At 52.7% G+C, this 60,256-nt stretch overlaps 3 protein-coding genes across 4 annotated transcripts; 1 reads left to right on the plus strand and 2 right to left on the minus strand.

The window, feature by feature from the left end:
* The first annotated feature begins 13,456 nt into the window (after positions 1-13,456).
* FMNL1 (formin like 1) lies at positions 13,457-38,056 on the plus strand. Of its 2 annotated transcripts, none has more exons than XM_063080518.1 (26): positions 13,457-13,585; positions 22,181-22,264; positions 23,809-23,922; positions 24,757-24,830; positions 25,203-25,286; positions 25,591-25,719; positions 27,315-27,423; positions 28,013-28,089; positions 28,301-28,394; positions 29,300-29,374; positions 29,692-29,802; positions 31,350-31,499; positions 32,020-32,121; positions 32,266-32,524; positions 32,752-33,042; positions 33,227-33,351; positions 34,013-34,215; positions 34,660-34,894; positions 35,045-35,113; positions 35,665-35,745; positions 35,827-35,956; positions 36,114-36,277; positions 36,543-36,644; positions 36,779-36,874; positions 37,125-37,245; positions 37,752-38,056. In XM_063080518.1, exons 1-26 carry the CDS (start codon positions 13,457-13,459, stop codon positions 37,853-37,855), a joined length of 3,312 nt encoding a protein of 1,103 aa, XP_062936588.1. In that variant the 3' UTR covers positions 37,856-38,056. The 2 variants fall into 2 exon arrangements, with proteins under 2 accessions (XP_062936588.1, XP_062936589.1); XM_063080519.1 differs by lacking the exon at positions 37,752-38,056 and adding an exon at positions 37,412-37,503.
* A 146-nt stretch (positions 38,057-38,202) lies between these two features.
* Positions 38,203-45,386, minus strand: LOC134365068 (spermatogenesis-associated protein 21-like). Its single transcript, XM_063081260.1, is given in 10 exon segments — positions 38,203-38,359; positions 38,838-38,997; positions 39,101-39,244; positions 39,487-39,612; positions 39,699-39,771; positions 40,079-40,221; positions 40,980-41,026; positions 41,145-41,372; positions 41,588-41,666; positions 45,284-45,386. Coding segments are annotated over 10 exon segments (1,260 nt in total).
* Positions 45,387-46,075: 689 nt separating this feature from the next.
* On the minus strand, positions 46,076-49,142 carry SPATA32 (spermatogenesis associated 32). The gene is made up of 4 exons (XM_063081261.1): positions 49,051-49,142; positions 48,045-48,249; positions 46,957-47,900; positions 46,076-46,389 (listed from the first exon to the last, which is right to left on the minus strand). Exons 1-4 carry the CDS (start codon positions 49,140-49,142, stop codon positions 46,305-46,307), a joined length of 1,326 nt encoding a protein of 441 aa, XP_062937331.1. The 3' UTR covers positions 46,076-46,304.
* Positions 49,143-60,256: the final 11,114 nt, after the last annotated feature.

A 60,256-nucleotide genomic window follows, 5' to 3' on the forward strand; every position in this document is an offset into this window, starting at 1 on the left:
ACACCACCAAGTCAAGGGTTAAGATCCCCTTAATGGTCATCTTTTGAAAAATAAAATAAAAGTAAAAATAAAATAAAATTTCTATGAATCATACAACCAAAATCTTTTAATAATTTGCTCTTTACTTTAAACGATTTGTTTTAAAATTTATTTATGCGATACATGTAGCTCAGTTTGTTTGTATTTTTATACTAGTGTAAATTTTTTATTGAAGTATAACATTAATATTTTTGTAAGTGGACAGCTTAATGAATTTTCATAGTCAACACACCTATGTAACCACACCCAACAAAGCAACAACACTACCAGTATCCAGAACCCTCCCAACCCCACTTTTAATCACTTCTTCCTAAGGGTAACCTCTATCCTGACCTCTAACATAGATTAGTTGGCTGTTTTGGAACTTTCTATGAAAATAAACATGCTATATTACCTCTTTTGCCTTGGTTTCCCTTTCTCAACATTATGTCTGTGAGATTTATCCATGTTGTTAGAGTAGCAGTAGTTCCTTCTTTGTCATTGCTGTGTAGTATTTCATTGTACAAATATACAAAAGTACATTCATTCATTCTGCTGCTGCTGGACATTTGGGTTGGTTCCACTTTTGGGTTATAATGGTTAGTGCTGCTATAAAAATTATTTTGCATGTCTTTTGGTGCACATATGCATACATTCTTCTTAGGTTTATTATCTAGGAGTGGAATTGGTGGCTCATTCTGTATGTATATATTCAACTTTAACAGAAACTGCTAACTGGTTTTCTGCCCCCACCAGCTGAGTATGAAAGTTCCTTTGTTCCACATTCTTGTTCAACGCTTGGTGTTGTCTGCTCATTTTAGCCATTCTGGTGGGGATGGACGTCCCTTTTTTGAGTTCAATTTATTACGCTAAACACTTTATATGCATCTTCTTTCTTTCCCTTCATGTCGACCCCATGAGGAAGATATTGCTGTTAACTCTGTTTTACAGATGAGAAATTGAACTTGAGGTAGTTAAGGAACTTCTGCAAGGACACATAGTGAGGGCTAGTGCAGGTCCCCCAGGCTTCACTGTCCCCAGGCACTATGGCCTGGAGCCCAGTGTGGTAGGGGTGGGGGTCCCACAAAGACAAATCCATGGAAGCTGGTGAGACAAATGCAGTAACTGGGATATTAGGCAAGGTACACTGGTAGCCCCAAAGCTGACTGCGAGGAACCCCACTGGGTTGGGAGGAGTCACAGACAAGCACTGGATTAAATTGTACCTTTGGACAAATCAACTTAAGAGTAATGGCACCTGCTATCTGAATAGCCCGAGTGAGTATTTAACGAGTTTGCATTAGGTAAGGCTCCTGGTACCTCGCACAGAGCAAGTGCTCAGAAAGGGCTTGTTGAAGGAATTAGCGAACATATATAGGATCAGGAGACCTTCACACAGTTATGGTCCTTTCTGAAGACAAGGAAGGGACAAAATCACCTCTCTAGTCCCCTTTCATCCTGAGTCTGGGTGGGCCAGGGGAGAACTGGCAAAGAGGGCCAGCTCCACAATCCCAGGTAGGGAGGACCCCCCAACCCCCAACGCATGCTACTGCAGAGGGGCTGTGAGAACAACTCCTTTCTAGACAGGGAAGAAATAATAGAACAGGGCATCCTCAGTCCCACCCACACCCTGCCACCCCAGCACCCTGTCACCCTTTCCCCATCTCTACCCTGAAGGAAATGGAGTCTAAGATCCACAACTCCCAGAGAAAGGCCCAGGCAGGCCTGGGGATGGCTGAAGTGGTGTGTGTTTACTTTGCAAACCTGGATGGGGCTGCTGCTGAGGAGGAGGAGGAAGAGGAGGAGGGGGGGGGAGGAGGAAGAAGGGAGGAAGGGGCGGGGGGAGGAGGGGGAAGGGGAGGAGGAGGTGGAGGAGGAGGGAGAGTCGGGGAGGAGGAGGAAGACAGAGAGAGATGGGGCGGAGGAAAGCGGGAGATTAATCTGCTACTTAGATTCTAGCGCCAAGGACTGAGGCCTCTCCCTACCTACCTCTCCTCCATCTGGCACCGTCCGAGGGGGTGGTCTTGGAGCATCCATGGTGGGGGCGGGGATGCGGGGAAGCTGAAAGGTCTGGGAGTGGGAGGCCAGATGGGTGCAGGGATGAGCGACGCTATTCACAGACCCGGGTGGGCTGGGCTCTGGAAGAAAACCCCAGGGGCTGACCCGTCCAGGTCCCAGGGACGCGCAGCCCGTTCTGCCAGAACTGGCTCAACAGCGGCACCTGCCGGCCGGGGCCCTCCCTGCGGGGCGGGGCTCCCCCAGCCCCCTGGGAGCCCCGCGGGTGAGTCACTCCTGGCCTGGGTCTGCGGCCTGCCCAGCTGTCACGTCAGAAAATGTCGCCGGCCGAGGAATGCCCGAAGCTGCGGGCCTCTGCCCTTCTGGTCGCCACCTGTGCCCCTAATTCTACCCTGTTCACCCAGAACACTGACTGAGGGCCTGTCCTGGGCCAGCCCATAGCAGAGGAAAAACAGATAAAGGCGCCTAACTCTGCAAGGCTCCTGGTGGGCAGTGTTTGGTTTTTTTGTTTTTATTTTTTTGAACTTTTTATTTGGAAATAATTTCAGGCTTACCGAAGAGTTGAGAGAATGATACAAAGATCCTCCATATACCTTACCCAGATTCACCAGTTAAAATTTTGCCCCATTTGCACTCTGTATTTTATATATATGTAAATAAAATAAATATTTTTTTCTGACCTGAGAGTAGGTGGCAGCCCTCATGCCTTTCTACCCATAAGTACTTCAATGGGTATTTCCTAAGAACAAGGACATTCTCTTACGTAACCAGAGTAGACTCTTCAACTTCTGGGAAATTTAAAATTGATACAATAATTTAATCTGTTTATATTTCAATTTATCAATTAACTCAATAAGGGTCCCTTAGAATATTTTTTCCCTCTAGTATAGGACCCAGATCAGGATCACACGTTGCATTTAATTATCATGCCTCTTTAGGCTTCTTTAATCTGGAGCAATTCCTTACCTTTTTTCATCTTTCGTGATATTGTTTCAGAATAGATCCTTCCCTTTTTTCTTTTAATTGAATGTTCCTCATTTGGGGTTTGTCTGATGTTTCCTTATGTGCAGATTCAGGCTATGCATCCCTGGTGGTAACATAAACCATCCATTCCTGGGGAGGGATTCTCTACCTTCAGGGGTTCATGGAACTCCTGAGCCTCTGAGGATTAACCTCCAGGTGTCTGTCAGAAAATCAGGTTTTCAAAAGAGGTTAAGTGTGGCGCCATTAGCTATATGCTCTGCCCCTTTCTTTCTCCCCTTCTTCCTCTCCCATCACCAGACTTGCCCTTGAAATTCAGCAGCTGCTGTTGAAACATTCTTTCTGAAGGCCACGAGGGACACCTTAATGCCCAAATCAATTGGCTTCATAGTCCTCACCCTCTTGACCTTGGCCCCACGCAATGGACTTGGCTGACCTGTCCTTCTCCCAGAAGCCTCCCAAAGCCACGCTTGGCTTCCCCAAGCTCCACCCTTCTCCCTCCTCCACAAATGAAGAAATGCCAGCTGGCTGCTGTGGAGATGCAGAGGTGAACCCGCCGTGGAGCAGGTCCTGCAGGAGGTGGTTTGTCGAGAAATTGTGCAGGTCCTGGCCTTTCTCATGCACTGTGTGCACCGCAGTGCGGCCTCCCGATTCCTTCACCCCCTGGGAGAGCTCAGCCTTCTAGTGGTTTCAACATCCCCTCTCTCCAACAAGCCAGCAGGGCAGCACTGAATCTCCACCCTGACCCGGCGGGTGCCCCCGTGGCAGCATCATGTCAGGAGTGGGTCTGGGGTTAGCGTTTCTTCCTCAGTGGCCCCTGTGGCACACTCCTCTCACAGTCCTCTCTCTGGGCTGTGAGCTTTTCCTGGGCAGTCTTGGGTCTAATTCTTGTATGTCCCCCTGGTGCCCAGCACAGTTGGCCCACCATAAACAGTTGCTTTTTTTGTTTTGATCTGTTTTTTTTTTTTGGTGGCTGGCTGGTTAGGGGATCTGAACCCCTGACCTTGGTGCTATCAGCACTCCTGCTCTAACCGAGTGAGCTCCCAGCCCTATAGTTGTTGAGTAATGAGGGTCAGCTGCTTGCCCAAGGCCTTGCCTTGCTTTTGGCTTTCCTCGTGGTGGCCTCTGGGTTGGCCGGCTGTCTGGGAGGGAGGCCTTTGAAAACTGGCTGCCTCTGGTACTGGGGGAACAGTAAGGAGAGCTGGCTCCAGTTCCTGGGATCTTGTCCCTGCTGTTTTCTTGACCTCATTCAAGCACTTAACCGCTCTGGACTCATCTCCTCACCTGTAAATAATGGAGCTGATAACTCCAACCTGGGCACATTACCATGAGGATCAAACTAAAGGAGACCCTCTCACAGGTACAATGCCTTGTGTTCAGCAGGTCCTCCATAAACGTTCCTTCAGCCAGAATTTATTAAACACTTACTGGGCCACCCCGTGGCACACTCGGGAGCGCAGCGGTGCTCCCGCCGCGGGTTCGGATCCTCTACAGGGGTGGCCGGTGAGCTCACTCGCTGAGCGCGGTGCAGATGACACTAAGTCAAGGGTTGCGATCCCCTTACCGGTCACAAAAAAGACAAAAAACAAAACAAACAAACAAAAAAACACTTGCTGTACCAGGTTCAAGGATCCGCTCTCAGCTACAGGCAATCCCTACCCCTGAGAACAGGCCTGGGTGCTCCCAGCCCACCTCCTGCTCTCAGCCCACCCCTGCTCTCAGCCCACCCCTGCTCTCAGCCCACGTCCCACTCTCAGCCCACTCCCGGCTCCCAGCCCACCTCCTGCTCTCAGCTCACCTCCTGTTCTCAGCTCCCCCCTGTTTTCAGCTCACCCCGTGCTCTCAGTCTACCCTCTGCTCTCAGTCCAGCAGCTCTGGACCCAATTCGATTTGGCCGCTGTTTGGATGGGGCCTCTCTGCCCTAGTTTATGTGGGATTCAGGGCCCTGAAAGGAATAGACTAAATTTTCCTCTTCTAGCTGGGTTAGCAGATCTGGTTAAGACAGAAGGACAGAAAGGGCCGACCCCGTGGCGCACTCGGGTGAGTGCGGCGCTGGGAGCGCAGCAGTGCTCCCGCCGCGGTTCGGATCCTATATAGGGATGGCCGGTGCGCTCACTGGCTGAGCGTGGTAAGGCCGGTCACAAAAAGACAAAAAGACAAAAAAAAAAAAAAAAAAAAAAGACAGAAGGACAGACAGACTAGTGAAGGTGACAGCTGTGGTTCATAGCCTCTCAGCTCAGCCAAACACACTGCAGTGTGAGAGGTGACCAAATGCCTCCTGGGCAGACTGTTTTGGGGATTAAGACACTTCATCTAAGATTCAGATCTGGTGTTAACCAAACTTCTCCCGGCCTCCCTCAGCGGTCCCCTCAGCAGCAGCGTGAAAAGCAAGTGGGCCAACCCTGGTTGGAATCCTGGCTCTGCCACTTTCTGAGTGATTTGAGTTACTTCACCTTTAGTAGGCTCAGTGGCCTTATTAGTAAAATGGAACTAGAATAATCTTCAACTCACAGGGCTGTTGTTTGTTTCTCATCCTTTGGGTCCCCCCTTCCCAGACTCAGTGGTTACCTCCAGACTCAGTCGTTTAGTCCTTGCCCCTCAGAACTTTGGCCTCAGAACTGACTACTGCCAAGTCTGTCCTACAGACACCCCCACCCCCCAAGCTATTGCTGCATTTTCATTATCATCACTCTTACTTCCATTTTTAGGGCATTGTGTGCTAAGGACTTTATAAATAGTATTTTTTATATTCTTTCCTATATATTTTCCAATTTCTGTTAGGAGTACTTCAACCCATGAATTATTTAGAAGTGCATCTCGATATTTTAAAACACGTGGAGTTGTCTTTTTAAAAAATTATTGATTTATTTAAATCTAATACTGTCAGAGAATGTAGTCTTTATGATTTTTTGAATTGATTGAGACTTGCTTTATAGTCTAATATGTGGTCATTTTTGTAAATGTTCCATGTGTGCCTGAAAGCAAAAGAGTGTTCACTGATTGAACTGGAGTATTCAAAATATTCTATTAGATTAAGCTTGCCAACTATATTGTTCAAATCTTCTATGTCCTTATTGAATTTTTTGTCTGCTTGTTCTACCAATTTCAAAGGGAAGTGATTTCAATCTTCCATTACATTGGTGGATTTGTCTATTTTCCCCACTACTTCTGCTTTATGATTTTCGAGGCTATGTTATTAGGTGCATACAACTATAGAATGGTTATATCTTCTTGGTAGATTGATCGAGGCAAGTATCCCTACCATCTCTCTCTGCAGAGTAGATTTTTTTTTTCAAGTCTACACAAGGATGCCGCCTTTTGGGCACCCTTGACTTTTTTGAGGGGCAGGTGGAGTCTGATCCAACCTCCTTCCTTATGAGACCCCAGGTTTCCTCTTGTTCCTTTCTGGCTTTGTGCCTTTGGTGGGTTTTCTTTTCTTTTTTTTTGCCAGCTCAGCCTTGCATTGAAAATAACACACACACACATTTTGTCTTTTACCTCGCATTTCTAGCTGTTTTGTAGCAGAAGAGTTTTTCTGGACATATAGTCCACCTTATTGCTGGAAATAAAAGCCTATGCTAAGCCCCCCTCCTTTTTTTTTTTTTTTTTTTTGCCTATGCCAAGCCCTTTATATGAAATTTTATTTAACATTCAAAACAAGTCTATGAAATCCTATCACCATTTTTTTCAGAGGAGAAAACAGAGGCTCGGGGAGTTTATGACTGGATTTGGATCCTGGCTGTGACATTTACCAGCTGTGTGACCTTGTCATTGAAGGAGGCACTGAGCTCTGACAGCACAATAAGGAGGCCTGCCTTGCAGGGCTGCATCTGGTTTAGATGACACGTCGAAAGCACCTGCCTCAGCACCTGGGACAGTGTTGGTGCTTGGAAGACATCAGTGACCATCGCTGTCTAAAGGACAGGGATGTGCACCTAGTCTGAGAGGTTTATTCCCTCATTACTGGGAAGTGTTGACAAGGACAGCTCAGTGTCTGCCTGAGATTTGCCTGGAGGACCATAAGAAGAAAGTACAGATCCCTGACTCCATTCCCCCAAGATTCTGGTTGTGATGCATGCCAGGTTTGGGCACCTGTGTCACCTGGAGTGTGGCTCATGAAGTGTTCTCTGTCCCACTCCCTGGGGCTGTCCTCTGGTGCGTCACATAGAAAGGAAAGTGTAGTGACTACCACAAGTTGCCAAGAAGAAGGATAGAGCAGCCCTCCTTGGTTAGAGAGTAAGCAATTTGCTTTTATTTTAATTAAACTTTTTGAATAGGTAATAAATGCATATAGTTCAACAATCAAAATGATACAGAAAGAAACTCATTGGGAAGTTCTGCTCCCACCCCTGTCCTTATCCCCCCAGCTTCCCCAGCACCCTATAGGTCACCACTATTAATCCTTTCCCTACACAAATTCAAACAAATACAAGGGTACTTCAAAAAGTTCATGGAAAGATTTGTATTACCTTTTAATTCTTTTTTTTTTTTTTTTTAAAGATGACTGGTAAGGGGATCTTAACCCTTGACTTGGTGTTGTCAGCACCACGCTCACCCAGTGAGCCAACCAGCCATCCCTATACGAGATCCGAACCCGTGGCATTGGTGTTCTCAGCACCACACTCTCCCGAGTGAGCCACGGGCTGGCCCCTTAATTCTATTTTTCCATGAGCTTTTTGAAGTACCTTTGTATAAACATTGATTCTTATTTCCACTTCCTTTCTTAGACAAAAGATGACATACTATATATACTATTCTATACCAGATTTTTATTTCAAAATATGTCCTGTAGATCTTTCCATTTTTCTTGACATATTTATTTATTTTTATAGTTTACAGTTTTCATTTTTTAATTTTCTATAGCTTCATAGTTTTCCACTGTGGGGCTATACCATAATTTATTGAACCCTTACTGTCCAATATTGAAGCCACACATGGCTACTTAAGTTGAAATTAATAAAAACTAAGTACAATTAAAAATTCATTCCCCCAGTCGCACTAGTCACATTTGGAGTGCTCAGTAGGTATGTGTGGCCAGTGGCTGTGACACTGGGCAGTACAGATCGAAGAATATTTTCATCATCGTATAAAATCCTATCAGACAGTGCTGGTTTAACCAGTCCCCTATAGCTGGACACCTGGTCTGTTGCCAGTCTTACGGCAGTTCGGGGATGATGAAGCCCATCCCTGGAATGCAGAACAGCTGGGTGAAAGCTGCCCTGGGAATTCTAAGCCTTTAACCTCAGCTCTTGCAGCCTGGGAGGCTCCATCAAGAGGGGGGCTTTTGGGTTTAGGACAGAGGCTTTACCAGGGCCTGGAAGAGAGGGTGGCACTTAAGGGCAGACCTCCTGCTCAACCCTAACCTTCTACTCCTTCCCTCCAGGCCTGCCAAAATGCAGTCCTGTTTCTTTCACTTAATATTTAGCAAATACTTTTTGAGTAAATACCGAGGATGGTACAAAGTCTTGTGCTGGGGATACAGGGATGGAAAAGACACAGTCTCTGCTTTGAAGAAAGAAACCCACAGTCCAAAGAAAGACAGATCATCACCTGCTCTGTGCCCAGGGTTTTCAGAGGCCTCACCTAAGGTCAAAAGGCCCGATTAGTACCCTATGTTTATGAAGATGTGGGGAAATAGGCAATCGCATCCATTGTTGGGGATTGTAAATTGATGCAAACTTTTTGGAAGGCAATTCTATGAATATCTATCAAAAATTTAAAAGCACATTGTATTAGTCTGTTTCTGTTGCTTATAACAGAATACCTGAAGCTGCGTAATTTATAAAGAAATGAAATTTATTTCTTACAGTTTTGGAAGCTGGAAAGTCCATGATTTAGGGGGCGCTTCTGGTGAGCATCCCATCTAGGGGCACATCTTGTTCTTGGTCGTGACTCTACAGCAATGCATGATGTCACGTAGCAAGAACGGGCTGAGGGGGCCGGCCTGTGGCTCAGTCGGGAGAGTGCGGTGCTGAGAACACCAAGGCTGCGGGTTCGGATCCTATATAGGGATGGCCGGTTCACTCACTGGCTGAGCGTGGTGCTGACAACACCAAGCCAAGGGTTAAGATCCCCTTACCGGTCATCTTAAAAAAAAAAAAAAAGAAAGAATGGGCTGAGCAAGAGAGCTGCCCTTCTCACTGGCTCTCCTTTTAAAGCCACCAGAACCACACCCATTACTCCACGAATGGACCAATCCATTCACGAGGCCACAGTCCTCATACAATCCAACCACCTCATAGTGCCCCACCTTTCAAGTACTATAATTGGATTTCCCACCCTCTTAACACTGTTACAGTGGGGATTAAGATTCTAGTACATGAACTTTTGGGGGACACATTTGACCCATAGCACAAATAAACTTCGATCCAGCAATGTCATAAATTTATCTTACTGATACACACATAAGTGCAAACAAATATATGTACAGGTACAGTCATGCACTGCATAACAACGTTTTGGACAATGATGAACCATATATTTGACAGGGGACCCATAAGATTGTAATGGCTGTACCATAGAGCAGAAGTGCGTAGTAGGCTGTACCATCTAGGTTTGTGTAAGTACTCTATGTGATGTTTGCACATCATGAAATTGCCTAATGATGTCTTTCTCAGAATATTAAGCGATGCACAGCTGTATTTCCTCCGGGCAGCATTGTTTGTAGTAACAAAAGGTTGATACAACCTCAATATCCACAGGAGAGGACTAGTGAAATAAATTGTGACACACCCATATGATGGAAGACTATGTTGACTATACGCAGGCACGTATATTATTATTATTATTGTTGTTGTTTTGGTGGCTGGCCGGTATGGGGATCTGAGCCCTTGACCTTGGCATTACAACACTGCACTCTAACCAAGTGAGCTAACTGGCCAGCCCCAGAAAGGTATATTATTAAGTGAAAATAGCAAGGTGCTGAACAGTACGGAGTGTGTGCTATCATTTGTGATACACTGCTTGTATGTGCCCAGAATATCTGTGGAAAGATACATTAAAACTATTATGAGTGGGCCGGCCTGTGGCTCAGTCGGGAGAGTGCGGTGCTGATAACACCAAGGCCCCGGGTTCGGATCCCATATAGGAATGGCCGGTTAGTTCACTGGCTGAGCGTGGTGCTGACAACACCAAGTCAAGGGTTAAGATCCCCTTACCGGTCATCTTTTTTTAAAAAAAAAAAAAAAAAAAAAACCTATTATGAGTGATTGTCTCTGGGGACGGAATGAGGGACAGGGAGGCAGATTGGTAGAAGACCTGATTTTCTTTGCACATGCTGTTGTGCCTTGTTTTCCTTTTCATTTTAAAAATTTAATTAATAATATTCACTTATTTATTTTTTTTTGCAGCTGGGTGGTACAGGGATCCAAACGCTCGACCTTGGTACTATAGCACTGTGCTCTAACCAACTCAAGCTACCCAGCCAGCCCCTGGGTTTTCTTTTTAACTGTGTATTTGTATTCCCTTTTTCTTATTTATTTATTTATTCAGTTGCTGGCCAGTACAGGAATCCCTTTGACCTTGGGGTTGTCAGCGCCATGCTGTAACCAAGTGAGCTAACTTGACAGACCCCTTTTTCTTTTTTAAAAGAGGTACCTACTGAATAATAATGAGGGGGAGGGAGATTCCTGGGGAAACCTGCTCCGTCACCTGAGCTCTGAGTGTCCCCAGTAACTGCACAATCCCTCCATTGGAGGTGACAAGGTGACAACAGTCCAGAAATGTCACCCCTGTGATGACTCCTTCTATCGCCACTGGAGGCGTCGCCCTATTTTGGATGTCATACCACCTGTGCCCAGAAGGGGGAAGCACAGACCCACCAAAGCATTGGTCCCAAATCACCACTAAGCGGCCTTTCTAGGATTTCCTCTTCTGTGGACCATGATTGGAAAGATACTTCTTGCCCAGTCCACCACATTTATTAGGTAATAATGGATTATATGATCACATTTTCTCTTTTACTTTTTTTTTTTTTGTAACACAGTTCTGATCAGCACGAGAGAGAGATACCGTTGTCTTGCTGAAATGATAATTTTCCACACAAGAAGTTCCACTTAGCCCAGCCTTACTTCCAGCAGGCCTTGGGTGGGGGGATTGCAATGGCCTGAGGACCCTCAGGGATTGAGGACATAGACCGGCCAATACTGCATTCGAGGCTCCCCACCTGGCTTGGATTTTCAGCTGCAGGGTATACTCCCACCCTCAAATAGCAGTTCTGGGCAAGAGGAAACATGAACACCTGGTCCCACGGGCTGACCTGAAGCTGCCACTGTCCCAGATATGTTTTGTCTGTCCACTGCTAGGCTGCGAGCGGTCCAGGAGCAGAGGCTTCTCATCTGCCCCAGAATCCCCAGGACCGAGCACAAGGCACACTGGGCACACAGCGGTGCTAAGTGAAGGTTTATTGTTCCATCTAGAGAGACAGCCATCAAAAGATCAGAGACTAAATTTTTTTTTTAAAGGTCCTAGCTAATATCAAGGGCAAGGATGCAAGGGCAAAGCTCTGGTCTGTGCCAGGCTGGAGGAGATGGCAGAGGGCAAAGAATGGATCACTTTCCCCCCATGCCCAAGAAGAATCCTGCTTTGACTCACCTTGGAGGTCCCTGGCCAGGACCTGAAAAAAGTGACCCCATGTCTCACCCACCTTGGCAGAAGAAAGGGCAAAAAAAATCAGGTCAGCCTGGGGGAAGAGGCTGGCTCAACCAAGGGCCTTCCTCAAATTAGACAGTTAACTTCCCAGCTCTTGCTTCAACTCTTGTCAGTCGTTCTGCACTTGAGCGCAGAGGAGGAGGACGTTAGAAGGGGAGGCAGCACTTAATGGCTCTTTGCCTTGCCTGGAGAAAATTCTGGACTCATTCAGTTGGCCCCTCCTCAGTGCCCTGGTAGTGTAGGGAGGGGCCAGCTGGGGATCCCTACAAATTAAACGGAGGATGAAAGGAGCAACGGAAAGAGTCTCATTCAGTCTGGAGATTGTGCCCCAGCCCTCCCTGCCCATCCACCGCATACTCTCCCATCCTGGAGGAGAGGCGCAGTGGCGGACCAGGACAGCAACTCCAAGACAGTGTAGATTTTGGAGGTGGACAGAGAGGAGGCCTCTTTCTGCCCTTTTCTAGCTGTGTGTCCTTGGACAAATCACTTAACCACTCCGAGCCTCAGTTTCCCCATCTCTAAAATGAGGACATCAGAACCTACCTTCCCTGGTCATTGTCAGGACAAATGACGGAAGAGCTCTGAAAGTGTTTCTGCAGTTAGCAGACACCAGAGATTGTTATTCTCCATGGCGAAAGGCCACCCTAGGTCCCTGGTGGTGACAGTGTCAAGGAGATTTTTCCCCCTCCTCTGCGGTGCCTGCTCCTTTCCCAGCCTTGCTCCTGGCTTTAATCCTCGGTTCCTCAATCCCCTGCTTCTCCTTGGGACCTCCTTGGTGGTCTTCAGCTTCTCCCAGCCTGTCCTCTCCCCTGGGTGCCCCCATTCTAAAACCACTGGGGATGTAGGCACCGGTGCTCAGCGGGTCGAGATGCGACACGTGGCGAGGGTCTCTGCTGGCCTGGTCCACGCCGCTCACCCTGTTTTGGGGTTCCTCTTTGCAGATGGTTCCCTCTGCTTCTCAGCTCATCTCTGGGCTAAACAGAGAAGAGAAACAAGAGGTGGGGGACCTGGAAGGGGGCTCCCACCTTTTCAATTAGGGACCCGAGAGGGGGACGCAGCCCTTGCGCCCCAGGGCCACACCACCGTGGGTCTCCAAGCCGCGCTCACCGTGGCTGTCCATCCCTCACCCAGCGGTGTGCCCCCTCCGCCCAGGCCGTGACCCCCTTCCCTAGACCCAGCTAATCCCCCGCTCCCGGCGAGCGGCAGGATGCGGTTCTAGGACCCTGAGGCGCTGCCGCGCGTGCCGCCGCCCCGGCCTCGCCTCGGTCGCCTCCCGCCTGGGCAGGTGAAGCGGCAGCGGCCGCCTCCTCCGCGGCCGCCTCCTCCGCGGCAGGTGAAGCGGGCCGGCAGCCCCCGCCCCGCCGCGCCATGGCTGCGGCCGACCCCGGCCCGCGCCCGCCCCCCTCCAGCCCCCCCCCCCGGCTGGGCGCGCGGCGGCGGCGGCGGCGGCGGCGGCGGCGGCGGACTGCGGTTTGCGCGCACCGGGAGCGGCAGCAGAAGTTCGAAAATCGCCGAGGGGGGAGCCCGCGCCGCAGCTTCCTGCCCCCGGCCCAGCCCTCCGGTCCCCGCGGCCTGAAGCCTGACTTCCTTCCCCCACCCTGCAGCTCGCCGCCCGGCTCCTTCGGACGGGGCCGCCCCGATGGGACGCTGAGCCGAGCGCCCGCCGCCTCCGAGCCCCGCCGCCGCCGCCAGCCGCTGCCCGCTCGCCCCCCGGGCCGGGAGCCTCGTCTCCGTCCCCCGGAAAGCTGGATTTCCGAGGCTGGAGGCGCCTGGCCGGCTGGGTGGGGACCACCATGGGCAACGCGGCTGGCAGCGCCGAGCAGCCCGCGGGCCCCGCCGCGCTGCCCCCCAAGCAGCCCGCGGCCCCCAAGCAGCCGATGCCCGCGGCCGGAGAGCTGGAGGAGAGGTTTAACCGGGTCCTGGTGAGTGCGACCGACCGCGCAGGGCAGGGCGCGGGCGGGGGGCGCAGGGGCTCGGCGCGCGTCCCCGCCCCCAGGGCTCAGGTGCCGCTTGGAGATCCCCCGCCCAGCGGCTGCCCCTCCAGGGCTGGGAGCGACAGCGGCTTCTTTCAGAGTGACTGAGCACTCTCCCCCCCAAACTTTCTTCTGCCATCGCCCAGTCTCCCTCCCTAAGACATCCCACCTCCACCCCACCCCCCACCCCCCAGCTCCCGGGTCTAAAGGTCTGAAACGAAAATGTCCCGTGAAGTCGGGAGTGGAGCACGCAGTGGGGTCCCGGGCATCCCCCTTCTGCACTGCATCGAGGCCCAGCCGCCGGGTGCGGGTCTGGAGCATCTGTTGCCCTTCTGTGTCTCGGGGTCAAAGATGGAAGGGGTTACAATTTGACGTCCCCAGAGCCGGGGACCTAGTGGAGGTGTTTGGTCCTGACTTGTTCGGTGCCTGGGCTGCTGGCAGCTGGGCTGTCAGATCGTGTGCACAGATGTCTGTGTTTCTCACTCCGCATTTGCTGGGAGAGGCTGCTGTTGGGTCCTCATCTTGGGCACCCCGTCGTAGCCCCTGCAAGGACTAAGGTTAGAAAGGGCAGGGTCCAGATGGGTTGGTCACTGTGGCTTGGGGTGGAGCAAAAGACCGGAAGCCCCAACCCCCCCACACTGTCACCTGCCTGGGAATTGGGGGGTCTGGGGACTACACCACTGGGAAAGGAACCATCAGCTCAGGCTGAGACTGGGAGCAGTCAAAATGTGTTTGGCGGGGTGAGGGCTCCAGTGCAGAGCCAGGTGTGGTCTTCCAAGACCAGTGGGAGGCAGAAGCAGGCAGGTGGAGGGGCCTCTGATTCTCACTTCCCCCTCCCTACCTCAGCCCTTCTCTGGCTCCCTTCTGTAACTAATTGCCTGGTGGCCTATCTGCTGTAAGCCTTCCCTAGCTGGACACTGGGTGACAGGTGAATAAAGCTGTGCTTTTCCCCAGAGGCACTTCCCAGTCTGAGCAGGTTGGTATTGCAGGTCTGAGGGTGGGGGGCCAATGGAGGTTCAGGCAGCAGAGTGGTGCTGGCTCCATTCTTTGTCCCCTCCACCTCCTTGACATCACTTCCTCTCCCCTGGCCAGTCATTAGGCCATACTTGCTAGATCCTCTACGTGTCTCCAAAAGGTGTCCTCCCAATAGTTTCTGAACATCTTGGCTGCTTCTCCCTCCCAAAAGAAGGCAAGGAGGGGTCTAGAGGAGCTATGGGGTGGGGTGGGGTCTATCCTGTGAAGGCACCTTTTTGATTGGGTGGGGGGACTCTGAGGGTGCCACACACCAGGCTAGCCCCTGGCTTCCGCATCCCTCCACCTGCCCCTACTCCCCGCTCCCCAAACCCAGGGCTTGGCAGAGCTGAGCTGAGCTGAGCTGATGGGGGAGGGGGAAGAATGAGGAGACACACCCTCTGGGGGCCATCTGGGGAGCCCGAGTTTGTGGTAGATTCCTGGACCCCTGCCAGCCTGACTGGGGGGACAGGGGTCTGTCTTCCTCCCAAATGTGAGTCTACGGATAGGATGGGGTGGGCTCTTGGGGTGAGGCCCAGGCCCCAGTCTGTTGTCTGTTATACGCACTAATAGGGAGGAGCCACGTGAATAATTCAGACCAGTGGAAATTCCAAAAGGCAAGTGGAGAGGTTCTTTTTCTTTTTTTTTTAAAGATGACCAGTAAGGGGATCTCAACCCTTGGCTTGGTGTTGTCAGCACCACACTCAGCCAGTGAGCTAACCGACCCTCCCTATATAGGATCCAAACCCGTGGCCTTGGTGTTATCAACACCACACTCTCCCGAGTGAGCCACGGGCGCCCATGGAGAGATTCTGATGCATGTGTAGGACTTGATTGCCCTGCTTCGATTTGTGGCTATAACTGATTGGCTGAGTCTGACACTAAATGACACTGTGAGTCCCTGAGTACCAGGGCATGGAGGGCGAGGCCCAGAGATGGGTCTTAGAAGGTATCCTGGTGGAGAAAGGGGTGGTGGCTGAGTAGAAATCTAGGGTAGCAGCACCCACCGGGCCTCACGCCCTACCCTGTCCCCAGGAACCCCAGTATGTTTACACCTTCTTCCTGGGGAGGGTTCAGCCATCCCTTGTCCTGTTGTGGTAGGATGAACCCAACCTAAGGTCACTTGGCTAAGAACCTGGCTCCTGTCACTCCCCACCAGCAGGGACATGAACCCTGCCTTGGGGTCAAGGTGAGAGCCTTGACCTCTGCCTGAGGCTGCCCAGGGCTAAAAATTTGGCTAAACCCACAGGCCTGGCAATGGGTGTTGCGGGGTGGGTCTCCATCTGTCCACTCCTCACCCACCCCCCGGCCACCACCCCTGCGGCCAGAGGTGAGTCCTGTCCTTAGTCAATGTCTAAGAGGAGAAGAACCTTCAATTGCTGAGGGAGATGGGCCCTCCATCCTCACGGATCCCCCAGTCTTGATGGGAGAAGCACAGTCCTACCCTTGGCAGTCTGGTCCCATGGCCCCAGAGAACCTCTTCCTTTCCCTTTTGTCCCAACATCCAAAACTGCTCCTCCTCTCCTGGCTGGGGAACTCCCCTCATGGGTGAGCCGTGTCCCCACCAAGGCCCACAGGCACACAGGAGGTGTGGGGAGCCTCTCTCCTACACAAGCGTGGGTGCTAAGGGGCTACTTTTCCAAGAAGACTATGGAAGAGAGGGGTGCCCCTTGCTTAAAATGGGGGTGGGGAGAAAAAGCAGGTTGAGCCAGGGTTTCCGGCTGCCGCCTTAGCAGCAGCGGAGGAGTGAGGGCTGCCCAGCTACATGGGCCTGCTGCGACGGTGGGAACTCCAGCCAGCCAGGCTCTGAGCCTCGCCTCTCCTACGCCCATGCCCAAGGCTGGCTGTTTTCCAGCCTCTTGCCGCCTTCCCCTGCGAGGGATGCAGGGTCAGGGATCGAGATGGCAAGGTACCTTTTCCAGGCCTGCCAGTAGACACCCATAGGACACCTGATGTGCCCAGGCAGGAGAATCCTACAGCCTTGGGGCAGAGAGATCCATGGAAGGTTCCAGGAATGATGTGTGTGTGGCCGGGAGTGATCTGAGCCATTTGGAGAATTTGCCTAATAGGGGTCTAGCACCCTAGGGTGCTCTTTGCTTGTGTCCAGGGACTTGAGCACCTGGCCAGGCTGTGTGGGGAGGTCAGGACAGCCCCTGGCAGGGTGTGGGCCCTAGGAGTCCTACTTCTAGCAGGGCCCCTTCCTCTCTGGGGCTGGTGGTGAGGAGCGGGGGTGAATGTCTCCATTCTGCTGGCCTGTGACTGAGGCACTGTCTTCCTGGCCAGCTCCCTCCTCTGGCGTGGGACAGATGAAGTTTGGGTGCATGTGGCTGTGGGGTCGCTCAGTCCCTGTGCCTCCCACCTCTGGGGTGTCTCACACGGAACATCTTAACAGGGTTGTGGCCATGCGGTCAGATGTTGTGCTGGGCAGAGGCTGTGGGGTGACATTCCCAACAGGCAGGGCTGGCACATGCCGACCCTGGAAACCCAGGAATGTGGTGGGCATGATTCACAGTGACATCTGGGGCCAGTTGGCAAAGAGCTGGGCAAGATGGGCAGGAGCAGGTGGGGCTGCTCTCAGGGCCACCTCTGCCTTTTTCCTGGGAACTTGGAGCCCTGGAAGGTGGCTTGCACCACGGCCTTTGAGGGGGCAGGGGTTACGTAGGGGAAAGGCAGGGAAATTTCTGGGCTTTGGGGTCATGAAGTTTGAGGGTCAAGTTTTGTCTTTGCCCCAAGGTTATAAGGATTTTCCTGCCCAGGCAGAGCACTTTTCCTGTGCTCAGCTGTCAGCACAGCACTTCTGGCACTTATTGCCTGTGTGACCTTGGGCAAGTTCCTTAACCTCTCTGGGCTTCAGTTTCCCTCACATGCACATGAGAATAATAATGGTATATGCTGGCCTCCCAGGATAGTTGAGGGGCCGAACCACAAGAGGGCTTAGTACTAAGCACTAACCACGAGAGTGCTTCGTGCTACACCGGGCACAGAGTAAGTGCTCAATAAATCTTTCCACTGTGAGGAAGGAGATGATGTTGGAACTGGCCTGGTCCTCTCTCCATCTTGGGGCTCTTTTAGGTGAAGGAACCCAGACCCTGCCTCTCCCCTCCCCACACTTCCACTACCCAGAGCAGCAAGGTTACTGTGCACTCTCAAGGAGCTCCCCGGTCTTCAGCCGTCACAGGCCAGGCTGTCTCCCTGCCTTTAGGTAGGTCAGCGACAGTGGGGCCTAGACTGAAAACTGCCTGGTGGCCGGAAACCACCAGAGGGAGGGCCACCTCTCCTGCAGGGTGGGGCAGCGGCGGTGCTAACGGTAGCAGTGTGCATGCGGGGGTGGGGAGGCCTCCACTTCTCCCTGAGAGAGGGTGTGCCGGGGGGGTTCCCCAGTGAGTAAGAGCTCGGTGTGGGCAACAACAGGAAGTGAAGGGTGTCGGGTGGCAGGAAGTGGGGCCGGCTGTGCCTGGTTCCTCAGATGGGGCACTGAGGCCAAGCGGTCTGTAGAAGACCCTGGGGGGCCACAACCCTCATTTCTCATTGCCCCGGGGCCCCTTCTTCTGAGGAAGCTAAGTCTTCCTACCAGCTGGCCATTTAGGTCACCACGGACAGGCAACTTCACCTCTCTGAACCTCAGTTTCCCATTTGTGAACTGGGGATTATAATAGCATCTACTTTGTAGGCTTGTCATGGGGGATTAAACGTGCTGGGAGTACTTAACACTTACTATCGTTGCTGTCGTCCTTGCTATTCTCCTGCCAGCCTGGGTCATACGTGTGGCACCTGGCATCGAGGGGCCTATCCTGCTTGCTCTTGTCCCCACTATGGGGAGCCTTCAAACTTGACGGGAGAAGCTGTCGACCTTTGGGGGTTCTCAGCACCCGATCCTAGGGCAGGGTCACCCAACAGCCGTCCTGTAAGCCTGGGATTGCTTGTAAGAGCCCCAGAAAACCTATATACCAAAATTTTAAGAAGTGGATAAAATTGATTGTGTTTGGAGCTGCGCTGAGAGCTCGAAAATCAAGGTTGAGACTGTTGGGGTGGGGGGAATGGATGGGGAAGTGAGAGCTGGTGGACAGGCCCGGCTTTGGGGCCCATCCGACTGAAGAACTCCTGTGGAGCTGGCTGAAACTGGGGTTGGTATCCAAGTTCAGGGACATCGTGAGTCTTGAAGGACCGGGCCATGGGGAGAGGTGGGCAGGTGGATTGCGACGGAGACTGAGCTCAAACTGAAAGTGAAACCGTAGGTGTGTCTGTATCCAGTGTGGATGGAATCCCTCTAGTCTCTTGGGACACAGCCTCAGAAGGCAGCACCGGTTGGGGCAGGGCCGGGGAGAGGGGCTGGTCTTGGGTGAGCAGAGGCTGGAGGCCCCCTTGGCACTGAGGAGGGAGAATGGTCCCCACACGTTCTTACAGAAAGATTCAGGGAATCAGCTGCTTTTCTTGGCTACCCCTGAAAGATGAATCCCCTCCCACTCCCCTTCTGACCCAAAGCACTAAGGGCAGCAGGGAAAGTGGGCTGGAGGGTCAGTTCATGTTTGGCCAAGCCTTGGAGCCAGGTCTGCTTTACCTGGATGTTTCCACAAACTTCTGCTCACCCTACCGTCCCCTACCTTGGGGTATCCCACGGACTCCCCACTGCCTCTGCCCCTGCATCCGTGTTACGCCATGCATAGTGTTGGGTCACTGAAGAGTATTATTACAACAAAACACAGCTTCTCACTGAGTGTTCTCAGGAGCTCTGTGCGTGTGAGGCAGGAGGGAGTGTGCCCATTTCATGGAGGAGGAAGCCGAGGCACAAGGAGGCACAGAAGTTGCGGGGTGGGTGGGCTTAGAGCTGGGTCTTTTGAATCCAGCTCCTTATCCTCCACATCACAGGTGTCCTTCCCCTACCCCCCTCTCAGGAGGCAGGTGTCCCCCTTCCATGCACACACACACCTGGACTGCTTGTCTTTTCCCATCCCATTGGAGCACTGTCAGCCAACCTTCTACCTGTCCCCCAGTTCCCCATGGTGCTGCCTCCAAGCCGAGGGCCCTGGGTCTGGGAATTTGTTCCTGTTTTCAGGGTGGCTTCTCCCCACCCTGAGTGAGTGGCATTCACGGGCCCCTCTCCCAACCCCTGGAGTGCCTGTCTCCTCGGTGGGCACAGCCACAGCTGAGGAGCAGCTGCTAATTAGTGCTCAGCGCTGTCAGAGCTATTTCTGATTTCTGAGCCTAAATTTAGCCTGTCTGGCAGGCTGGCATGTGGGCCCCGGGGGCTTGAGGAGGCCCAGGTGGGGAAGGGGCAAAGGGGCACCCTGCCCTCCACCACTGTTGGGACAGGTGCGCCAGGCCATAGCAGAGGCCTCCCCTCATCAGTAAGTGGGGCTGTCCCAAGAGATGGACCAGGGCGGTGGCTCAGAGTCAGCTCCAGGCTCAATGCCAGCCTGGCTCCCCTCTTATGGCTTCATAACCTTGGGCAGGTCACCTGTGAGATGGGAATGATAAGGGTGCCCATAACAGCTGTGAGGGTGGAAGGTGGTCGTCCACGTGCAGGGATGGCGCACAGCCAGGTGAAGCTGGCTACTGTGACTGTTGGGGTCATTATTATGACTAGTTACTGCTTCTAGAAGTGCCACTGGGGTCATTCCAGAACCAAAAAGGTCCCCAGCCTGGGTGAAGGCCTGGAAAGGCCCATGTCGGGAAGTGGCTGTCCCCTCTAGGGCATGGATGCTGGGGCTCAGCCATCCCCCTTGCTCCCCAGCACCACGTCCCTCCTCTGTGCCTGCCATGGCTCCAGTGTCCCTGGCATCCCCTGCCCTGTCTCCCTGCTTGCTCCTTTCCTCTCTCCTTGGCTCTTTCACCTTGGCCCTGCCCCACCTTTTGTCTCTGTGGGGTGGGGATGGATCAGAAAGAGTCAGAGACAGAGAATGGCTGCAGGGAGGCCTCCCTAGCGAGGTAGGACCCTTTGCAGGAGCTTTTGCTGGCCCCTGGCGGGCTGGGGGAGGGCGCCCGATGAGACAGCGGTGGTTTCCTCAATCCAGGCTCACTTTCGCAATGGGAGAGAGGGATGACGTCCCGCCTCCAGCCGGCAGGGTTGGGGTGCTTGTGGTGGAGGTGGGGGTGGAGGTGGGGGTGGACGGGCAGTTTCACCTTTCAAGTGGGGCCCCAGCCGGAAAGCTTAGGCAATGGGGGCTGAGAGCACCCAGCTTCCGTTGTCTGGGGCTGACCCACAGCAGTGATTTTTGGGGTGAGATCTGGCCAGAGCCCCAGAACTAGGCCCAGCACTCCAGAGAGGAAGCTGGCTGAGTTGACTTGGGTGGGTGGGGCTCCCTGTCTGCTCCAGCTGTGGCCTCTCCTCAGAGCCACGTGACCGAGGGTATGTAGTCTGAACCACCAGAGCTGGTGACAAGAGCCCTCCACCTCTGGGCTGGGGCTCCCTGAGGGCTTCCACATCCCCAACAGAGACCCTAGCTATACTCAAAATTCCTTGAGAGCAAGAGCTGTGTTTTGGGGCCTGACACCTAGTAGGCCCTCAATAAACCTGGGCTTTATTGAATTGGGGTGAACTGGCCTTGTTTTATGCATCTATTAGAGAGACACACCAAGTCCTGGGGTCCAGGGAGCCCCTAGAGCTGGCAGCATCTTGTTGACTCCACAACCCTGGGCTGGGCCCTGCACCTGTCCTGTGGTGACGGGATACCTTACTCTCTCATTCTGTGGCCAGGAGGAGGACCCAGGCAGAGCTCTGCTGACATTTCTTAGCTCCTGAGGGGAGTCCCAGCCTGGGCCACCAGCACCACAGACCCAGCATGCTACAGACCCAGTTCCTGTGGCTGAGTGACTTTCCCTCCCGAAATTCTCTGCTGCTGCAGCCATGATGCACCTTCTAGGGACTCTTCCTGGCTGACATGGCTGACCTCAGCTCCCTTGGCCATTTCCTTCCTTCTTGATGGGACCAGATGGGAGGGGGCTGGAGAGGGATGGGGAAGGAGGCAGCTGTCTGCCCCCCTTGCTAGAGGGTTTTTGGTGTTTGTAAGGCACTGGTGCTCTGGGCCCAGCCTGTGCACACATGGTATCTGGTGGCAGGTGGGAACGGGGCACTGTCCGCTGGTCACACGTGGTCATACCTGGAGTTGGCGCCCCATTGGCTTCCCACCCGAATTGTGGGGGGGATGATGTCCCCTAATCTCAGATGGGGAAGCTGGAGCCCAGAGGTGTCTGAGGTCCCCAGGGAGTTAGGCTGAGACCCCACTTGCCTGCCTCCACGCCGGATGTGCCAGGGAGGCATTGTGGGGGGTGACAGAGCCCAGGCAGACTCAGATTCAAATCCTGCTGTCACTTTCTAGCTGTTAGGCCCTGGTGAAGGTGCTCCACTTTCCTCGGCCTCAGTTTTCTCCTTGGATAATGCTACTTATCTTTTCGGGTGAGAGGATGAGGGTATTTATGTGTGTGACACACCTACTAGGGAGCCCAGCGGATCCCCCCGAAACATCCATTCCCCCCTCTTCCCTCATGTTGGGGCCCGAGGCTCAGGGGTCTTTACTTTGTCTTCCTCTTCCCCAGAATTGTATGAACTTGCCCCCTGACAAGGTCCAGCTGCTGAGCCAGTATGACAATGAGAAGAAGTGGGAGCTCATCTGTGACCAGGTGGGTGCCAGGATGGCTCAGCTGCCCCTTCCCTCCTGCCATTGGGGTGACCTGCCCTGACTAGGCTGGGGCTGGTAGGAGAGGGGCCCCGCCATGCTGTCCAGGGGCCAGGACACTGCCCAGAGGCCAGTGCAGCATCTGGGGAGGATTCTGGGGGTGACTCTGGAAGCCCCCTCTCTTGGACATGGGCCTCCCCAGAGACCTTGTGAGCCATGAGCCTTGTCTGCCCTCTGAAGAGCTGGCAGGGCTCTTCCAGGGGCACTGGCCAGCTGCTGAGCTTCCTGAGCAGCCTCTCTTGACCCTCCAGCTCTGGGGTAGGGAAGGGATGATCCTGGGGATGGACATCTTCATCTGACCCCATGGGGAGGAAGGGGCAGGAGTCCCTGTCCTCCTTTTACCTTGGGACCAGCGGAGCTGCATCAACCAGCAGCTCCCCAAGGCCACCCAGATCAGACCCCTGTCTGTGGCACTCCGTCCAGGCACCTGTGCTCCCAGCCTTCATGGCTCACTAGGCTGCCTGCACCCCTCAGGCTGCTAGGGCTGCCATTTGCGGCTGCGGGAGGACCCTGTCCTGGCACTGGGTCTCCCCAGCGCTGAGGTGGCGTGGGGCCTGGCTGCCGCAGTGATTCAGAGAAGGATGGAGGTGGCAGCTGTCTGTAAGCCTGAGGCTTTGGAGGCTGGGGGTGGGGAGCTGGGGAGCCAGGAGCCTCCCCTGGGAGCCAGGCCTGGGCTTTTGCCTCCTGCTAATGGAAGGGGGTGGGATGAGCTGGCTGGGCAGAAGTCTGGGGGTAAGGGCTGTGCCATGGGAAGAGGGTGGGGAGCTGTTTCCAGAGGCTGTGGGGCTGTGGTAGGGGTCCCGGCTGCAGGGGCTCAGCCTAGCTCTCAGAGGTTGGGGGCTCAAAAGCCTGGGAGAAATGGAAGGTTGGGTGGGATTGCTGGGTGTATCTGAGGCATCTGGGTTGGGAAGGATGAGAGCCCCTCTGGGTAGGGGCCTCTGCTGTGGTCCCTGCCTCTTCGTGTGAGTGGCTGCCCGAGCCAGGGGTGGGGCAGGGGAGTTGGGAGTTGCTTGTTGTACACAGGAGAGGAGCACACCCTCACACAGAGGTGCCCGCAAACACGGTGAACAGGCCAGCCTGCCAAGAAGCTGGGCCCACTTCACACGGGCCCCTCCAGAGTGTTTCTCCTGCACTCCCAGCTCTGGCCCAGAGAGAACAGGGGGCCGGGAGGGTGCCACCTACTGGCTGGACTGAGTTCCCCCCAGGGCTGGGCCCATGGCAGGACTGACCCCTCCAAACTCCACCCCAAGCCTGGGCTAGGGCTGTGGCCTTTGAGGCCACGGTGGGAAGGGCAGGCTAGGCCTGGGACTGGGGTCTTTTAAAGCGGCTTGGCGAACTGTTTGGGTTTATGCTTTAGAATCTCTGAGGTGTCTTAAGATAGCCTGGGACCCCAGGTTAGAGCTGAGAACGGGATGTTGGGACGAGAGCTGGTCATTTGCTCTGGGCTAGCTCTGGCTGGTTCCCTGTACCCCCATTCCATCTTCCTAGGAGCGGTTTCAAGTCAAGAACCCGCCTGCAGCCTACATCCAGAAGCTGAAGAGCTACCTGGATACTGGTGGGGTTAGCAGAAAGGTAGCAGCTGATTGGATGTCCAACCTGGGGGTATATGTCTCCCTTTTTTATTCTGTCCCTTTCCCCATGCACCTTCCAAGCTCTGGGCAGCTGGAGTAACGGTGTCTATAAAGTGGTCTGTGGGCTTGTGTGGGTGCATGTGTGAGTGTGTGTGTGTGTGTGTGTGCGTGTGTGCATGTGTTTGTAGGGTACTGAGAGTGCCCTTGGGATGCACTTTTACAGGTTCCTCTGTATTTCCCATGTGTGCTTACGGGCACATTTGTGGTGCGTACTTGTATTATGTGTGTACATGTGTGCACCCTGTGTGGCTATTCATAGATGTGTGTACTTTTGTGTCCATTGTGGATATGTGTGTATGTTTGTGTGTGCCCTTGAGTCCATGTATAAGAGAGAGAGTGTGTATATGTGTGTGTACACCATGTGTATGTTTATGGATGTGTGGGTGTCCTATGTCTGTGTACCCAAGGTGCTTGTGTATGGATGTGCACATGTGTGTGTGTATACTCAAGATGTTCATGTTTGAATGTGTGTACCCCGAATGCCTGCGTATGGATGTGTGTGGGTGTACCTTGTGTGCCTGTGTATGGTGTGTGTGTGCATCCTGCATCTTTGTGTGTGTGTGTGTGCCTTGTTTGCCTGTGTATGGGGGAGTGCACCCCCCACAGGTCTGTATGGGGAGCACACATAGCCTGTGTGTGCTTGCTCTGCCGGGCAGGTGTGTGGAGGTGGTGAGGGTAGTGGCACGTGAAAGGCCATGCGTGCCAGTGGGGCGTGGAGGGGCGCTGCTGGCTGCTGTCTCAGGACGTGGCGGGCCTGTGGAAGTCCAGGCTCCACCCACCAGACTCCCCTGTTCTCGGCCCCCAGTTTAAGAGGCGAGTTCAGGAGTCCACACAGGTGCTGCGGGAGCTGGAGACGTCCCTGAGGACAAACCACATTGGGTGAGTGGGGGCTCAGGTCTTCCTCTCTGGGACTAGGAAAGCTCTGCCTCCAGGCAGCTCTGGGGCTTCCCCTTCTGACTCCCCGTACCCCGACATAGGGCTGTCCTTTGGCCCTCCTGGTGGGTGTGCAGGACAGCTTCCCCTCTTCCTCTCCTGCCCATCCTCTGGCCTGCACCTCGAGGCGTGGCTGGGCTGTGAGTCCTGCCTGGGTTCCCCAGCACCCCCTGGCACCACTGGCTCTTCTGAGGCCGGGGTGTGTTGGTGTCTTCTCTGGGAGAAGAACACCCCAGAGGCCTTTGATTTGCTGTTCTGTGCCCACTTGGGGCAGGTCCTCCTTCCTGGCTGGAGCTCAGGGAGTCCTGTGTCCTGCAGGTGGGTACAGGAGTTCCTCAACGAGGAGAACCGTGGCCTGGACGTGCTGCTTGAGTACCTGGCCTTTGCCCAGTGCTCTGTCGCGTAAGCCCCTCCCTGCCCCTCCTGCCACTCCTCAGAGCCTTGGTCCGTGCTTCCACATGCCTTGCCCACTCCTCTGGCCAGTTCTGAGCAGCGCAGCCTGAGCCCACCCTGAAACCCTGCACTTGGCCCCAAGTGATGCCCCTTCCCCAAAGCCTGCCCTGGACAGGGAGGGGCGCTCCGTTCTCTCCCACTGTGTTCACCACAGTGCCAAGGATACAGCCTTCTCCACCGGCCCCCTGGTCTCCCCTGCAGATCTGTCTCTCACTACATCTTCCCCCACCCTCCCACCCCATTGCTTCCCCAGGTATGACATGGAGAGTACAGACAACGGGGCCTCCCACTCGGAGAAGAGCAGGCCCCTGGAGCAGTCAGTGGAAGATCTCAGCAAAGGTCCACCCTCATCCGTCCCCAAAAGTCGCCACCTGACCGTCAAGTACGGGGTCCTCAGGGTGGGGTGGTGGGAGAATGGAGGATTCACCCCAACACTGCTGCATCTAGCCAGCCCACCCAGGGCTCTTGCAGTTGGTGGGAGGGGTAGCCAAGCATTGGGGACCAGAGTAAGGGTCTCAAACAGGGACTGGGACACCAATATATTAGGAAGCCTTCAGGGTGGTCACCGAGAGGCTGGAACCCTAGTAGGTTTGGGATGAGGAGGGGGTATCTGGGTTGGTGGGACCCCTCTTGTACCCATCTAATCCCGTGTTTTCTCCTATGCGGCCTCCAGGTGTCCCCCTTCTCCCCGGTACGTAGCCACCTGGGGGCAGATGCATGCCTGGCTGACTCCCTGGGGTGGTGCTGGGGTTGGAAGAGGCATTTGACTGATGCCCCAGGTTCAGCTGCTGCAGATGGGTCCCCTATCCTAACATAGGGCAGCCTGCTGGGAGTCAGGGAGGGGGAAGGAGATGGCCTCGGAGCATTGTGTAGATCCCCAGACTCCCACTTTGGGTCTAGGGAACCAACTACATATTAAACCCCAAACTCTTACAATGTGTTTCTTTGTTCATTCATTTATTTGTACACTCAACAAACATTTTTTAGCACTTACTATGTATTAGGTGTGTGGCAAGTGACCAGGAGACAGATCACCCTGTCCTCAGGGGCCTGCAGTCTAGTGGGGGACAATTCACTGTGACAGGCTGTCAGGGAGGTGTGACTCGGAAGTCTGAGAAGGAAGGTGGCCATTGCCTGGAGCATCAGGAAGGCTTCCCAGAAAATAGCTATGTCTTACAGATGGACTCAGTCTTGGCAGGCAGCGATGGGGGCAGGGAAGGGCATTCCAGGCAGAAGGAACAGCATGAACAAAGACTCAGGCATATCTGAGCAATGATGGGAAATGGTGATGTGGCAGCCATCCCAGTGCTGCTGGAAATGTGATAGACTTGTCAAGAGAACCGACACGTGGAAGTCACGGTTGGCAGTTCTGCAACAATGAGAACATCACACATTTTTGGCAAAGAATAATTGAGCACACTCATGTGGCACTTACTATGTGCCAGGCTTTGTTCTAAGCTCATTTCATTGTCCCAACAACCCTATCAGGAAGGTACTATTACCACCATTCCTATTTACAAACGAGGCACAGGGATATTAAATAACTGGCCTAGGAAGTGGTGAGCTGGGATGCTCTTGTACCGTGGCATGAATTCAGGATCTGCCTCTCAGGATGGAGGGTGAGCCTGAGCGGCTGTGAGTGCCACCTTGTGGAGAGCCTTTCCGTGGTGGTTTCTGAGCTTTGGCTGCCTTTTCCTTCCATGGGCTTTCCACCAGTCAGCGCTTTCAATGCCAAATCACTACAAGGGTCTTTGCTTCCCTTTCCTCTCTCCCTTCCCCTAGCATGCCAGACCCCAGGCATAAGGACTGAGGAATCCCCCTTGCCCTCAGCTGGCCCCTTTGGTTGGGTAGATGGGAAGCAGTTGCCAAGCTTCCAGATATGCCCCCTGGACTCCAGAGGCCATCTGAGTGGTAGGGTGAACAGGAAGCTGGGGCTTGGTGCTCTGACCCCTGCTACCTCCTCCTCGCCCCGCCCAGGCTGACCCCGGCCCACAGCAGGAAGACGCTGCGGAATTCCCGCATCGTCAGCCAGAAGGACGACGTGCATGTCTGCATCATGTGCTTGCGTGCCATCATGAACTACCAGGTCAGCCGGTGGGCCTGGAATGGGGGGCCAGGGAGCTGGGACTGTCCTCGCTGGGGGCTGCTCAGGCTGCTGGGGTTCTGGGACCAACTGTCCCTCTGGAAACCCTGTGGATCTGTGCTGTTGGCTTGGGGTCCTTGAGGCTGATGAGTCTTTGGGGGAAGCCCATATTTTTGCTTCCTCCTTGTCAGGTTCCCTGAGTACCCCTGGCCATGGCTGGGGACATGGATGGACCTCACATGGGGACTTGGGAACACTTCCCAAAAAGGGCTAGGCATTGAGGCTGATGGGGAGAACAGCCTCTGGGTTATTTTGTTTGGAGGACTGACTGGGGAAGCTGGGCCCTCCCTCACTGAACCAGCCTTTAAGGGCTCACCGTGTCCAAGGTGCCTGATACTGGCTTTCAAAGACAAAGGTACTTAAGAAGAGGGCTAGGGCCAGGCTTTGGCTGCCACAGAAGAGGTTATGGTTGGATACAAAGAACTGCCTAAGCCTGGCACGGCACTGGCTATGTTGGCAGCGCTGGGCAGGAGGGTGCTGGCAGTCCTGGGGGCCTGCCTGGAGGTGCTGAGCTCCTCTCCCGTCTCCGTAGTCTGGCTTCAGCCTTGTCATGAACCACCCAGCCTGTGTTAATGAGATTGCTCTGAGCCTCAACAACAGGAGCCCCAGGTGAGGTCCATGCCCTTAAACTTCTTCCACATCTAGACCTGTCTCCTGCTTAAACCCTTACCTACTCTGTCCCCAAATTCTCAGGACTCCTGCCCAGGCTCATTCCGCCCCCACCATCAGCTTATCTGTCTTCCCCCTAGCTGGGTCTACGTCCACCCTTGCTGCAGGGGCTGCCTGTTCCCAAGCGACAACCTGCTCCTTCTCTCCCCAGAACCAAGGCTCTGGTGCTGGAGCTGCTGGCAGCTGTGTGCCTGGTGCGGGGAGGACACGATATCATCCTTGCGGCCTTCGACAACTTCAAGGAGGTATTGGAGCCCCCACCCGAACATGTACTTGCCCCTATGGTGTTGCTTGGAGTCCTGTTTCTGGCAGTTGTGGCCTCTGCTGGGGGGCAGTTAGGGACATTGGGTGTGTATTTGGGGAACCCAGAGGAAAATCTGGGATGGGAAGTTCTGAAAGGAAGGTGCAGGGTCAGTTAGGGGCACCGCCTGGGGCAACAGGAACAACTATAGAGATTAGCTCCACCTCTGACTCTCAGCCTTGCCAGATCCACACTGGACTTGATCCATTCATTCTGGAGTTGCTGACTCTGTTTAACAGGCTTGCAAGAAGTCTATGCAGGGGAATATGATGCCTACGGCAGGATACACTCATTCACTCCTTTAATGAATATTTATTGAATGCCTACTATGTGTCAGGAAGTGGGCACTTGGATATATCAGTGAACAAAAGAAACAAAGAAGGTAGGGGAAGTCAGATAACAAACAATATAATAAACAAGAAAATTACATAGTATATTAGAAAATGATCAATGCTATGGAAAAAAATTCAGGGACGCTGCAGGGGGTGGGGGATCTGGTTGCAGGGTGCTCAGGGAAGGCTTCATTGAGAAGGTGAGATTTGAGCAAAGCTGTGGGGGAAGTGAGGGGCTTGGCATGGTGGCTCTCCCGAGTAAGAGCATGCCAGGCAGTCAGCAAGTGCAAAGGCCCTGCGATGGATGTGCCAGGAGACCAGCGTGCCTGGAACGGAGTAAGTGAGGGGACAGCTGTGGGAGGGGTTGGAGAGGGAGTGGAGGTTTGCAGCAGAGGAGAGGCATGGCCTGACTTAGATTTAACTGGAGAGGAACCTGTGGAGGCACAAGGTGGCAGCTGGAAGACTGCTTAGGAGGTGCGCCACTAGGGCCTCGGTGAGAGCCATTCCCTCTACCCAGGTATGTGGGGAGCGACACCGCTTTGAAAAGCTGATGGAATATTTCCGGAATGAGGACAGCAATATTGACTTCATGGTGAGTTTGGGGAGCTCAGCGGGCTGAAGCCTGGGCTGGGCCTTCTTGGGTGCAGGGAGCAGCTAGGGGCCTGGGTGTTCTGCCTCAGCAAAATGTTAGGACTGAGTGGTCAGTGGGGGAACAGTGGATGTTGGGAGCAGGGGATAAGCTGGACTGAGGGGACATGAAGGTGAAATGCAGGTCGGGACAAATCTGGGTTTGTAGAGTTGAGTGCACCGTGGAGAGGGGGGGATACTTGGGGGTAGGCGGGGGGTGGAAGGCACTAAGCACCCCCCCACCTAGAGGATCATAGACCCGCTCGTGTCCCCGGCCCCCAGGTGGCCTGCATGCAATTCATCAACATCGTGGTACACTCCGTAGAGAACATGAACTTCCGTGTCTTCCTGCAATATGAGTTCACCCACCTGGGCCTGGACCTGTACTTAGAGGTGAGCCCTGCACTCCCTTAGGCTTAACCAATGGCCCACTGTAGAGTATGGCTAAGTGGTTAGCAACATGAGTGTTAGGGTCAGACAGACCTGGGTAACACCTAACATGAGTGTGACCTTGGATAGATCTCTTCCTCTCTTTGAGTCTCAGTTTTTCCATTTGTCAAATAGGAGAAACATAGAGATAATAATGACTCTAAATATGTAGAACAGAGCCTGGAGCATAATGGGTGCCCAGTAAGAACTGTTACAGGCACCAGAACAGGCTCAAGATAGCCGTGGAGCTGGCTCTGAGAGCATCAACCTTAGGCAGGCTGTCTGAGTCCAGCGCATAACGGGGGGTCCCAGAGATGCCAGGCGGAAGTAGGAGCTGGCTCATGCTGGATGGGTCCAGGTCGTGGGGAGGGTGGGCAGAGGAGCTTGGTGCTTGCTGGCCCCACCTGAGCAGAGAAGCTGCAGCTTCTTTCTTGATTCCTTTGGGAGGTTTCCTGGAGGAGTGAGGCCTTTGGGATTGGATTTTTGAAAACCAGGATTAACAAAAGGTGAGGGCAGCTTAGGGTGGTATATCCATACAATGGAATATTATTTAGCCATAAAAAAGGAATTAAGGGGCCGAGCCCGTGGCGCACTCGGTAGAGTGCGGCGCTGGGAGCGCGGCAACGCTCCCGCCGCGGGTTCGGATCCTATATAGGAATGACCGGTGCACTCACTGGCTGAGTGCCGGTCACGAAAAAAAAAAAAAAAAAAAAAAAGGAATTAAGTACTGATATGTGCTACAATATGGATGAGCCTTGAAAACATTATGCTAAGTGAAAAGAGCCAGACAGAAAAGTTCATACATTATGTGATTCCTTTATTCATTTATTTACTGTATGAATAAATTTATTTCTTTATTTATTATATGAATAAAGGAATCATATATGATTCCTTTTTTTTTTTTTTTTTTAAAAAGATGACTGGTAGGGCGGCCTTTAAAAAAAAAAAATATGACCGGTAAGGGGATCTTAACCCTTGGCTTGGTGTTGTCAGCACCACGCTCTCCCAAGTGAGCGAACCGGCCATCACTATATGGGATCCGAACCCGTGGCCTTGGTGTTATCAGCACCGCATTCTCCCAAGTGAGCCACGGGCCAGCCCTTATGATTTCATATTCATATTCATATATGATTCCTTTATTCATATTCCTTTATTCATAGTCAGTGTCCAGAATGGGTAAATCCATAGAAACAAAAAGACTAGTGGATGGGGGGTGGGGGGGGAGAGAGGACGGGGAGTGACTGTTAATGGGTGCAAGAGTTTCTTTTTGGGGTGATGATAACGTTCTGGAATTAGTAGCAGTGGTTACACAATTTTTTGAATACACTAAAAACTACTGAACTGTACACCTAAAACATTGAATTTTATGGTATGTGAATTATACTGCAATTAAAAATAAAGAAAAAAAGCAGACTAGGGCCTAGGTCCCTTCCTCTGGGATCCAGTGGTGGTGGGGGGTTGGAAAGACTCCCTACATTGGGCCTCACCCATTCCTTCCATCTGGGGGACAGAAACTTCGACTCACTGAGAGTGACAAGCTGCAGGTGCAGATTCAGGCCTATCTGGACAATGTGTTTGATGTGGGAGCGCTACTGGAGGACACTGAGACCAAGAATGCTGTACTGGAGCACATGGAGGAGTTACAGGAGCAGGTGGCACTGGTGAGAGCTGGTCCTGAACCCCACCCAGAACTTAATAGGCCCACAAGACATGTCTGTCACAGGGCTCCATGCTGGCATCGGGTACTGGGCTGCAGACACTGTTCTAGATGTGAACTGGAGGTGGCTGTCTGCCTGGCCCTTGAGTTTGACCTGAATCCAAATCCTGGATCTGTTGGGTGTCTTTCTCACTGAGCTTTCAGGGAGCTCCTACACTGCACTGAGGGCAGGGCCTTCCTCTTAAGATGCTCCGACTCCAGGCCCTGACTTGGGTGAACTGCCTGGGCCCCCTCCCAGCTCAGTCTCCTAATCTGCACCCACCTCCCCCATCAGTGGTGCCTTGGTTTCCCCTCCTCATTTACTTGGGTTCCAGTGCCAGATTCAGCCCACCCTCGGCCGGCTGGGCTGAGCGGATGTGGGAGCCTCCCCCAGTCCTCCAGGCAGGCATGCCTGATGCCGCCCCCTCACCGGCGGTGCCAGGGCCCGGCGGCGGGTGGTAGCTCACCACGTGCCGGTGTCACAGCTGACAGAGCGGCTTCGGGAGGCGGAGAACGAATCCATGGCCAAGATCGCCGAACTGGAAAAGCAGCTAAGCCAGGCTCGCAAAGAGTTGGAGATCCTGCGGGTGAGGCTGGGGCGTGGGCCGGGCGGACTCCCAAGAACAGGCCAGCTTCTGGGCTTGACATCTCTCTCCACCCTGGGAAGAGGACGGGGGCTCTGTGCCAGGCAGCCTGCTGGTGGGCACTGACTCCTCCTCTGGGGCTCACAGGAGCGCTTCAGCGAATCGACCGCCATGGGCGCCGCCGGGCGTCCCCCCGAGCCTGAGAAAGTGCCTGCCCCCGCCTCGGCGCGGCCCTCGGCCCTAGAGCTGAAGGTGGAGGAGCTGGAGGAAAAGGGGTTAATCCGTGTCGTGCGGGGGCCCGGGGATGCTGTTTCCATCGAGATCCTCCCGGTCCCTGCGGCAACGCCGAGCGGCGGTGATGCTCCGACTCCGGCTCCGGGGGTGCCCCCCAGCTCCCCTAGCCCAGGTGCGCAGCAGCTGCGAGCGGGCGGCAGGGGGACCAGGGCCTGGAGGGTGAGCCTGCGGGCATCGCTGGCGGGGCGTTAGCGAGCGAGGTCTGGATCGCGGGCTTGGCTCAGGTAGGAGCGGTGGGTCGAAGTGGACCCAGTACGCATGCGTGGGCGGGAGGCGGCGCGAGACCACCCAAGCCAAGGAGTTGACACGCCCCTCCCGGCCCGCCGTCGCGGGGCTCAGACCTCCCACCTGCAGCAGAGCCGGTTCCCGGAGCGACACTGCCACCGCCGCCGCCGCCGGCGCCCCCACTGCCCCCACTGCTCGGCCTCGCCTCCCAGCCGGAAGCCCCGCCCCTCCCGGGCAGCGCAGAGCCCCCACCTGCGCCGCCGCTGCCGGGAGACCTGCCGCCGCCGCCGCCGCCGCCGCCGCCGCCGCCGCCCGGCACTGACGGGCCAGTGCCTCCGCCGCCCCCACCGCCTCCAGGAGGTCCCTCTGAGGCCCTTGGAGGGCCCGGCCTAGACTTGGGCCCAGGTGAGTGGAGTGGACCGCCTGGGGCCCAGGGCTGGCGGGAGATTTAGGGAGGGGCCGGGTCTCCCTGTCCTCCAGGACCCTCTGTCTGGGGGTCTCCTGCTGCCTCCTGCCTGCCCTGTCGGGCCTCGCTGGGTCCCAGTGCCCTCCAGCGCCCCCAGCGCTCACCACTCCCTCCTTACCCCAGGAGTGAAGGCCAGGAAACCCATCCAGACCAAGTTCCGAATGCCACTCTTAAACTGGGTGGCCCTGAAACCCAGCCAGATCACCGGCACCGTCTTCACAGAGCTTGACGATGAGAAGGTGCTGCAGGTGAGTGTGGCTCTGCCTTGCTCCCAGCGTGGGCGCCAGAGGAGGCGGGGACTTGCCTGATCGCGCTCAGCACTGGGAGTGGTCATCGACTCCACCCATTGTACAGATGAGGACCGGGCGGCCCAGGGAAAACCCAGCTGGATGTGTGCATCTGGCAGGCAGTATCCTGACTCCCCTGGAGGCTCTCCCCTCCATCCCTGCACAGGGGCACGTCCCTCCCTCAGGTCTCACCTCCCTTCTTGCCCTTTTCCCACCGCTTTCCCACAGACAACCAGGGCCTCAGCCCTCCCGATTCCAGTCTGTTTTCCAGAAGGGATGTGTTCTCTTGCCTCTAGGCCATTGCTCACACTGTTCTCTGCCCAGAATGCTCTTCCCTTTCCCCTTTTTTACTGCTGGCCAATTCAGCACTTCCTTCAGCTTTAATGGCCCCAAGTCTAGGTCCTCTGGGTTGTCTGGTTGTCTTTCTCCTCCTCCTCCCTGATGCTCCCTGTGCTTCCCCTGTATCCCCCATTGGGGCCCGTCAATCTTGTTACTGTTTTGTTTCTCTGCTGGTGGCCTGGTCAGGGCCAGATCAGTGGCTCTAGCACTGAGCACAGTGCTCAGCCAGGAGTATGCCAGGTCTTGGCCCCACCGAGCCCACCATCTCTCCCTGCACCCTCAGGAGCTGGACATGAGTGACTTCGAGGAGCAGTTCAAGACCAAGTCCCAAGGCCCCAGCCTGGATCTCAGTGCCCTCAAGGGTAAGGCAGCCCAGAAGGTCCCCAGCAAGGCAACACTCATCGAGGCCAACCGGGCCAAGAACTTGGCCATCACCCTGCGCAAGGGCAACCTGGGGGCTGACCGTATCTGCCAGGCCATTGAGGCGTAAGTACCCCTCCCCTGGGCTTGTGGGCAGCCCTGCCCCTCTGCTAGGCCAGGGTCATCAGGCCGATCTAGTAAAAGATCCTCTGTTGTGGGACAGAGCCCATCAAGCTTCATACAACCCTGGTCAGGGAACTCTGTCCCCATTTTTGGGCTGAGAAAACTGAGGATCTCCTGTGAGGCCATGCCCAGATTAGGATGTCCCCATACCTTCCCTGCCTCTTTGCCCAGCTGTGGGCACTCAGGCTTAGGGATTTACAGGTGAGCATCTGCCACCCATGTATGATGGGGACCTGGGCTTCCCTTGACTTTGACCTTATTCTCTGAAGCTGTTGGCAAATAGCAAATACCGAAGTTCCTTTATTCCATCAGGGGGTGGGTAGTCTGCTGTCAGGAACCAGAGGGTGTGGGGTGATAACCCACTCTCCTCTCCCCTCCCCCCCACAGCTATGACCTGCAGTCCCTCAGCCTGGACTTCCTGGAGCTTTTGACCCGCTTCCTGCCCACGGAGTACGAGCGCAGCCTCATTGCCCGCTTCGAGCGGGAGCAGCGACCGCTGGAGGAGCTGTCGGAGGAGGACCGCTTCATGCTGCGCTTCAGCCGCATCCCGCGCCTGCCCGAGCGCATGGCCACGCTCACCTTTCTGGGCAACTTCCTGGACACAGCCCAGCTGCTCATGCCGGTGTGGGCGGGGCGGGCAGGGTGGTGGGGCCTCGGTTGGGGATGGGGTAGAGGTAGCTCCCAGCCTGGGCTCCAAGGGGGCATCTGGGAGTACTGAGCCTCCTGATGGAGGAGGCTCCATCTTACCTCACCTCCCCCATTTCACCCCCAGCAACTGAATGCCGTCATTGCAGCCTCAATGTCCATCAAGTCCTCTGACAAACTCCGCCAGATCCTGGAGGTGAGAGCCTGTTCTGGGTAGTATGAGGAGACCCTGCTGGTGACCTGCTGCTGCCCACCTACGATGCAACAAAGACAATGTTCCCACTTCTCACATACATGCTCAGAAGGAGCAAGCTAAGGCAGGGACTGGGGGTTGGGAATAGGCTACAGCAGCCTTGTCTATAACAGCACACCTGAGACCCTGCCTAAGGGGTCAGCCCCTCTGGGGATTGCTGTGTGAGTTGCAGAGCACCCACACCGGCTCAGTGGAGTGTCCGGGGACCAGTAGAAATGGTGTCAGAAAGGCAGTGATCCACATCCTAGGAGGGGGTGCTGGCAACAGTTTTGGGTTGGACTAGCAGACAAAAAACTGGGTGCGTCCATGGTGATAACAGAGCACATGGGTGAGACACATACACACACGTCCATGTGTCATGGACCTGACCAGTCTGTGCAGAATACAGTGGGGGCTGAGTGTGTGGGGCTTGCTTCTTGCCACCCTTTCTCCTCCTTGTGCAATATATACTTAAGCCCCAGCACCCTCCTGAGTCTCTCTCCTGCCTCTCCCAGATCGTCCTGGCCTTCGGCAACTACATGAACAGCAGCAAGCGTGGAGCAGCCTACGGCTTCCGGCTCCAGAGTCTGGATGTGGTGAGGACGATGAAGAGGGGTCCCTGGCCTGGTGGTGGGGGCTGGCTGGTGGCTTGTGGCTTATAACAGGTCCTTGTGCAGCTGTTGGAGATGAAGTCAACTGACCGCAAGCAGACACTGCTGCACTACCTGGTGAAGGTCATTGCTGAGAAGTACCCACAGCTCACTGGCTTCTACAGTGACCTACACTTCTTGGATAAGGCGGGCTCAGGTACGGGGCACCCACGTCCTTGAGTGGGGGCAGGGGCTCAGCCCTGGAGCCACCAGGCTGATGCGGGTTGGGAGAAAGCAAGGGGACCATAGGATGAAACGGGGTGGGAGTGTTGCCTCTGATCCCTTGACTCTCTCCTGCCCTACCCTCCACCCAGTGTCCCTGGACAGTGTCCTGGGGGATGTGCGCTCCTTGCAGCGAGGCCTGGAATTGACGCAGCGAGAATTTGTGCGGCAGGATGACTGTGTCGTGCTCAAGGAGTTTCTGAGGACCAACTCGCCCACCATGGACAAGCTGCTGGCAGACAGCAAGACTGCTCAGGTGGCCTGGGGCTGCCTGGCCCTGGAGGAGGGGAGGTGGGCTGGGGCACAAAGGACTACTTGCCACTGGGGCACTAGGCAGGGGTGTGTAGCCAAAGGCCTGGAGGGGCCTGGCCACAGCTGGGACCCCTTGGGGGGATGGAGCAGGAGTGAGGGGCCATCCTGCCTGGAGGAGCAGAGATGAGGTGGCCAGTGTCCTGAGGGGTAGAGAGCAGTGTCCGGCTCTGAGGAGCCCATGTTGTGGGGCTGACTGGTGGCGCCTGCAGGAGGCCTACGAGTCTGTGGTGGAGTACTTCGGAGAGAACCCCAAGACCACATCCCCCAGCCTGTTCTTTTCCCTCTTCAGCCGCTTTGTCAAGGCCTACAAGGTATGTATGTCTGGGGGGTGGGCTGGGAACCCTGCAGGGCACTGACGCCCCTTCACATGGGCTGCTTCTGTCTAGGGGGTGGGATAGGGAAGTAGGCAGGGCTAGCCTCATGGTGACGCACCTTGGCCCCTCAGAAAGCTGAGCAGGAGGTGGAACAGTGGAAGAAAGAAGCTGCTGCCCAGGAGGCAGGCACTGACACCCCAGGCAGAGGGGAGCACCCAGCACCCAAGGTAGGCAGCTGCCCCTGAGCTTGGCACTGCAATGCAGGGATGATGGTATCCTCATTCCTCTCTGGCACCACCCCACACCCTCACTGTTACAGGCAAACCCTGCCCAAGGTGAGGTCAGTGCCCCAGGAGCCTGGGATGAGAATGGGTTCCTTCTGCTCAAGCCAGCTGTCCTTGCTGTGGGGGACCAGGCAGACAGATGTTCTAGGGTTTGGTGGGGTGGGGGGATCCTGGAGCTATACATCCCCCTCAGTCCCCACCCAAGGTCCGGCGACAACAGATGGACCTCATCTCTGAGCTGAAACGGAAGCAGCAGAAGGAGCCACTCATCTACGAGAGTGACCGCGATGGGGCCATTGAAGACATCATCACAGGTAAGGGCTTGGTCAGGCCTCTGTCCCATCCTTAGTCTGTCCTTCTATGCTGTCCTCTGTTCAACCCCTCCACTCCTGGGGGTCTGGCTGCCTCACTGCCTCTGGCTACCTTTGCCGTTTTTCTTTCCTTTTTCCTTTCTCTATCCCCGCCTCCCCACCCCCTCAGTGCTCAAGACTGTGCCCTTCACGGCCCGCACCGGCAAGCGGACATCCCGGCTCCTCTGTGAGGCCAGCCTGGGAGAGGAGATGCCCCTCTAGCCCCCAGGTACCCAGTGGCCTGGACTCTGATCCCAGTGCTGCCCACAGTGGGGACTGAGTCATGCTGCCCTCTCCTGGGCCACTGCATGGCTGGGATGTGTTTGAGGGGGGGTCTGGAAAACATAAACAGTGCCCCCTCCCACATGCACACACCCTGGGTCCTTAGAAGGGTGAGCCTATGCCCTGGAGCCATGGTCCCAGCTCTGGGCTGACTCCTGACTGGTAAATGTGTCTCCTCTGGCCGCCAGATTTGCGGAACCAGCCTTACATCCGCGCAGACACAGGCCGCCGCAGTGCTCGCCGGCGACCCCCGGGACCCCCCCTGCAGGTCACCTCTGACCTGTCACTGTAGCCACTATTTCTGCAGGTGGATTCTGCAGGGAGGTGGGCCCGTGGGCAAGCTCAATGAAGTTATTCCTCAGTTCGGCTGGGCCGGGCAGCCTCCTTTTGCCACAGAGGGCACATTGCTGGCCCCTTCCCACAAATGCTGCTTGCAGCAATTCCCGCCTGCCACAGTCCCCCACAAATAGCCATACTTAGACTCAGCAGGAGCCTGACCTGTAACTTATAAAGTGCACCTCGTCCCCCCACCCCCCGCAAGCCCCATGGACCTTATTTTTATACAAGATTAATAAAGATGTTTGCAAAGATCCGCGTCCGCTCCTGCCACCACGCGCAGCGTTTCTCTCAGCAAACGCTTTACTTGTACACGCTCTTCATAGCAGGTCTCTGCAAACAAGCTGGCGACGGGGAGAAGGGCTGCTTCTGTGCTAGAGTTGTGGGGGAGGGAGACGGCTTCGAGGGGCGCATATGCTGTAGTGGCTGGCCCACGAATCCTGCGGGAGGGCAGAGGGGCGTGCGAGGGTCGAGCGGGCAGCTCAGGACGGACACACGCCGGGGTGGCACCATCTCAGTCCGCCTTCCTGCTGCCCCGCCCCATTTCTTTTGATCCTGCTCCCACTTTTCGCCTGCCGCGCCCCTGCCCGCCGGTCGCGTCGTATCTGCGTGCCCCGCCCCTTTTCTCCCCAGCCTCTCCCACCCCGCGCACGCCCCGCCCCTCACCTGCGTGTCCCGCCTCCGCGCCGTGTGCCCCGCCCCTTTTCTCCCCAGCCTCTCCCACCCCGCGCACGCCCCGCCCCTCACCTGCGTGTCCCGCCTCCGCGCCGTGTGCCCCGCCCCTTTCCCCAGCCTCTCCCACCCCGCGCACGCCCCGCCCCTCACCTGCGTGTCCCGCCTCGGCGCCGTGTGCCCCGCCCCCTTTCTCCCCAGCCTCTCCCACCCCCGCGCACGCCCCGCCCCTCATCTGCATGTCTCGCCCCGCCCGCCGGCTCTCGCCTTGGCAGAGCGGTCGCAGGTTGGACGGGCGCTTGGGGCGGCCGGGCGGGTAGCGTTTGGGAAGTCGCACCTCGGGACTGGGGGCGGGGCTCCGCGTCCTGCGTTCCGGCTGCGTCCGCCCCGCCAGGGGGGGTCTCTGAGAGTAGGGGCTGCGCGCACCTGGCGCGAGCACCGGGAACGAAGAAGAGGAGTGGCTGGGAGAGTCCCCCCTCCCGCGGGTCCGCACCCTCCGGCCCCCACTCCCACCCAGCCAGGGGCGCACCTGCTTTGTACAGTCTGTGCAAGGAGCGCGCCAGCTCGTGGCTGGAGAGGCCGCCGACGCGCGCGGGGCGGCCGTGGCCGCGGTACCAGCCCCTCCAGTCTGGACTCAGCCGCAGAGCCCGCTGCTTCTTCAAGTAGTAGCCTGGAGACGAAAGGTGGGGCAGCCGCCTCAGATGCCACCTCCCCCAGTCCTCTCCATCTCACGGGTGGGGAAACCAAAGCAAGACAGGAAGACGTCTTTGGTCTGGGGCGAGTTGTGGCCCAGGAAACTGACTCAGAATTCAGGGTCCCGTCTCCGGATCGGCAACATCAGGGGCTCCCTGCACAGGGCAGGGTCTGAGGCCCCCATTCTGGGCCTGGCAGCTGGGTATGGTTGTGCCCACCTCATCATCTCCTGCACCGACTTGGAGGGCACAAAGCCCTGGTTCAGCACCTTGAACACCATTTCTAAGAACACGGTCTGCAGGCCCTGGGGAGGGGGGGTGTCACAGAACCGACTGCCCCTCACCTGGCCTGGGGGACAAAGGACATGGGGGGAGGGTGAGGAGGGACTTCCTGCAGGCCAGGCCCACTCCAGCCCCACCAGCCTTGCCCCTCACCCATGCACTGAGCCAAGCGGTGGTTGTCAGTGAGGACACCCAGGAAGTCTTTGAAGCTTATGATTCCATCACCTGGGAAGAGAGAGATGAGGGGGTGCTATGGTTCCTGCCCCTGCGGAAGGTCTGCCCTGCATGCACGTTAGGGGCTTGCCAGTAGTTCTAGGTGTTACAGAATCCATCTTGCCTCTAGCCAAGCATAGACCCCAGTTTGAGTAGGGGAGAAATAGCTCTTGCCTTGGGGCAGCCCCAAGTCAGCATGAGGATGAACACAGAAGCAATGTTTAAGGGCCATGGGATAGGTGTGCTCATCAGGGGAGGCATTCTTCAGGAGAATGCCTGGAGGTGGGAGAGAACAAGAGGGTAGGGACGGGGCACCCATCATCCAAGTCTGCCTGCCGCAGAGCCTCACACATCTCCTGTGGACTCAGCTGGATACCCACACTGTGCAGGGCCACTTTTATGCTGTGCATATCCCCAGTGCCTGTTGGGTTGGAGCTGAACAGTTTGAAGATATCCTGGAAGGCTGAGGGTAGAGAGGGGGGCAGGCAGCAAGGTCAAGCGCCCACTCTAGCTCACGTAGGACTGACGACTTGGACCATTGCAACTCCCTGGGTGGCTGCTGTGTGTTGGCGCTTGTGAAGTTTCCACTCAATCCTCATGTCCAAAATTCATGTTTAGACATTTTTGTATAAAAAAACCCTTAGAAACTCACGTGTAAGGTCATGCCTGGCAGTCTGGATCTGGAGCTACAGTGCTCTGGAGCCCTGCTGGTGCCAGGCATGCAGCATGCACTGAAAATTGTTGATGAATAAAATGATTTTGCTTTGAGGGGCCGCTGCCATGATCAGGACATGATCTTTGGAGAGCATTGAGACACTTCCTTCTACCTCTACCCCCAAAGCCCCAGACCCCAGGTGGGCATGAGAACTCGGGTTTTTTTCCTCCATCTTTTCTCCCCCTTTCCCTCCTCCCTTCCTCCTTTCCATTCTGTTCATCCATCTATCCATCCATCCATCCAAATCCCTTCACTCACTATTCACCAGCCCATCTAGTTTTCTTTTTCTTCCCTCCATCCTTTACACAAACACACACACACGTCTGAGGCCAAACACATCAGTGAGCCTTAGGGTTATAGAGATGAGCAAACTAGATTGGTATGGAGGGAAGGTTACAAACACTGGCTTCTTGCAGTGACCCCAGCTTCAGGGCAGGCAACTCCTTGTAGTTCTGCCTTGAGCATCCCCTAATTTTCCTCCCCACTCCCAGCCTTGGGGCCCTTACCTGCTAGCTGCCGGGGTGTCAGGGATAGTATGTTCTCATCTGTCAAGCTGCCCCAGAGGGAAGAGGTTGGAAAGGCCTTTGCACATGCTCCAGAGAGATGCCAGGGCCAGGCAGGCTTTACCCCAAACCTAGCACCCAGGCCTGGTCTCCAGTCCCTGCCCTCACCTCTGAGACTCAGTATCTGGCCTGAGCCATGCTGAACGGGTAGCTGCAGTGCCCTTAAATTCCCTTGCCCTCCGTGGGGCATGCTGAGCCTTAGTGGCCATGGCTGCTGCTGTCTCCATGGGGGTCAGCTGGGGAGTACGCAGCCTCAGCCTCCCCTTTTACATCCTGCCGGCCTGCTCTTCCTCTCCTTGATCTCACGTGAGCAGCTTTTGAGGCTTCTCTGGAGGCCTTAGAGGCACGGAGAAGATAGGGCAGAGGGGCCCAGCCCACTCAGGTGCTCAGACTCCAGGGGACCTGGGATCAGGCCTATGAGCAAGTAGTTCTACCTCCTTCCAGGATCCTCTATACCAGCCTTCTATCCAGGGGATTGTGGGGGCAGGGCTGGGGCAGTGATCCCCCCAACCCTGGATGAGGGAGAAGGACCCTTGTCCAGCCCTGGTCACCTATTTGATCTCTGCGCTGGTGGGGATCTTTTGGTCTTCTGCCCTCTGCTGCCTGAAAGGCAGAGTCGCAGGCTCTGAGCTGGTCCATTGCCCCAGACCTGCAGCCCCTAGGCTGCCTTTGTGGTGGATTTTAACATCTTTTGGCAGGAGGTGCACTCTCTCCCTCACCATAGGCCTGCTTCTCCCTGCCGGGACACCTACTGCTTCATTCTTTTGAGTTTCTGCCTCCCTTAGGGCATCTGAATTTTTGACTCCCCTCTGGATGTTAAGTCAGGATGGAAGAAGCCTGGAGGGAGAAGCAGACCCCAGGGTCCTGAATCCAGGGGACAGGAAGGCCAGGTCCAGCCCAGTGCAAACCCACCTACCACATTTAAAAAAATATTTCGGGAAACCTTAACAAATTTAAAAGAATAATATCGTGAATGTAACTAATGCCAATGAGTTGTATACCTATAAATGGCTAAATGGTAAATTGGATGTTATATATATTTCACCACAATTTATAAAATTTAATAACTTAATATACTGAAAACCACTGAACTGTACACTTTAAATGAGTGAATTGTATTATATACAGCTATCTCAATAAATTTGTTAAAAAGCCACAAAAAATCAAAAAGATCCCACAATGCTCTCAGATCACCATGGAATTAAAATAGAAATCAATAACAGAAAGAGAGCTGGAAAAATCTCAAAATACTTGGAGATTAAATAACACACTTCTAAATAATACACGGGTCAAAGAAGAATCTCAAGAGAAATTTTAAAATATTTTGAACCAAAATGAAGATGAAAATACAACTTATTCAAAATTTGTGGGATGCAGCAAAAGCAGTGCTTAGAGGGAATTTTATAGCATTGAATGCATATTTTAGAAAAAGAGAAAGATCTAAAATCAATAAGTTTCCACCTTAGGAGACGAGGAAAAGAAGAGCAAATTAATTCTAAAGTAAGCAAAATTAAAGTAGTAAAGATTAGAGCAGAATCAATGAAATTGAAAGCAGGAAATCAACAGAGAAAAAATCAACAAACCCAAAACTAGTTCTTTAAAAAGATCAGTGAAATCAATAAGACTCTAGCTAGGCTAACTAAATTTAAAAAAAGAAAAAAGAAAAAGGAGAAAAGACAAAAATTACTAATCAGATATCATGGACATTTGAAGGATAATAAAGGAATATTATGAACAACTCTATGCCTACAAATTTGATAACCTAGATAAAATGGACCGATTCCTTGAAAAACACCATCTGTCAAAACTCACACACAAAGAAAGAGACAATCTGAATAGGCCTGTATCTATAAAAGAAATTGAATCAATAATTAACAACCTTCTAAAACAGAGAACACCAGGCCCACATGGGCTGACTGGTGAATTCTACCAAACATTTAAGGAAGAAATTTTACCATTTCTCTACAATCTCTTTCAGAAGATGGAAATCAAGGGACTACATCCTAACTCATCCTATAAGACCAGCATTACCCTAATACCAAAACCAGAAAAAGATATTACCAGCAAACAAATCTACAGATCAATTTTTCTCAGGAACACAGATGTCAAAATCTTCAACAAAATAGTAGTAAATTAAATCCAACAATGTATAAAAGGAATTATACCTCACAACCAAGTGAGGTTTATCCCAGGAATGGAAGGCTGGTTCAATATTTGAGACTCAATTAATGTAATCCATTACATCGACAGGTGAGAGAAGAAAAATCACATGATTATATGAACAGATGCAGAAAAAACATTTGACAAATCTAACATCCATTCACAATAAAAACTCTCAGTAAATTAGGAACATGAGAATGTCAACTTAATAAAGAACGTCTACAAAAAACCTACAGTTAACATAACACCTAATGGTGAGAAATTTGAAGCCTTCCTGCTAAGATTATGAACAAGGCAAAGATGACCCCTCTTTAACGCCCCTCTTTAAATACCACCGTTCTTTAAAATTGTATTGGAAGTCCTAGCTAGTGCAACAAGACTACAAAAGGAAATAAAAGGTACGCAGATCTGGAAGGAAGAAATAAAACTGTCACAGATGACATGATTGTTATCCACATCCAAAAATGAATCTAGACACAGACCTTACACCATTCACAAAAATTAACTCAAATAGATCATAGGCCTAAATGTGAAACACAAAACTATAAAACTCCTAGAAGATAACATAGGAGATAACCTAATTAAACACAGATATGGCAATGGCTTTTTCGATATTACACCAAAGACATGATCAGCTGGACTTTGTTAAAATTTAAAACGTCAGGCAGGGCTCTGGCCGGTTAGCTCAGTTGGTTAGAGCATAGTGCTGATAACACCAAGGTGCAGGGTTCCATGCCTATACCCGCCAGCTGCCAAAAATAAATAAATAAATAAAAATACCTTCTGCTCAGCAAAAGATAATGTCAAGAGAATGAGAAGATAAGCTACAGCCTAAGAAAAAATATTTGCAAAAAGACACATTTGATAAAGGACTGTTATCCAAAATATACAAATAACTCTTAAAACTCAACAATACAAAAATGAGCAACTGGGCAAAAGATCTGGACAGACAGCTCACTAAAGAATATATACAAATGGAAATAAGCCTATGAAACATGTTCAACATCATATGTCATTAGAGAATTGCAAATTAAAACAATGAGATACCGCTACACACCTGTGAGCATATCAAACTCCAAAACACTGACAACACCCAATGCTGGTGAGGACGTGGGACAATAGGAGCCCTCATTCATTGCTGGTGGGAATGCAAAATGCTACAGCCACTCTGGAAGACAGTTTGGCAGTTTCTTACAAAAGTATACATACCCTTACCATATGATCCAGCAATTGTGCCCTTGGTATTTACTCAAACGATCTGAAAACTTACGTCCACACAAAAACTTTCATGCGGATGTTCATAGCAGCTTTATCCATTGTTGCCAGAACTTGGAAACAACCAAGGTGTCCTTCAGTAGGTGAGTGGATAAATGAGACAATGGGATATTATTCAGTGCTAGAAAGAAAAGAGCTATCAAGACATAAAAATACATGGAGGAAACTTGAATGCATTTTAGTAGGTGAAAGACGCCAATCTGAAAAGGCTGCGTACTGTATGATTACAAATCTATAACGTTCTGGAAGAGGTAAAGCTGCAGAGACAGTAAAAAGACCAGCGGTTGCCAGGGGTTAGGGGAGAGAGAAATGAATAGGAGAAGCACAGAGGATTTTAGGGCAGTGAAACTACTCGGTATGAGACTTTAATGGTGGACGCGTCATTATACATTTGTATAGTACCCATAGAATGCACAACACCAGGAGTGAACCCTCGTGTGAACTATGGACTCCGGGTGGTGATGACGCGTTCACTGATTGTAACAGACGTGCCGCGCTGTGTGCAGGGTGTGGATAGTGGGGGAGGAGGTTGTATGTGGGTGGGGACAGGGCATCTGGGAACGCTCTGTACTTTCCACTCAATTTTGCTGCAAACCTTAAACTCCTCTAAAAAGTAAAGTTTATTAAAAAAAACACACTCCAGAAGATGAATCCTGAAAGCCTAAGGAAACTCCTGGCTCAGCCCCTCCCCAGACACTGACCTCTGCATTTCCTCCTTGTCCCTCCCAGCCTCCTGTCCCCTTCTCTTTCTGGCCCCGGCCCATTCTTAACAGCTTACCCCTTCCTAATCCCACTCTCCAGGCCCTGGGCACCTCTCTCCTTGGGCTCCTTCCAAGATCTGCAGGGCTGGGCTTTCACTTGACAGGGCTCCTGGGGCCCGGAGTGCGTCACGAGGCTGACCAGGGCCCAGGTCATGGCATGACTTCCCCTTTTCTTTCTCCTAGACTTCCCTCTCCACACCCGTGTCCATCCCTATACTCCCAATTCCCTTCCTTCCTTTGCTGCCACCTCTCCTCTGCCAGAAGCTTCCTTACATTGCCCGACCTCTGGGCCTCCAAGGCCAAACCGCGAATGTGGGGAGGCTTGTGCACGTGTGTGCATGCTTTGTATATGTGACGGGGTCACAGGCACGTGTGCGGGGCGTGTGCGGAGCGTGCTTCCTCTGCCTGCACATGCGGACGTGTCAGGTGAGTGCTGTGCGTGTGGTGTGCTGGTCAGCTGGTGACGTGGATGTGCAGGCACGTGCACATCTGGGTTGTGTGGGGATGTGCGCCATTACCCGTGGGCTCTCCCCTACATTTTGAGGAAGCTCCAGCTCAAGGCTGTGGCCCCGAGGACCAGTCCTTTGGCCTCTTTTTCCCCTCCTTCAAGCCCCTGGACACTGTCCCTTCCCCTGCCAGGTCGTCCCTGTGGGGAGAGGCTTCAGACTTGCTTTCTCGCCTGCCCAGTGCCACCCCCAGGAGGCCATCTCCTCAGATGATCCCAACATGTCCCTGGCTTCAGGACAAGAGAAAGTCCCATTCAGCATCATAGAGGGCATGGGGGCCTCCCCAAGGCTCTCCATGAGATTTTCCTGCTGGCCTAGAGTCTGGCTAATGGGGAATGACATGGAGCTTGCCCATGGGGAGTGAACAGAGGTGAGACAAGTGGCCAGGAACAGGGGCAGCATTACCCTCAGGGGGCAGGTGGGGGTGGGGAAGCTAAAAACGGGGTGGCATTCCTAAAAAAACGAGACCAGGGTATGGCAGCCAGGTGAGCTCACTGGTCCAGGAGAGTTTGCACAAAAAGTCTGAGCCAGGGGCCAGCACTGGAGGCTTTACTGGTTTTGTCTAGTCACTTCTCTGGGGTAGTGGGGGATGACACCTTAAAATGGATTTTCAGGAATAATGGATTCCCTTTCTTGGTTCCCGGTACTGAGCTGCAACACAAAAGAGAGAGTGTCACTTGGGCCTCAGAGGGAAGGTTGGGGGGAGGCGGAGCACAGAGGCCTCTCTGAGGAGGTCATGGGGGGTGAGAGGGCCTTGCCCTGCTGCACACTGCTGGGCAGGTGCCTTTTTGTTCTGTGTCCATTCATCACCAAGAAGCAGGGATACTGGAGGACCCGCCCCTTCATTCTCCCCTTGACAGAAGTGTCCAGGCTGCGGCCATCAGGCTCTCAGCAGGGCAGAACTAGCCAGAGCATTGGATGGAGGTGAGGCTACTCCCCCTGGCTGGGAAGCTTCATAATGCTGGCATGGCCCTTCCCACTTTGAACCCAGGTCCCTGCCCTAGCTCTGGAGTGCTCACCCTCCATTGTCCCCAGGCCGCCTCTGGCCCTGGCCTTTGGACTGCATCTCAGTCCACCGGAAACTTGTTTCCAGCAGCCTTTAATGAGGTCACCGAGGTTGAGGCATCACAGCCCCTCATTCCACTGGTTCCCCCCGACCCCCGACCTACCCATCCTAGCAGAGCCCTCACAGGGGAGCTGTGGGTTGGCCCCACTTACTCTTCCTTGGCTCCCTGCAGCTGTGGGGACATGACTGGTGGCTGGAGAAGCTGCACTTCCCCTTCAATGGTGGCTCTCTTGACCCCTGGCTTACTAAAGTCAAGGTAAGAGCAAGGGAAGTGCTTGTCTGCCTGATTCCAAGCTCTCTGTGGCTCCCCAGCTTCAGGTGGTTTTTCTGGCGGTGTCTCTGTGCATGTGTCCGTAGTGGGCTCTGTAGAAGGCTCCATGGCCTTCTGAGGTGAAGCTTTGATCATGTGCCTCAAATTGGGCAAGTCCATCTTGCTGGAGGAGGACATGGCCAAGGAAGATGCAAAGTTGATGAGCTCTGTCAGGCCAATGGCCTTGGGGAGACTGGGGGAGGACAGGCAGGGGCTTGCTGGCGGCTGGGAGTTTGTGGCTGCAAGAGCTGGATGGACGTTGGGGGTCTGGAGCTGCTGCTTGGAGCACAAGGTGTCCACGGGGACAGACACCTGGTCCGGCTGGCTGGTCTCGCTTGCACTGCTTTTGTTGACCTGAATGTTTACTGACCGCTGCAGACTGTGTTCTGAGGCCTGGATGAGCTTGTTGGCTGAGAAGAGGTGTTGGGAGGTCTGCACGCAGATGGAGTGATGTTTGATGGACATCTGGTCCTCCTCCACGGAACTCAGGTAGCTGGAGTTTGACTTCAAGCTCCACTGTCTAATGTCCTGTGGCATGAGCAGCCCCTCTGGGTAGGGGTTGACGGGCTCTATCCTGTACCCCTGCTGCTCATGGTCTCCGTTGCAGGGCTCCACGTCCAGCTCAGCTTCAGGCTTGGGTGTCGGGTACATGTCGGACTGCAGCAGGGCCTTGAGGTCCAGTTCCATCCCTAGGTCTGCCTCTGGCTCTGGGTCTGGGTCTGGGTATAGGTCCAGGTCCAGGTCCACTTTGGGTGGGGACTCTTGTTCTGACAGTTCTTCCTCCAGCTGAAAGGTTTCCATTAAAAACTGAGGAGGCAAGAGCTAGAGGTCCCTGTCCCCAAGGTCCTCCCTGGCACTGCGTCTCCGCCCCAGCCCCACCTGGGTACTGCTCACTTCCTCCCGCACACTTGCCTCTTCTCAGAGACCTGCCTGGGCATGCGGGCAGGTCGTGAGGGTGGTGAGTGTGAGCGTGCCCACCCTGGCCTGGTACCAGGGTCCCAGGATTGTCAAAGAAGCCTGCCCCTTGCCCACCACCTCCCCATAAGAGGTGATCCTGCCCACTCCTGCCTTTATATCATCTTCCTCTTGAGCCGTTGAAAGGTGGGACTCGTGTTGATGTTGGTTTAAGTCATTCCTAAGACAGGAGGAGACAGAATGTGTGATAAGGATCCCTGGGATGGGTAGGGGGGCTTCAGGGAGAAAAGGGGGCCCTCAAGGCCACCTGTCTTGCACAGGGGCTGGCAAAATGTTCCCCAGCTCATTCACTTCCTTAGCTGTTCTCACTCCCACCAAGAATTCTGGAATGATATTCTCAAACTTTAGTGAGCTAAATCCCTCACCCCCAGAGAGAGATTCAGTTGGTCGGGGCTGAGGCCCGTGAATCTTCGTTTTTATCAAGCTTTGCAGGTGAGCTGACGCAGCTCATTTTGAGAACCAGTGCCCAGAAAGGGGCTCCCTACAGAGGGGAGAGCCCAGAGCAATGTCCTCCCACCCAGCTGCCCGCTCCCAGCTTCGCAGATCTGAACAGCTAGAGGTGTGGGTGGGCGTGGAGGCTTCCCCTGGTTCTTCTCAACCCTCGGTGCTCAGCTGTTGTGATCCCAGCTCTTTCTTCAGGCACCTGCTCACCCCCTCCTCGGACAGCTCTGTTCTCAGTGAGCAGGGTAGCGCTAAGGGGTCAGGTCCTATCCATGTCCCCGGGTCCTCCCCCACCGCCCCTTCCTCCTCTAATGTCAGGGGCTGAAGGCAAAAACAGAAGGGGGATGGTAGACACCCCCTCCCCATCCCCAGCCTTTTGGCCTGGATACTGCCCTTGGGGAGATTTTGGAAATGGGCAAATGAAGATCCGAGGTTGGGGAGTACATTGTGTCACAGGGTAAGGGTTGGAGGTCCTGGAGGGTTGGGGGTAGGTTCCATGATGATGGGGACTGATTCTCACTGTGTCTCCAAGATTTGCACCGACTCCTTGCCACAGCAGGGAAATCCGCTGGCACCTGGCAGAGAGAAGGAGGTCAGGGCAGGGAGCTGCATTGTGCGGAGCAGACCTGGAGGGATTGTGGTGCCAGGGCCGGAGGTGCCACTGCAGCCACCCCCTCCCTCCGTCTCTCCCTTTCCCTCACTCAGCCTGGCTGGCCTCGCCTTTCCTATCCTGCCCCTGTCTTCCCTTCCTTGTCAACTAGTCCTACCCTCCACGTCTACCTTCCTGCACCACCGCCTCTGCCTCGCCTCCGCCTCTCCCTGACCCATCCATAGGGGCAAACACTAACGGCATTCCCTTCCATTGATTAGTGCTGTTGGGCCCCAGGTTCATTTACCCAACGTCCCACAGCTGATCGTTGCTTAAGTGAGGATGTGAATAAAGTTTCAACTCAAGAATCTCTTCACTCCCTGTTCTCCCCAGAGCCTGTACCTGAGTGGGGTCCCCATCCCACCCCAGGGCTACCTTCCTTTTCTCCCTCCATTTCTGCTCCTCCACCCGCTTTCTCCACTCTCTCTGGGTCATCCGTCCCCAGCACCAGGCCAAGGCCCTCAGCCCAGGTGCTTGACCTGAGGGGACGCCAACACCTCTCTTGTGATTTATGAGCTTGATCGCCCTCTGCAGAGGACACTGAGTGACTCCTCTGGGACCCGACCCCTCCCCAGACCCCTCCCTTGAGGCTTGTATCCTTTATCGCAGAAGCTGCTTCTTCATCCCCTGGGGGTGGGGCACCCAGCTGCCCCGTTCTCTGCTCCCCAGGCAGTGAATAGGGGTTGATGATGGGACCACCGTAGCAATGATGCCATCATGCAAGGTGGGTCCCTGTGAGCTGGGGTGTGGCAGGAAGTGACAGCCCTGGTCCTGGCTGAGAAGAATTGCTCCCAGGATTATATCAGAAGTAGAAGGTTCTGCACATCCTCCTAGAGATGTAGAGGGTGGGGTGGGGTCCTTGCATGGCTGGTCCTGGGACTGGAATTTGGGCACATCCGCGTTTTCAGCCTGGGCCTGGGGGATCTTGGATCAGCTGAGTGGTGGGCTTTGGACAGGCCCCCCGATGGCCGGCTCAGTGGTCTCTTCAGAGCCCTTCACCTCCTCGACCACCATTCTCCCCTGGCTTCCTCACATCTCCCTTCTCCATCTCCAACTTCACCTGCCCCAAGAGCTGCTATTCCCCAGGCTTCCAAACTCAGAACTTCCTTTGCTTGTTGTTCAAAATTTCCCTGGGCAATTTAATCAACATCCACGGCCTCAACCCTTCTCTAGATAGCAACTGGGTATGGACAGGAGGAGCAGTTATTATGGTGTGAGCACTGGAGTTGGAAAAAAAAGTCTACGGGTGACTCAACTTGGGACCTCTGTGCCTGAGTTGGGAATGTTCTATTAGGAATTCAAGTGACATTCTGTAGTATATGAAATAATTTCAATTTCAAATGGTTTATTGCTAATATATAGAAATGTATTGATCTTGTATCCTGCAACCATGCTAAAATCTTATTGGTTCTAATAGCTTTTTTTTTTGTAGATTCTATAAGATTTTCTAGATAGAAAATAATGCGTGTGAATCAAGGCAATTTTACTTCTTCCTTCCCAATCTGGATGCCACATTTCCTTTTCTTGCCTTATTGCACTGGAACAATCCCCAAACAATGTTGACTAGAAGTAAGAGTGGACATCCTTGCTTTGTTTCTGAGATTAGGGGGAAAGCATTCAGTATTTCACCATTAAGTATATTGTTAGCTGCAGTTTTTTTCATAGATGTCATTTATTAGATTAAGGATGCTCCTTTTCCTAGTTTGCTTAGTTTTTAATCAGGAATGGAAGTTGCATTTTGTCTGATGCTTTTTCTGCTTTGAGGTGATCATATGACTTTTCTTTTATATTCTGTTAATGTGTGTGTTGCATATGTTACAGATAACATATATCAACATGACTGATGTTACATTGTTGTTAATAATTCTTCCATTTTTTGTTAATATTCTGTTTTCATGGTGAAAGCAATTCATTTTTTAAGTGTTAATCTTGCATTACTGGGATAAACCTCATTTTTTCATAATGTATTCTCCTTTCTATATATTGTTGAATCTGACTGGCTAACTTTTTTTAGAATTTTCACATATACGACGTATATTGATGTGTGGGATTTTCTTTTCTTGTAATGTCTTTGTCAGGTTTTGATATTAGAGTAATGCTGGCCTCATAAAATGAGTTGAAAAGTATTCTCTTCAATTTTCTGAGTTTTTGTGTAAAATTAGTATTATTTCTTTCTTAATGGTTGGTATAATTCACAAGTGAAGCTTGTGAACTTGGGCCTGGAGTTTCCTTGTGGGAAGACTGTTAATTACAAATTTAACTTTAAAAGATAGATACAGGACTATTTAGTCTATCTATTTCTTCTTTTTTATTGTGTTAAAATACACATAACATAAAATTGACCATTTTATCCAGTTTTAAGTTTACAGCCAGTGGCATTATGTATATTCACATAGTTGGCAACCATCACCACTACCCATCTCCAGAATACCTGTTATTTCTCGAGTGAACCTCTGGAGTTTGTATCCTTTAAGAAATTTGTCCATTTCCTCTAAGTTGTCAAACTTATTGGTGTAAGTTGTTCATAATATTCCCTTTTCATACGTGAAGCTCTGTAGTGATACCATCCCTTTCATTCCTGATCGTTTTTGTCCCTTTTTCCCCTTGTTCTGTTTGGCTAGAGATTTATCAATCTTGTTAATCTCAAACAACCAGCCATTGTTTTTCTGCCTTGTTTTCATTGATTGCCACTCTTTATTACTTTTCTTTTGTGTACTTTGGGTTTCATTTGTTTTTCTCTAATTTCCTAAGGTGGAAGCTGAGGCAATTGATTTGAGACTCTCCTTCTTTTCTAATATAGGAGTTTATTGCTGTTACTAGCTGCATGCTGCAAATATCAGTGCTGTTTCCGTTTTCATTCAGTTCACAATGCTTTCTAATTTTCACTTTGATTTGACACGTGAGTTATTCAGAAGTGTATTATTTTCCAAATATTTGGGGATCTTCCAGTTATCCTTCTGGTATTGATTTTTAATTTAATTCCATGTGGTTAGAGAACAGATGAAGTATGATGAATATTTTTAAATTTTATTGAGACTAAAAAATGGCCCAGAATATGATCTATTTTGTGAATTTGAAAAGAACATGTATTATGCTGTTGTTGGGTGGAATGTTCCATAAATATCAATTAGGTCATGTTAATAGGTAGTATTATTCAAATCTTCTATATCCTTACTGATTTTGTGTCTACTTGTTCTATCAATTATTGAGAGAGGAGTGTTGAAATCTCTAACTATAATTGGATCTGTCTATTTCTCCAGGCAGTTCTATCAGTTTTTGCTTCATGTATTTTAAAGCTCTGATATCAGATGCATAAACGTTAAGGATAGTTTTTAAAAATTTTTCTATTGAATCATAATTGATTATACATATTTTTTGGTTCAACCTTGACATATGTTGATCAAATCAATATTACTAGTATATATATTGTTACAAATTGTACTTATTCTTTATGCCCCTTGTCCAATCTCTCCCCATCCCCCTCTCCCTCCCACCTCCCATCTCTGATAACCCTAGATTTCTTCTCTCCTTCTGAAAGTAATGTTTACTCTGTTGATTTGTTGTCTAGATGGTCTGTCCAGTGCTGAGAGGTGTGTTCAGGTCCCCCAATATTATCACAGAGCAGATACTTCTTCTGTCACTGTGGAATGGGCTTTGTGGAGAGAGACATCCTCTTCTCTTCTTTGGTCTCTGCTGGTGACTCTCCTTGTGTCAATGCACTCCCGTGGCTGGTGGACCATTTGAATGGTGGTTGTGGTGTCTAGCTGCTTTCACAGCAGCCGTGGTTATTGTAGTGGCTCTGGTGGGCCACCCACATTGAAGGGGTGTTTTTGGCATGCTCCTTGGTGAAGCTGGTGTGCCTGGTTGTGGGAGGGGGGGTCCGGTCCCCAGCTCCATATCCCAGGTCCCTGGGCAGGCCCGGAGGTGCTGGCTGTCCTTGCCATGCCCCAGTGTTCCCCCGGTGGGCCCATCTTCCCCACCGCCTGTGCTGCAAACACTTCCCATGGGATGAGCTGTGTGCTGGTCCCTTGTGATGACTCACTGGCCTCTGAGTGGCTCCTTTTTTTCAGTTGTTGTGGCCCCTCACTCCTATGTGGGTCCACAGGAACTTTATTATGTGGTCTTGCTGGCCTGGGGGCCATCAAGGCCCTCTTCTCCCCTGCTGCCTCCAAGCAACTTCAACCAAAGGGCACAGCTGCGGCTTTTGCCAGCTCCTGCTCCCTGTACTCAGCAGCTCCAGCCTTAAGGTGGCCATGGCATGAAATGGTTCGAGCAATTTTTTCTTTCTCTCATTGTGGCTTCTCCCACCTTCATGCACTCCCTAGGTCTCCCCTCCTCTTCCCCTGAGCTCTAGTTGCCCCAGCGTGGCTGTTGTTGCTTTTTTATAGTTGTCAATTTGTTGATTTGTGGGAAAGAGTGACACTGGGATCATCTATTCTGCCATCTTGACTGGAAGCATAGCAATATTCTTTGATCTGAAATCTACTTTGAGTGATATTAATACAGCCACTTCAGCTTTCCTATGATTGGTGTTCGCATGGGATATCTTCTGGATCCTTTTACTTTTACCTTCTTTGTGTCTTTATATATTTAAAGTGGGTTTCTAATAAGCAGCATATAGTTGAATCTTGCTTTTTTAATCCACTTTGCTAATCTCTGCCTTTTAACACTAACTGTGATTATTGGGCTTAAATCTACCATCTTGCTATTTGTTTTCTACATGTTTCATGTTTTGTTTGTTCCCTTTTTCCTTTTTTTAATGCTTTCTTTTGGATTATGTATTGTTATGATTCCATTTTATCTTTTGTGTTGTCTTTTATTAGCTGTAACTCTTGTGGTTATTTTAGTTGCATTAAGGTTTATAATATACATCTTTAGCTTATCACAGTCTACCTGCAAATAATACTATACTACTTGGCATATGGTGTAAGAACCCTAGACAGCACACCTTCATTCTCCCCTCCTGGCCTTGAGAACCCTAGACAGCACACCTTCATTCTCCCCGCCTGGCCTTGAGAACCCTAGACAGCACACCTTCATTCTCCCTCCTGGCCTTGAGAACCCTAGACAGCACACCTTCATTCTCCCCTCCTGGCCTTGAGAACCCTAGACAGCACACCTTCATTCTCCCCGCCTGGCCTTGAGAACCCTAGACAGCACACCTTCATTCTCCCCTCCTGGCCTTGAGAACCCTAGACAGCACACCTTCATTCTCCCCGCCTGGCCTTGAGAACCCTCGACAGCACACCTTCATTCTCCCTCCTGGCCTTGAGAACCCTAGACAGCACACCTTCATTCTCCCCTCCTGGCCTTGAGAACCCTAGACAGCACACCTTCATTCTCCCTCCTGGCCTTGAGAACCCTAGACAGCACACCTTCATTCTCCCCTCCTGGCCTTGAGAACCCTAGACAGCACACCTTCATTCTCCCCGCCTGGCCTTGAGAACCCTAGACAGCACACCTTCATTCTCCCTCCTGGCCTTGAGAACCCTAGACAGCACACCTTCATTCTCCCTCCTGGCCTTGAGAACCCTAGACAGCACACCTTCATTCTCCCCTCCTGGCCTTGAGAACCCTAGACAGCACACCTTCATTCTCCCCACCTGGCCTTGAGAACCCTAGACAGCACACCTTCATTCTCCCCTCTTGGCCTTGAGAACCCTAGACAGCACACCTTCATTCTCCCCGCCTGGCCTTGAGAACCCTAGACAGCACACCTTCATTCTCCCCGCCTGGCCTTGTATTTAAAACAGACCTTACGAAAATGACAGGGAAGGTATAAACTCCCAATGATTAAGGAAGCAAGAGGGACCAACAACACACACAAGATTTTATCTTGTTTCAAGAATATGCAAAGCAGAGGAGTGGTACCTGATGAAGAAGTGGGGGCAGAAGCAACTGCAGCCAAGAAGGAGAAGAATCAAGTAGGAGAAGAGTGAGCCAATTTGTCAAGGTAAGTCCCAGAGGGGCCACCTAAGAGATGGCAGGCATGACAAAGAGGGAGCCATAGGGCTGAAAATGCTTCCTCCCCACTATGAGTGCCATACTCATGGCAGTCTGGTGGCCATTACCCAGGTAGAAGACTTCCACATTCTGGCATTCAGTAGTCCCCAGAGATATGTCTTGTTCCTGCCTGATCATCCTAAAGTGGCACCTGCCAGGGCAATAAGTCCTACAGTCACAGGGCTCCCAATCAGCTTTTTAAAAAATGATTTCACTCTTAAACATGGACAACAAAGGATCACCAAACATTTAAGGAAACTGCTAATGTACAAGTGACAGACCAAGAGAAAAGATGACTCAGAGTAACAGAGGTAATTTGAGAACCAAAAGAGATCTTAAAGAAAAACTCTAATCAACTTCAGAGATTAAGATATGAAGATATCCAACAATATATATCACATCCGAAAAACAAGAACAGGATGCTATGAAAAAAGTTAGAGAAGGAAAGATTTTGGCAAATAGAACTGAAAAATAAAACAGAGGATGTTCCCAGAAAGTGGAACCAAAATATCAAGATAATGTGAGAGAAAAGGATCAAGGGGAGGTCTGATTTCCAATTCTAGAAAGGGGATCCAGAAAGAATAGAGAACATGGAGAAGAGGGAAAGAGAAATCAAAATTTCCCTGAGCTGAAGGATGTCATTGGCTTAAAAGGGTTTGCTGAATGCTCAGCATCATAGATGTCAAAAGATCATTGCTGTGAAAGTTCATTACGCTAGGAACAAAGAACTCTTAAATGCTTCTAAAGTGGAAAAACCAGTCACCTACAAGGGGAAAAAAATCATACTGGCAGCAGAGTTAACAATGATAGTGGCCTTAAAAATTCTGAGGAAAGTGGTTTTTTACCTAGAATTTTATATCCAACCAAACTATCATTACAGACCTGGAAAGACTCAGAAAATTTACCTTCTTTTTTTTTTAGGAAGTTAATTGAGGATGTGCTGAAGCAAACTGAAGGTGTAAAACAAGAGTGCCACAAAGGAAATAGTGTGTCCACCCCAGGAAAGCAGCTAAGTCCTGGAGGTTATCTGCACAGAGACCTACAACCAATGCAGATTGGTGCAAGACGACAGAGAGTCCTGGGTAGTAGGTTTGAAAAAGGAAAATCTGATAGAATAGCTGACTAGATGTGGAGGCTGAAGAAAACTAAGACTATAATAAAACCAAAGAATACAAGAAAAAGGCAATTAGAAACTCCAGGAAAAATAAAAAGCTGTATAGGAAAGAAAAAGTAATTTGATACCTCTCCTGGCTCTGCAGTGAATAGTAGTTAACAGTCACAATAACGTAAACTCTGTTTATTTTCAATTTTTAGAATTAACATATAGACAATATTTGGAAAATATGATAGTAGTATGGGACAATGTAAATGTTACCAATTTTAATCTTAAAAAAATAAAAATACAGGGCCGGCCCGTGGCTCACTCGGGAGAGTGCGGTGCTGATAACACCAAGGCCCCGGGTTCGGATCCCATATACGGATGGCCAGTTCGCTCACTGGCTGAGCGTGGTGCTGACAACACCAAGTCAAGGGTTAAGATCCCCTTACCGGTCATCTTTAAAAAAAATATATATATATATATATAAATAAATAAATAAATAAATAAATAAATAAATAAAAATACAGGTTGGAGTTCTTGGGAGGTAGAAGACAGGGAGGAAAGCTGAAGGGAAGGATGGAAGGATGGTGCACGAAAAACGTTATCTTACTTTGTGGGGTGTCAAAAAATACTGCCTGAGGGCTGGCTGGACGATTAGCTGAGTTGGGTAGAGCATGGTGTTATAACACCAAGGTCAAGGGTTCAGATCCCCATACCAGCCAACTGCCAAAAAAAAAAAAAAAAAAAAAAAAGTTTGGGCTGGCTGGTTAGCTCAGTTGGTTAGAGCGCTGCCTTAAAACACCAAGGCCGTGGGTTTAGATCCCTGTAGCAGCCAGCCTCAAAAATAAATAAATAAATAAAATTAAAAAATAAAGAAAAAGAAACTAAGCAGAAAAACAGCTCAAATGAAACTACCACAGCTGGTTTAAGGAGTGAGACTGGGGGTGTGATGTAGGGGATTCTTACTTGAATGAACTCTTCAGTACTATCTAGCCACCTGCATATTTCTTTGGTAAAGTTAAAGGAACATGTTGAGTCCCAGGTATAGGCCAGGCACTGTGCCAGGGCCTGATGGTACAGCGATAAACAAACACAGTCCCTGCCTCATGTTGCTTTCAAGCCTTTTGGATGCAACCATAGGAGATTCTCAAATCTCTATTTCTCATTCTCCTTTCTCCTGAGCTCTAGACCCAACTCCACTCGCTGATTGCATTTTCCCAGAAAGGGACCTCAGATTCACATTGTTTAAAATACTCTGCATCCCTTGTAGGAGCATCCTTTCTCCTCTCTCTGGAAAGCCCCTTGTCTCCTGCAGGGTTCACTGATTCCTGGAGACCTTCTGGACCCTACCCCATTGTTCTGGGTGAGGGGCTGCTCCTACAGCCACCCTGCCCTCCCCTCCAGACCTGTATTGAAGCACAGTCTCTTGCTGATTGTCAATAAGACCCCAGGAAGAATGTGTGGGTTGCCCACTTGGAATCTCTGATCTCCTGCACAGAGAGTCTGGCAGAAGGTAGACGCTCAGCAAATGTCTCTGCAAAGAATTGAATTCCTTATCCCTCTCGCCTTGCCAAACTCTGCAGTTTAGCCTCCATTTCTTCCCTCAAGTTCACATCCCATGTATCTATACTCTAGTGTGGCCCACACAGTTCTGCGTGTCTGACTCCCATCTTCCTTTACAGTCTCTAATCTCTCTCTCTCTCTCTTTTTTTTTTAAATAGATGACCAGTAAGGGGATCTTAACCCTTGACTTGGTGTTGTTAGCACCACGCTCAGCCAGTGAGCAAACCGGCCATCCCTATATGGGATCCAAACCCGGGGCCTTGGTATTCTCAACACCGCACTCTCCCGAGTGAGCCACGGGCCGGCCCAGCAGTCTCTAATCTCTTGATATCCCCCCTCTCCCCTTGCCCTGATCCATCCTTCATCCTATCACCCAAATTAGAAACCTGGGTCATCTGTGACTCTCCTCACTTCCGCAGTTCTTGACCTTCCTACCTCTGCTGCTGACCTTGTACGCATCCCTCTTCTACCCCACTGCCTCTCTCCTCTCCAGTACAAGTCGACAGACTTACTACCTGCTGCCGCTCAGTGCTGAGTTCTTTGCACACATTCAGACTTCACAGCTGCCCTATGCACAAGTGGCCATGGCTCTCCTCTCACAGATGAGGAAGGGTGCACAGGGTCACACAGTTATTAAGAGCGGCACACGACCTGAATGCAGGCCTGGCTGGCTCCAAACTCTGTGATGCTAATCACTGTTCTGTCTTAAACCTCTTTAGGCCCCAGGTGGGCCACTGCAGTCATGTTCCCCTCCAACCTGGGCTTCTCAGACCCCAGAGTGAGCCTGCTACATCACACCTGCCTCTGGTCACACCCAGACTCTGGCGTGGCCTGAAAGATCCTGCATGGTTTGACCTCTGCCTTCTTTTTTCATCTCTTGGCATCCAGCTCCCTGGATGTCCCAAGCTCAAGGCACCCCAAAGCATGGCAGGCCCTTTTGTGCCTTAGTGCCTTTGCACATGCTAGTTCTTATACCTGGAATCTTATTCAAGCCTGAAAGCCCAACTCAGATCTCCACTGCCATCTTCTCTGTGGCAAACCTAGCTGTCCAACCAAAGCTGCTCTCTGGTTGTTGATTCTTGGCACATTTTTAATGCTGGACCATGTCCTCTTGAGAGAGACAGTCCCAAGAAGAAAGCCCCATTTCAGTAGGGATCTAAGCCCCTATATGGGAAAAGGACACCCAGGGCACCTAGGGGCAAACATCTGTGCTCCCTGGTGCAGAGAAGAGTAGAAGGCACTGAGGAGGTGCTCAATAAACATTTGTTGAAAGAAGACTGCTCCCCCCTGCAAAGCTCCAAGCATCAACTGGGGACAATTGGATGTGATTTTTTGGATTACCTGCAGTTTGGGATAGTTCATGAGTCGTTTCCTGGGCACAAGGCCATTGCTCCTGCCCAGAACCCCTCCTCCAAGAAGCCGGTGAGTCTGCCCGTGTGCCCGTGCGCATACACGTTTCTGCACGGCTCAGGGGCTGAGGTGGGAGCGGTTAGGGGCGCGGGGAAGGGTTTGGAGAGGGTCGGGAGCAAGGGCAGGCGCCGGGCCGATCGCTTGCCGCCCGCTCCGCGCCCCGCCCCTCACTTTCACTTTCTCCGCCCCGCAGCCCCTCCGCGTCCCTTGGCGCCGCCCACCCTCCTCGGCCGCACGCGCGCCCGCCCGCTCCCACCTGTCACTCCCATGCTGTCCGAAGCTCTGTCGAGGAGGCCGGGAGCGGGCTGACGGCTGCTGCCCCTCTGCCTCCAGTGTGCTCTTTGGGAGGTGGGGTGGGGGGCACGGGAGATGCCGGGGGCGCCTGCGCCTGTGATGTCGCCGCCTCTGTGACATCCCCGCCACGACCCCGTAGGCAGGGAACCGCTCTCGGGATTGCCAGCACATGGGCCTTGGCGGCCGAGGGAGCGTTCTTTGGTTATCCCCGCCTCACCCCCGCAGCTGGAAGCCCTCTCTGAGCGGTGGGGAGGGCAGCCCCGGGTAAGGCAGGGGTCTGCGGGGCTGGGCTATGCACCTGCTCTGGGCACACCGGGCACAAGGCTGCTGCCCCTTCCGTGGGCCCAGGACCCCTCCAGGAACCGCCTGAATCAACCCAAGCCATAGGTGTGCCCATGAGCGTGCACACTTGTACACAGCTTTGGGGTGTAGAGCCAGATTAGACAAGGGACCCTGTGTTCCCCTCCCATCCATCCTCAGACAGGAGCTTCCCCCTTTCCCCCCATGACCAAGGAACTCACTCTTGGAGTCATCCCTGACCCCACGGGGGCGCTCAGGAGGCAGCTGGAAGGGATGGGAGTCCAACTAGTTCAGTTCCCTGGAAGCTGGGCCTCAGAGACAGGAGGGGTGGGTGGAGGGCATGCGGTATGCACCCCGTCCGTTCCTGGATCACGCCCAGCACCCGATCTCTTATCTCCCTTCTGGTGG

The sequence above is a fragment of the Cynocephalus volans genome, chromosome 16 (assembly GCF_027409185.1).
Source record: "Cynocephalus volans isolate mCynVol1 chromosome 16, mCynVol1.pri, whole genome shotgun sequence".
Lineage (NCBI taxonomy): Eukaryota > Metazoa > Chordata > Mammalia > Dermoptera > Cynocephalidae > Cynocephalus > Cynocephalus volans.

What these genes read in the sequence shown, in the direction of transcription:
- FMNL1 (XM_063080518.1), top strand. Translation starts at nt 13,457, where the DNA reads ATGGGCAACGCGGCTGGCAGCGCCGAGCAGCCCGCGGGCCCCGCCGCG. An exon ending in TACAGGAGCAGGTGGCACTG is followed by an intron (nt 31,500 to 32,019) that starts GTGAGAGCTGGT and finishes CCGGTGTCACAG; the next exon opens with CTGACAGAGCGGCTTCGGGA. An exon ending in ATCTGCCAGGCCATTGAGGC is followed by an intron (nt 34,216 to 34,659) that starts GTAAGTACCCCT and finishes TCCCCCCCACAG; the next exon opens with CTATGACCTGCAGTCCCTCA.
- SPATA32 (XM_063081261.1), bottom strand. Translation starts at nt 49,142, where the DNA reads ATGCAGCTCCCTGCCCTGACCTCCTTCTCTCTGCCAGGTGCCAGCGGA. An exon ending in GTGCAAATCTTGGAGACACA is followed by an intron (nt 48,250 to 49,050) that starts GTGAGAATCAGT and finishes CTCCTGTCTTAG; the next exon opens with GAATGACTTAAACCAACATC. An exon ending in CTGCAGGGAGCCAAGGAAGA is followed by an intron (nt 46,390 to 46,956) that starts GTAAGTGGGGCC and finishes TTTGTGTTGCAG; the next exon opens with CTCAGTACCGGGAACCAAGA.